Genomic DNA, 61,970 nt, shown 5'->3' on the forward strand with positions numbered 1-61,970 from the left:
TTCTATTTTTACTTTTTATTTCCTTTCTTTCCAATTTTGTCAAACCAAACATAGCCTTACATTCCATGCATATCATGATTAACTTACAAATCCTTATAAGTCCAAGGAGATTATTAAAGCATAAAACCAAAAGTCAGAACTCGGAAGTCCATGCAAAACTTTTCACCAATGAATGGTAATCCATTTGACCTCATTCTCCTTGCATTGCATTGAATGCAGTTAGGAGAAAATAAAATCAAACTTTTACCATTAACAAGCAAATTCTTGTATTTACCACCAGATAAACTATGAACTATGGGAGAGATAGAAAAAGTCTCTTTCGCTTTTAATTTAACAACTAAACTTTTATTATAATTATGAAAGAAAAATTCCAAGTTTTGAAAAACCTTAAAGTGTGTTGGATAGTGTTTTCAGGAGAAGTGTTTTTTAAAAAATATTTTTAAGATAATCATATATTAAAAGTCCTTTCAATAGTGATTTTAAAAAGTATTTGTAATATTTTTTATATTTAAAAAATTTTATCATTCAAGTATTAGAAAGTCAAAAACACTTTTTAGAATTTTTGTCAAACGCACTTTTAAAAGTATGTTAGGTAGTAATTTTAGGAAGTATTTCTAACATATTTAATAATTGAAGAAAGATAAAAATTTTCAAGTATTAAAAAGACTAGAAATACTTTCTAAAACCATTGTCAAATACACTTTAAATATTTTTCTATGAACACTACAAATAATTTTTCAATTATTTAAAAATAATTTTAAAATTTTGTCAAACATCTACTTTAAAAAAAAATGCTTTGCTTAAAAGAAGTATGTTGCAAGATGTTATTCTATATATTTGGTAAAAGAGTTTTAAATCAAAACTTCAACATTATATCCATTGGGAATGCCCAAGTCAAGTCCAAGGATTGACGTGGTAGAAATGCCCAACTCAAGGCTAAGAATTGACGTAAGCCACTTTGATTCGTTGTCTAAGTCGTTGATTTTCAGCCATTATTTAAATGGAAATAAGACTTTAAAAAAAATATTGAAATAAAAAATAAAAAGAAAGAGAAAAAAATAGTCAAAATCAAATTCCACTTAAACAAAGCAAAGAGATGGTTTAATAAAGAGGTCTTCAGTGACTAGTCATGGTGGATTATAGTATGAAGTTTTTAATTCTTTTTCTGATAATGGTTGTTGATGGTCGATCCTAGAAATGAAGAAAGGAACAAGAGATGAATCAGTTATAATTTTCTATAGTAATTTCTTTTTATTCTAAATCAAACTATTTTTAATAATTAAAAAACATCAAGCTTATAAAAGTTCAAGAATATATTAAAAATTAATAAAGAATTCTATAAATTTTTTATTTTTTTTTTACTTTTGGAAGTATAGAATATTAGAGGGAAAATAGAAAGATAAAACAATTTACACAGGATTTATCCCTCTATGAGAGAAAAATATTTTAGTATATCATATAAAATATTATAGAAGACAAAAAAAAAAAAAAATAGATAACGCTATTGAGTTTTGAAACATCTTATATTTCATGACTCTTATCAAGTGTCTTCTACTCTTTCTCACATCTTTATCCATCATCTACCTATAATTTTCACAAAGTCATGTTCATCTTGTGAGTGTTTAGATAGTTTGGCAATTTCGGACAAAATTCCTAAATGTCCCCTAACTCGGTGTACCAATCCCTCTTCGGACTACTTGACTTAGAAGATTAATACTTTACTAAGAGGCTGAGGTATGTAGTCGAGTGGTTGGTGTTTGTATGTGAATCAACCCTATTTTTCATCTTTAAATGAGTTAAGAAAGTTGGGAGAAATAGTTTTTGGTGTAAGGTTTTTATTCCCCTGTTTCTAGATCGATCTAGGTGCAGGGACAAATCGATCCAACTAACTTGTTTTTAAGATCAAATCTCAGCCATTAGATTAAGGGCTTCTTTTTAGACTTTAAAAAGCAATCTTCTCTCATTTTCTGGGTAGAGATTGCAGAAAACGTGGAGAGAGTTGCAGCCGCTCCATGTGTTTTTCATTTTCTCATCTCTTTTCCTAATTTGGGGGTTTTTTATTGTAAAGAAAATTCACTTCTCTTAATGTTTTCCAAACTAGTTTTTAATGGATTTTCTTGAGCAATAAATAGGTTGATTCATTCTTTCATTCATATCTCAATCTCTCATTCTATTTGGGTTTGTGCAAAAACTCATTTTCTTCTTGTGTGGATTCAAGAAGAGGTCGGGATTGAGCTTGATGCGGACTCCAAGTGTGCTCCGAAAGATGAAGGTGAGAAGCTAAAAGTGAAGGTACTAGTCAAGTGGCCTGGGAAGGATTGGTTGGCTTGAGCTAAGTAAAACCTTATACTCAGTTTTTATTCTTCATAGTGGAGTTTTTCAATCGGTGGTAGGCCCGTGGTTTTTTATCTCTTCGGAGGTTTTCCACGTTAAAATCTGGTGTTAATTGTCTCTTTCTCTCACTCTACACTTTGATTTATTTTATGCTTTTATATTATTGATTAGTTGGGCATATATGTTGAATGGAAGAGATATGAGGTGATATAAGTGTGATGATCCATGGAATATCCTTAATAATTTTTCTTCTCCAAAATGATATCATGGAGTAAATTGATATGAGTTGAGGAGATAATTGTTCTTTTGATTTATTTTTAAGGATTGTTAAAGCATTTGAATGTGTATTGCGTTTATAAATTGTTGGGAGAGTGTTGGTGCATACATTCTTGCTTGTGGATGTTGTGCTTTGTTGAAAAGTTGTTAGAAGAGAAGTTTCTTTACATTGAGAAAGTCTAAGGTTAGGTAATCTTTGTTGGGAGAATTTTTAAATTTTTCTACAACACCTATTCACCCCCCTCTAGGTGTAGTCCATTATTGAGATTCACATTTTCACATCTCATAAACGTTATCCTCATTTCATAAACCTCATCCTCATCTCATAAACCTCATCCACATCTCATAAACTTACATATATATATATATATATATATATATATATATATATTATAATTAGGAATTTGAGAGACTTTCTAACATACAAAAAGAATACAAGAAAATACAAGTTAGTTGGACAATGGAAAAAAATGATAAAATAATAAATATATCAATTTTTTGTCATTTATTAAAGGGATTAGAATTAATATAACTCAATTTTAGAAATTATTTTTAGAAGCAATTTTTACAACACATTATCAAACATAATTTTCCCATGTTTTTCAATTTCTATTAAACATAATTTTCCCATATACCAAAATTACATTATTCTCGCTTTCTTCATTTTTTTTTATGATATATTTATATATATCATTAAAATTTAATAAATTTGATTGGACTAGTATATCAACTGGGGCCATTGAAAGGAGTCATTGATATTGTGAATAATTAAATAGATTCTTTGGTATTATTTATAAGAATTTACCTATGCACTAACTTTTCTATCCCATTGAATATGACACACATCTTAATCAAAGTGCATGCAATTGAAAATTGCATTGTTTAATGCATATGTAATTGACAATTAAGGAATTATTTTAAATAATAATAATAAACTACAAATATAAGAATAATAACACGACTCTGTAAGTTTCCTCTAATTGGATTCTAATTTTTATAAATGAACTAACTACTTCCATATGAAACCATGTCATTACTCAAATGGGTGGTGTTGATACATTGTCAACCGAGGATGGATTCCTTCTTTGAGATGGCAGTGAAAGCTCCCGTTCAGACGTTAGGATCCGGACTTCTTGTTTCCCTGCACATAGATGTCCAGACGGGTTGTTCGGACACACACTCCGAAGCTTAAGTTAGATTGGAAACCCTTAGAGAGAGAGAGAGAAAGAAAGAGAGTTGGTGAGAAAACTCACAGTCCCCTCCTATCTGTTTTCTTACAGTAGGGTTTTTATAATGTCCAAAGGTGGAGGAAGGCTCAGCAATGCTGAGTTGGCCCTTGTAATGATGATTGCCCAATGGTGACAGAGCAATCATCACATCTGTAAGGCAGTTGGGGGCTATGTCAGGCGGCGCGCTATGACACAGCTTATTGTCCCTTCCACCTTGTTGATGGGCTAGACTGAGCATGCCTATCGACTAAAGCAGACATGAGGATGGGAAAGTCCCATCAGTCAATCTGGTGTCAATAAGCCATGGTCTCGTATATCAGAGAAGACTTGAGGCTATTAAAAGGGTGCAGGCCGCTCAGTGGCACAAATGGTCCGAACAGGATGTTCCTAGATGCCTTGAAGGTCATCCGAGCAGTGGTGAAAGAGGTGACACGTGGCCTAGCCGGGATGATGCCACGTGGATAGACACGTGGATGTGCTCGTGGGTGGACACGTGGGATAAGGCCCCCACAATGCCCCCTTCAACACATACAGCTATGTCCAGGCAGAAGTGGACGGGCTGAAACTGTCCCCTGGAGTCCCCCAGTGTGAGTGAGACATGTGTCAATCGCTTACCGGAAAGACACTTCCTCAGAAGTGTTTTGCCAGGCGGCGTGTCGCTTTGGGTTATGTATTTTGACGGCTGTTGTAAACCCTTAATGTTATCCATTTAGCACACGTCTTTAAGTTCACTTCCAGTGTTCTACAATAGTTCCTTGGTAGCCCATTGCTACTCAGACTACTCACTTTTTTTTTAGCCACCTCGGAGACTTTAATTTAAGGATTTATCTGACCCCTCATTGTGCTCTTTTTCTTAGCCCATTGCTAATTTACCTTAATTGATCCCATATTATTATCTCCATATGCTAAGTTTGTTGACTTTAACCTTTGATTGTTCTTTTTATTTCAATTCATGCGCTTCTTGAATTCTAGATGTTAGTCTTGAATGATATTTTTGTTAGTTTGTTTTATTAGGAAGCCATTAGTTTGTTGCCTTATTGATTGTCAGTCAAATTCCTTTTTTGAAGGCCATTGGAAACCCATGAAAGTTAGCCCTACTCTCACCACTTTGATTGACAAGATTGTCTAAATCTTTATTTTGTGATCTTCATTTCCTTTTGTTTTGATTGATATTTTGTTTTCTATGTTTTGTTGTTTTCGAATTAATTCCTTTTATTTTAAAACAAAACACTTTTTCTCAAAAGATCCCTTTAAAAAAATCTATTTAAAAAGAAAATTCATTTAGAGTCCTTAGAATATAAAAAAAAAAATCTCATTTTCTTAAAATTTGCAACCATATCTTGATCGGTTTGCATCCTTTTCGGTTTTTCAATAAAAAATTTGGTTTTGAACAAAACACAAATCAAAGCTTGTGGTCCCAAATGAATGGGATAATTCTAGGCTAAATTCGTGTATATTAATTTGGGGAATTGGTGAAACCCCTATATAAGAAAATCTTTTCAAAACTTATTTTTGCTACCACCCTTGCTATTTGTTATAATTATATATATTTATTTTTTAGGAATTGTATACAAGATGTGTGTGATAATTGATTATTTCGTATATTCTGGTCATTTTTGCTATGCTAATTAGATATGCATGTTAGGATTTCCTGTTTTATTATTTATTATCTAACCCCTCATGTCCTGAGGAAGCATATTATGAACTATCCATGCTATCCCGGTATACTCCCTTAACACCCACTTTTTGAATTTTGTAAATATGATTGTCATTGTGAATTACGCCTATGTTTGATAATGCTTAGGTGTCTTGATGTTTGTTATATTGTTCGATTATTTATGATGAAGTGCATGTTGGGTGATATACTATCTAAACTAACCTTTGATGTTTTGTGATAGCGCTTAAGAAGTGGTTCAAGTACGCACCCTAACTCTCATTTATTGTGATTTAATCTTGTTTGGCATGCTATTTTTTTAAATCACCTAGCCTACTTAGGTATCTATAATTAATCAATTAATTGTCACGTTTCCTTCAACTTAGTCAATAGAGACCTTTATAGGGCTTAGAGGGGTGCTACCTTTTAAAGGTACCTTCCCAATAGGTAACCTGATCCCCAGACCTAGACTCGGGTTTTTCAAACACACACTTTTCCAAAAACTATGGAGTCATTTTTTAAGGTTTTATTTCTTGTTTTATTTTCCCTTTAAAATAAAATAAAATAAGTGGTGACTCCGACTTTTCCAAAAATTAATATTTCACAAATAAAAGCGAGTCTCACCAATCAAGTGGGGACGCACGTGAAAAATGTGGGTCCATAGCTGCCTTTTAGGATCCCTAGGGTTTTGGTCCCTCATAAATAGGGAAACCCCAAGCCTTTTGGGATTTTACTTGGACGTTACTTGCTCTGAAGACTTTTTCTTCTACCATTACCCCCCTACATTTTGTAATCTCCAATCATCGTCGTCCCATCACCCTATCGTCTATTATCTCCGACGTCTCATGCATTATGTACTGTTGCAACTCCAATGGTCGTTCATCTTCCCAATAGCCCCGTCTTTTTCACCAGTTTTGGTCTAGGAGGGCTTAGCTTCTTCTAGCAGTGTTTCTTCTGACTTTTGGTAAGGCTTCTATTCTCATACTGGTTCTTTGTCTTTACTGTTTGATTGGTTGTTGTTGGGGACTTTTTTGGAGTTTGTGGACTATTTGCTTAGTTGCGATGTACAGTCAATCGAATATTTGTAGTTCCATTTTAGGTAGGGGGACCGCTGCTGATGATAGGTTTGGTGAGGTCTTAATAGGACCAAGGCTTTTGTAGTTTTGGTTTCTAGTTGGGTCAAGACCCTTGTGGGACATGGTTAAGGGGGAAGACCTTTGAATAGGGTCCGCCCTGCAGGTTAAGCTAGGCTTTGTTGGGGTATGGGCTTTGAGCCAGTGTAGGTTGGCCCTTGCACAGCTAAGGCATTTCTCACGAGTAGGAAGGTTGGATGATTGCTTTCTAATATTCGGCTGTTGTGCCTTCCAAGTCTTACTCGGCCCACCACTTCAAAATGGCATCTCGAGGGGGTGATGTTTCTACCAGTGCGGCTAGTAAGGGCAAGAAGAGTGTCCGAACAAGATAAGATGTCGAACGCACAGATGCGGGAAAGTCCATTGAACAACTAAATGTACGGGAGTTTAGAGAACGCTTCCGTGTTCAACATGGGATTCCAATCGGCTTGTTGGGTGGTGGCCCAGTGTCAATGAAGCAGAAGCCTGATGATGACATTGTTTTTAGCAAGGAACAATTCAATGTTGGGCTCCACTTTCCTCTTCATTCCTTGTTCAAACGGTTTCTCCACTTTACAAAGATCTCATCTGTCTTCCTCCATCCGAACGTAGTTAAGATACTGATAGGGTGTAGCATGTTGAATATGTTATACCACTTGGATCTTTCCTTACTAGAGGTCCTATTTATTTACACCATTAAGATGAGCGGAAAGAATATTTTCAGTTTATCCGCTCATATTCTGTCCCTCCAACTGGTGATCAGAATCCCAGACTCCACCAAGAGAGGAGCAGCAAAAGGATATGTTGTTGTTTCGGGTCTTTGGGCTGGCCCATACGAGCATCCAAATCACCCATTTGAACCTCATCGTTAGTTAGGGATTCCAGGTAGAGCAAACTATTGTTCTCTGTTCTGTCTTTTATAATTATAAGATTGTTGCTAACGTACATTACTTGGTGTACTGTAGGAAATAAGAGGAGAGGTCGACTAGTAGAGTGGGTGGACAAAACCTCTTTTGATCGGTTGAACAAGTTATTCATGATTTCTACTAGTAAGCGGAATCATGAGACCCTACTAATCGAACAAAATTTGCTAAAACTAGTCCGGGATTTCGAGTCGTACGCTTCCCCGCCCTTCCTCGTTTTGCTCCCAGAGTGTTGGTGCTTGGCAAACACTACATGGTGAATGACCTCCCCTTCTATGAAGAAGCCCATGCAGCAGACACGAATGCAAGGCAAGATCAGCTTGCTAAGAGAGAAAAGAAATGCCAAGAAGGCATGTTGAGACAAACTAAAAGTGGGAGTCGTCCGGCCACCAACTTTACTACTCGCCCTCCTTCCAAGAAGAAGTTTGTTCCTCGACCTGCTGAAAAGGCCTTGGATTTATCTCTATCTCTTTCCTCTCCTTCGTCTTCTTCTCCTTTTATGGGAGATTCATCCAACTCGCCTTCTATAGGGAATAGCTTGGACCAGAAGCTTGAGCCAACCATGCCCTTCATCAACCTTGAGCTAGAAGAAGAAGAAACAGCAAAAAATATGGCTTTTAGATTGAAGGTCGGCTTCAAGGAGAGGCATCGCAAGCGTTTCAACGAAGCACTTCCCGTCGTCCCTCCGCCTGCTAAGAAGAGCTATCCGGAAGCTCCTCATGAGGAGCCGATTCCAAACACTCTTGTGGTACAGGTGCCCCCTATTGAGGCCATTAGGCCAGACCAAGAACTGGTTGTAAGTCCCCCTGCTGAGGACACTTGCCCGGATAAGGATGGGGACCCTGCAGCCACTTCGGGTGGCAATGTTAAAGAGAAAGACATTCTGACTATTCCTTCCATTTGGGAGGATATTGGTGCGCTATTAAAGACAGTTCCTTGTTTTACTACATCCGAGCCTCCAGCATCAGGTGTGGAAGAATTCTTTTCGTTCTCCCACCGTCACTTCATCGACCTGCGCGGTGATCCTCGCATTGCTGGCGTGGTTCGACTCTCCCATGTTCCTCTGGATTCTACTCTCCGGTACACTTATCCGCTGCTGAAGTACACTGCTGAGGAGACGGCAGAAGTGGTAGGGTTTACTCTTTTTTTGCCTAAGTTTGCTTAATTGTCTAGCTCTGATGTCTATCTTACTGTTGTTTTAGGGGGTGGTTGCCATTCATAGCCTAATGCGGTAACGAAGCTCGTTCCTCAAACGGTTGGAGGTCGGGGAGAGCATGCGGGTATTTCTTACCCGATAGATAGATAATAGTGAAGAACTTTGTGCTCAGCTTGTACGGGTAGAAAGAGAACTGGATGTTGTCCGAAAAGCCTCTGCAGGTGCGGAGAAGTTATTGAGGGAGTTGGAGAAGGGATGCAGACGGTGAAGGTCGAGGCTCATCGGATGGAAGAGGATAAAAAGGCTGCGAAGGCCAAGTGCAAGGATGATGAACGGGAGAGGGACCAATTAAAGAATGAGTTGGAGGAGCTCCGGGCAACATCCAAGGCTCAGAGAAAAGAGCATGAGGAGCTCTAGGCCGGATTCACAGGTAGAAAGAAGGAATTGAAGATAAATTTTCAAAAGCAAGTTGATGAGATGTTCTTCTTCAGCTATCGATGTTGATGAGGAAGAACGAAATCTCTAAGGATACTCCATACTACCCTTTTGATGAGGAAAATGTTATAGTCAGTGGCCCCACCCAATGAGACAAGGATCCAAACATTGTTGGTCCCTCTGGTGGACAATGATTTGCACTTTTGTACTTTTCTTCTTTCATCTTTCTTTGCCCGGATGTAATGACAATCTTTAACTATTAATACACAGTGTTTTCATTCTACTCATGACTTCTTATTGAAGTTTCTTTCTTTTTCGTTCAATTTATTGATAATACTGCTTCAAGTTAGATACATTCCATGGGCGGAGCAGGGGTGTTCCGTCTAGCGTTTGTAGATGGTAAGCCCCTGAATCTCTGGCCTTAGACACAATGTAGGGTTCTTCCCAATTTGCTTGGAGTTTCTAGGCTCCCGTGTTCTCAAATACCTTTCTGAGGACTAGAGTCTCAATCTTAAAGGCACGTGGCCGGACTTTCCGATTGTAATGGGAAATAGTTCTTTGCTGATAAGACGTCATCCAAATGGCTACGTTTTCTCTTACTTCATCTGCCCAATCTAGGTGTCTTTCAAGCTCGCGGATTCCGTCTCTCTATCTTTGGATAGTAGTTCAAGCTGTGGGCATGCCTATCTCTGTTGGGATAATTGCATCCATCCCATAGGCGAGAGCGAATGGAGTGTTCCCTGTTGGTCATCCGAGTGTCGTTCAATAGGCCCACAGGACTTCGAGTAGTTCATCTACCCACCTTCCTTTGGCTTTTTTCAGCCTTTTCTTCAGTGAAGAGAGCTCCGCTTGCCCATTGCTTTGAGGGTAACGAGAAGTGGAATACAAATTTTTGATCTTCAATTCCCAACAAAAGGTTCTGAAGGCAATGCTATCAAATTGTGGTCCATTGTCAGCAACAATTACCTATGGGATTCCAAACCAACAGACAATGTTTTTCCAAACAAACTTGAAAACGTCTTTGTCTTTGATTTTGTAATAAGCTTCTACCTCTACCCACTTACTGAAGTAGTCAGTGGCTACAAGTAGAAATTTTTTCTGAGCGGCAACGGTGGGCAGGGGGCCAACTATGTCCATTCCCCATTGCGCGAATAGCCAAGGGCTTGTGACCGGATTGAGGACCCTAGAGGGCATGCGAGGAATGGGAGAGTGTCTTTGGCATTGATCACATCTCTTGACATAGTTCACAACATCTTGTTTCATGGTGGGCCAATAGTACCATTGCGAATGAGCACAAGGTTCGCTCCCCTATGTGATTATCGCGCACACTTTCATATAGTTCCGCCAGTACGTATTGTGCTTTTGTATTGTTCAAGCACCTAAGGTATGGACCTCCAAAGGATTGCCTGTAGAGGCTATCCCTGGTCAAAGTGAAGTGGGCAGCTTGCACCCGGATCTTATGAGCTTGTTTACTTTCTTCAAGAATATCTCCTGTCCGGAGGTATGTCTCAATTTTGTTCATCCAGCCAACACTTGCTCCATTGGCATTGCATATGGAGACAACTGCTATTGATGACGCAACCTGGAGGTAAACGGGCAGTAACACAGCTTCCTTCACAAGGAGAATAGCAATTATCCCAACTGAGGCGTCAACCTGTGTATTTTCTAAACGAGGAATTCTCTTGATAGCCAACTTGTTTAATTTGTCCAAGCTAGTTTGTACCTTTGAAAGGTACCGAGCCATGCGTTCATCCTTGGCTTCATATTCTCCTTAAATTTGCCCAACAACTAGCTGGGAATCACTACATATTTCAAGTTTGGATGCTAACAAAGTTACAGCAAGACTCAGTCTGACGAGGATTGCCTCATACTCGGCTTCATTATTTGAGGCTAGGAATCCGAGCCGAAGAGCCTATTCCAGTTGTTCTTCGATCTGAGATCGTAAGATGAGGCCCATTCCGGATCTTGAGGTCGGGGAGGCTTAGTCGACGTGCAATACCCACCACCTCTACTCAAGAGAGCCTAGGAACTGTTGAAGCTTCTGAGGGGTTTCAGCTATGAAGCCAACCATGACCTGCCCCTTATTGTCAGGCTGATATTTGATCATGTACTCACTAAGTTCAATGGCTCATCTCACCATTCTTCCAAATAGGTCAGGTTTGTGTAGAACGTTTCTGAGTAGTTGATTCGTGAGTACAGTCACTTGATGGGCTTGAAAATAAGGGTGGAGCTTTCGCGCAGCACTTCTCAAGGCCAAGGTTGTTTGCTCCATCTTTGAGTACTGGGTTTCTCCATCAACCATTGCTTTGCTTACGTAGTAGACGGGCCTTTGTTCTTTACCTTTTACGTAGCGAAACAAAACGGCACTGACAACGCAATCAGATACTACTAAATACATGTATAATTGCTCACCGGGTTGAGGATTGCTCAAAATGGGTGGCTGGGTGAGATAGTGTTTAATCTCCTCAAAGGCTAGCTCATAGTCACTTGTCCACCTCGATGCGCTAGCTCTTTTCAATGTGAGAAAGAAGGGCCTTAATTTGTATGTAAATCTGACTATGAAGCGTCATAGCCCCGCCAGACAGCCTGTGAGGCGTTGTAGCTCCTTTTTGCAACTTGGGGCAAATGTTTCCATTACAACTTTGATTTGGTCTAGATTGACCTCTATGCCCCTTTGTGTAACCATGAACCCTAAGAATTTGCCTGTACTGACTCCAAATGCGCATTTGGTCGGATTAAGCTTCATGTTGTATCATCTCATCAAGTGAAAGATTTTTTCCAAATGTTGGGCATGCTCAATCCTGGTCCTACTCTTCACCACAATGTCATCAATATACACCTCTACCATGCGTCCAATTAGAGGTTTAAAGATCTTCGTCATCAGCCGTTGGTAAGTGGCTCCAACATTCTTGAGTCCAAACAGCATGACTTTATAGCAATAGAGTCCATGTAGTGTTATGAAGGCGGTCTTCTCTTCATCTGGTTGATACATAAGGATTTGGTGGTACCCAGAAAAAGCATCCAGGAAGGAGAACATTCCATGTCCGGCGGTGGAATCTATTATCTGATCTATTTGGGGTAAGAGAAAGTTATCATTTGGGCAAGCATCATTCAAGTTAGTGTAATCAATACAGACTCGTCATTTTCCTCCTTTCTTTGAGACTACAACCACATTTGCTAAATATTCCGGATACTCTACTTCTCTGATAAACCCAGCTGCCAGCAACTTATCGATTTCAGCTTGAATGATCTTTTGTCTATCCATATGGAAGCGTTGAACCTTCTAGCGGACAGGTTTTGAGGATGACATCACATTAAGCCGATGTGAGGCTACTGATGGTGGATCTTAGGCATGTCAGAATGGATTCATGCAAAGACATATTTATTTTGCTGAAGCATTCCTTTAAGAGCTTGCAGCTCTTCTAATGCTAGGAAGGAGCTGGCATAAGTGAAGTGATTACTCTCTTCTGAAAGATGTATGGTCTGCAGGGGGTTGGCCATTGGCGGGTCTCTTTCCACCGGGCATTGTAATTGTTATTACTCCTCCGTACCAGTCGATTCAATAGGTGGCTTAGAAGTACTCATGGATCCGGATTCTCGCGCCACCTGGTAACATTATCATGCTACTAGTTGGCTTCTAAAGAGGTTGATTTGTCCATCCTTAGTTAAGTAGCTCACCATTTGGTGATACGTAGAGGAGATGGCTTACATGTCGTGTAACCATGTGTGTCTCATGATAGCGTTGAAATGGGACAAGTCTTTCACCATAGAGAACCACACATTCTGGATAACTAGTCTAACTTGGATGGGTAACACGACATCTTCTAGAGAGATGGTTGAAGCTCCATTGAATCCTGACAGTATCCATCCGGGATTTTCTAAAGTGGACGATGGGAATCCCATTTGTTTAAATGCGGACATCTGTAACAGGTCGGTTGAATTGCTTGGATCAACTAAGATCCACCTTACATCGAAGTCGTTGATCCCTAAATTCAGGATTAGGGCATCTTCATGGGGTTGTAGTACCCGGTTGGGGTCCAATGGAGGAAAGGTGATCACTCCATCTATTGGGCATGTGCCCCTATGAGGCAAGCCAATCCGAAGGGAGCTGACCTGCTCTCTCATTGAGACGGTTTGAAGTAACCTTTGCCTCTTTTGCTTGGAGTTTTATTTTTCATCAATGAGCCTCCCATGAATGTAGTTGATTATGACTCTAAGAGCCACTGCAGTTGTGGGAAGTTGGGTGCACGAGTCTTGGGCAGTCCCTTCACGCCTCCCTTCTGAGCAGACGTACTATTTCAGGTGTCCGGCTCTGACTAGTTTTTCTACTAGGTAGTGGAGACTTTTGCATTGCTTTGTGGTATGGCCATAATCCTTATGATAGGCACATTTTCTACTCCAATCCCTCTTCGTCGGATCCGTCTTAATTAGCTCTGGCCATTTGAAATCAAACAGATCTCGGATCATGGGGAAGAGCTTATCATAGGAGATGTTGAGGGGGATAAGGCTGGCTTAGTTTGACTGTTGTTGTCTATCTTGCCCCTTACCCATCTGCCTTCGTTGGCTTGTAGTTTTAGAGCTCCTGGCTAAGTCGCTCCTAGTAGGTTGACTGGTGACCAGTACCTGTTGAGTAGCTGCGCGGACACCATCCTCAAGCATGGAGTATTTGTTTTCTCGCTTGAACAAATCATCCATAGTCACTGGAGGTTTTTTGGCGAGGGATTCAAAGAAGGGTGTACCTGGGCAGATACTCTTTTTAAAGATTTGCAAGACGGCATCCATGTTATAAGATTCCACTTAGAGTACAACATACCCAAACACCTTCACAAATTCCCTCAGCGATTCATTCTCCTGCATTTTTATGTTCTGCATGGTACTGATATTTTGTTTATGTCATGCTGAGCACAGATATTGTCCCATGAAGGCCTTCGACAAATCCCGGAAGTTATCAAAAAAATTCATCAGGAGGCAGTGGAACCATGAAAGAGCCTGGCCTTGGAGGCTAGCTGGAAAGAACTTGCACAATAGCGCGTCATTCCCTATGTCAAGGGTCATGAGCTACCTATAGTGCATGATATGGTCAAATGGATCATTGGATCTATCATACGTAGAGAAGTTTGGAACTATGAACCCTCTTGGGGGCTCGTAGTTGATGATGTCAAGGGTGAAAGGCATAGAGAGCATATCATCCAGTCGCTTACTGACAGAACTGGGGGGACCCCTGCTTATCAGACCCCCTATCAGTCATCATGCTAGTGGATGGAGGAGCCTGTCTGTGATGACACGTGCAGCTGAGGGACCAGGATATGCCTCCTAGGTCGTTGCTTCATGCGGTTTCCCCATCCTGTTGAGCGTCTGAGGCCTTAGCCTTGCGCGCATTGCATCTGATAGTTGAGACTTCCTATCGTGTCTTCTCTTTGTTGAGACCAAGTAGAGTCTGAGCTTTCATCCTACTGCGCGCGACAGGCTGGTGGAGATCTTTGTTCAGGCATCCTTTCTGGTTCATTGGAGGGAAACTCTACGTTTCTAGGGTATGTGGCCTCTTCGTTTTTCTGGAGTTCGTTCGTTGACTTCTAGGCTGTTGGCTACGAGGAGGGCATGATGAGGACACCCGAATACGCAATATGTCATTTTCTTCCCTGAGTCTCCTCATCTCTTAGAGCAGAGCTTGTACTTGTCTCTCATTCTTGCACTGGCGTCTTTCCATACTTTCGCGCCAGTCGAAGTAGCCCTCTCTACCCATGGTTGACGATCGACTTCTGGAGAGTGTGGACATTTTTACTTCGTTCCCACAGACGGCGCCAATGTTGATACCTTGTCAACCGAGAATGGATTCCTTCTTTGAGATGGTAGTGAAAGCTCTCGTTCTGATGTTGGGATCTGGACTTCTTGCTTACCTGCACACAAATGTCCGGACAAATTGTCTAGACACACCCTCCGAAGCTTAAGTCAGATTGGAAACCCTTAGAGAGAGAGAAAGAAAGAAAGAGAGAGAGAGTTGGTGAGAAAACTCACAATCCCTTCCTATCTATTTTCTTAAAGTAGGGTTTTTATAATGTTCAGAGGTGGAGGAAGGCTCAGCAGTGCTGAGTTGGCCCTTGTAATGATGATTGCCCAATGGTGACAAAGCAATCATCACATCTACAGGGCAATTGGGGGTTGTGTCAGGTGGCACACTATGACACAACTTGTTGTCCCTTCCACCTTGTTGATGGCCTAGACTAAGCATGCCTATCGACTAAAGCAGATATGAGGATGGGAAAATCCCATCAGTCAATCTGGTGTTAGTAAGTCATGGTCTTGTATATCAGAGAAGACTTGAGGCTATCAGGAGGGTGCGGGCCACTCAGTGGCATAAATGGCCTAGAAAGGATGTTCCCGGATGCCTTGAAGGTCGTCCAAGTAGTGGTGAAAGAGGTGACACGTGGCCTAGTCAGGACGATGCCACGTGGACAAACACGTGGATGTGCTCGTGGGTGGACATGTGGGATAAGGCCCCCACAGGTGCTACCTCATTAATATACAAAATAGTTTCTAACATGTTAGTATTTACATGAATAAATTAATGTTGAACGATTATGATTAATTCTTAATTGAGAAATCATTTTAATAACAATACAATGTAAAACAAATTAAAATAGAAATTCAAGAGGAAAATGATATCCTATTTTATTTTGCATTTAACTTAATCAATCATATTAAAATTTTCATACCAAATCAAATATATATTTTTATGTTCATATAAATGAGTTTATTTTTTTATTTTCAATATTTTCTTTTTTCTTTTTTTCCATAGAGTCCTTAAGAGGTTGAGTGGTCTATTTCCTTGAACTTAATTTAAAATACATGCTAATCATGGAATATAGTTCCAAGTTAAAAGGCCCGGTTAGATGCATTTCTCAACCCCATTATACATGGCAAGGAGATAGTTGAATGGGTTTTGTCTTATAAGACAAAAAAAGAAGGATACTTAAACTTATCTTATAACTATATATTCCACAAAAATAAGTCAATCTTTTGAAATAGACATAAGCTCCATATTCCATCCAACTAATTCATAGACATATATAATTTTGGAATTTTCAACCATCTAATAAAACTTAAAAATACAAATTAAATAAAGTTCTCTATCACATTAGAAACTCAAGTAGACAAAAAATAAGAGTATGTTTGAAAGTGTGTCTAATAAAAGTTCTTTTTAATTTGTAGAACTTGTATCAATAGTAATTTCACTAGAAGTGCTTTTGTAGAGAAGAGATGTGTTAGTAGCTATATTATCAAAGAAATAATGACAATTTTTTAATAAAAAATTATCTTTTAAGTTATCAAAAAACAAAAATTAATCTTTGTGACAAAAATGAAAAAAAAAAAATATTCTAAGTTTAAATTTAAAATTAATGAGGCGTAAGAAAACTTATATTTCTTGAATTGGATGGTCTATTCCATCATTGGATGCTTATTGTTTTTATTCTTATATTTATGTGAATTTGGGGACAAAAGTCAACTCTTTAATTATCAAATCAACTAGAAAAAAAATTAAAAGATATATTAATTTTAAAAGAAGCTAAGCATCATTATGCAACTTTAGAAAGAGTCGTCTTTGGAATCATGCTAGTTACAATTATTAGATGAATTTGGCTCATCTAATAGTCTAACCAAACTAATGTTGGCATAACGGGGAAGATTTATGGGAGGTTATTGTAGTACATTTGCATGTGCATTTATTTGTATAATCAAGAAGGAATTTTAGTTAGACTTTTGAGTCATAGTCAAGACTTTTCAATGCATTTAGCTCATTGGGCAGCTAACCTAACCAATGTAATAATCGATAGTGATTGATGAAGACCTGGAGTTATATTACCATCTTATTGAATGGTTTTTATCAAAGTTGGAGCCATACACCAAGACTTGTCAAGTTAATGGAGTCGAACTTCTTCCACTGTCCATGATTTGACATTCATCTTAGGCTTGATTCTTTAAAGAGAGAGAGAGAGCAAGGCAAAAAAAAAAAGAAAAAAAATGGAAGAAAATGAAAAAAAAAATAAAAATATATTTTAAGCTAATAAATTATTTTTACATACTTTTTCAATCTCATTTCATTTGTTTTTTGTTTTTTTATAAAAATATTAAATAAATTAAAAATATATTAAGTTTTAACTAATTTTAATTATATTTGATTTTGTTTAACATTTTCTATGAGGTGCTAACAACTAAATTCATGTCACACAAAACAATTTTCAATATCATGTAAAGAATTTTATTTTATTTTAGCGTATATCAGATTTTTATAATAAATTAAATATATTTTTTACTTTCATTTCAATAATTGAGTTCCAATTCATTAATGGAAACATTGCATGCACTTTTAACAAATATTTTCATTTTTTTAAGAGCATTGAACTTGTGGGATCCTTTGATTATTGGTAGATTTACATCTTTTAACATAGAACTAACATTTAAAAGTGACTCATTTAAAGGAAATATTTTTGTCAAACATATTACCGAACATGTATTTTGTTCCATTTTTATTTTTTATATTAGAAAAAGAAAATACTTCTCATTGGTGATAAAACTTACATAAGGACTTCCATTATTAATATACATGGTCTTTTTCTAATGTTTATAGTTTGACTTTTATCTACTGTTCTCATTGTAAATTATCATAGATGTAGCAAAAATATGATATTACTTTTCTATAACAAGTTGTAGAAGTGAGATATATTAAGATTTGGCTTTTAATTGTGTCATATGTCATATGCAAACAAAAACAAAAAAGACAGTTATTGATAGGAGCAAATATCACCATTTAAGGGAGACGACGAAACTACTACTTCAAGTCATGGCTTCATCTACAACACTCTGGGGACAAGTCTTCTAATTCAACCTTGACAAAGATAGAACCTGTAATCACGATAAATTACTCATTTGTCTAAATAAATTGAATGGTTCTTATGTCATCTTATCAGCTATCCATGATCTCAATCTTTTAATATGGTATTGTAAAACAAATAATAATTTGTCATTCTTTATATCTTTTATTTACTTAGTTTTTGTGCAAATAATATTAGAAATAACAATTATTATTAAGGTAGCTTACAAAATTCATTTTATTTGGAATAACTAATTGATAACAAATTGTTGAGCAAAATTGTTGAGATTCTTAGGCATGTTTAGTTATATATTTTAAAATAGTTTTATATTTTTCTAAGAATAAAATTGTGTATGCAAACTCAATTATAGGGAAATAGTCCTCTTCCATGTTCTTCCATGTGTTTCAAAACAAGACTGTGTTAAAAAAAGGTTAAATTTATTGACCTTATCGTTCATGTTTCCTTGATTCCTACAATAACCATAAAAAAAACAAGTGAAAACACTAAAAAATTGTTTTAAATAATGTCTTTGAAAATTGATCTTGAAAAAAATATCTCAATACAAAATTTATCAAATGTATTCTGATGTTGGAAAATTGTTTTTTATTTTGATTTAGAAAACTATTTTTAAATTATCAAAAAAAACTCATTTAATAGTCTAACCAAACTAATGTTGGCCTTGCGAGATGGGGAAGACTTATGCGAGAAAAAACTCATTTAATAGTCTAACCAAACTAATGTTGGCCTTGCGAGATGGGGAAGACTTATGCGAGGTTACCGTAGTATGTTGAATCATGTGCCTTTACTTGCATAATGAATAAGAAATTTTAGTTAGACTTTGGGTCATATTCAAGAGCTATCAATGCATTTAGCTCATTTAGTAATCTAATGAAAATAATAATTAATGGTAATTGACAAAGGGCTTAAAGTCATGTTGCCATCTTTCGAGCGGTGTTTGTCAGAGTGGGAGCCACACATCAAGACTTGTTGAGTTTATTTGAACTTCATCCCATCTTCCATGACTTGACATTAATCCTATTTTTGTTTTTAGAAAATTTAAGAAAAGAAACAAAGAAAGAGAAATAAAATGAAAAATGAAAGAAAAAAAAATAAAGAAAAACAAACAATAAATTTAAAAATAATAAATTAATTTTACATATTTTTTTAAACTTCTTTAATTTATTTTAGTATTTTCATTTTTTATAAACATGAGCTTTTTCTAATGTTTATAGTTTTATCTATGTACGCTTCTCATTATTAATTGTAAAACGTTGTAGATGTAGCAAAAATATGATATTACTTTCCTATAATAAGTTGCAGAAGTGAGATACATTAAGATTTGATTTTTAATCATATCATATGCAAACAAAAACAAAAAAAAGACACTTGTAGATAAGAGCAAATACCATCATTTAAGGAATACGACAAAACAACTACTTCAAGTCATGAATGAATGGATGACCCTAGGGGAAAAGTCTTTAATTCAAGTTGACAAAGACTTCAAAACCTGTAACCACAACAAATTATTTCTTCCTTTTCCAACTCTAGATTAATTGAATGGTTCTCGACTCACCTTATCAGCTATCCATTATATATTTTTAATATATTTATATACTATTATAAAACGAATAACAATTAGTCACTTTCTAGATATATTTTTATTGATTTATTTATTTGCACAAAATATTAGAAACAAGAATTATTATTATGATACCTTAGAAAATTCATTTGACTTGAAATAATTAGTTGATAATAAGTTATTGAACAAAATTATTGAGATTCTTAGGGCATCTTTGATTATATTCTTAAAATAGTTCTCTATTGTTTTTAGGAGTGGAATTTTTTTTGAAACTCAATTCTAAAGAAATCACCTTCTTCAATTGTTTAAGTGCAAGACATTGTAAAAAAAGTGGAATTCATTTACCTTAATTATTATTCATGTTTCCCTAGTTCTCATAATAGCCCATAAAAAATAGTAAAAACATGAAAATTTGGTTCTAAATAATGACCACCCTATTTGAAAATGTTGTTTAATAAAAAATTTATCAAACATGTTTTTAATGTTGGAAAATTGTTTTTTATTCTAAAAACAAGAAAACTATTTTTAAATTGTCAAACAAACTCATAAGCAAGCTGATAAACTACATGTAATACTTTTGCATAGTTTTTCATAATATTTATCATTGATTGATGATATTAAAAGAAAAAAATTGTACATAGATTTTTTTTTATTTTTTTTTTCTGTTAAGACTTTGCAGTCATGCTAGTTATAACTATTAGATGAATTGGGCTCATCTAGTCTAACTAAACTAAAGTTGGCCTTGCACTACAAGGAAGGCTTTTAGGAGGTTATTGTAGTACATTTTCATGTGCATTTACTTGCATAATAAAAAAAAAAAGAAATTTAGTTAGACCTTGAGTCATGATCAAGACTTCTCAATGCATTTAGTCTTCCTTTTTTTTGAAGCCTAATCAAAGTAACAATTGACGGTGATTGATGAGGGCTTGAAACCTTGTTGGCAATTTTTGTCAAAGAGGGAGCCATGCTCAAGACTTATCAAACTAATGTATTCAATTTTCTTTCTGATGTCCCATGAATTGACATTAATACTATGTTTGTTTGTTAGAAAATCTAAAAGAAAAATGAGAGAAAGGGAAAAAAATTAAAAAAATAAAACATAGATTTAAATTAATAAATTCCTTCTAAATATTTTTTTCAAACTCATCTTATTTAATTCTTTTATCCTTTATATAAATATTAAATTATTTAAAATATATATATAGTTTTGACTAATTTTAACTATTTTTTTCATATTTTTTATAATATATCAAACATGAGAAAATCATCTTTCATTAATATGAACCAAACATATATTATAGTTTAAAGGATAAGGTTGGAAATAACCAGATTTTGATATTTTAGAATTTTTATAAGTGTTCAGGTCTAATTTAAATTATTACTAGTAGAGTAACATTATCAAAATTAAAATGAAGTTAAATTTGAAAGTTGAAATAAGCTCAAAATCTTATTTAAAATGAGCAAGTGTAATTTATACAACTAATAAGAGAGAGGTTTAAACTTTTTTAATATCATATATTCCAAGTTCTTGGATGAACTCAACAAAAACAACTTTAATAAGGGAAGGATCAAGATAAAGGTTTACTTGATTGTCAAGTTACATGAAAAGTCGCATAAAAGGGAAATAACATAGCACAAGATAACATTAAAGTATTCTATATATCTCAGGCTTAAAATGATTTTTATAAAGATATAAGTAAGAAAAAATTTTAAATATCAAGCCATAGACGATGACATTTTTTACAAGATTTTACATTTAACCACGGTGGATGAAGCATAAGAGATATAAGAAAACTTTCACCATTAAGTTGCGTAGTAGGAAAAAATTATCTTTCAACTTCTAAAAAAAGAATTTAAAGTTTTATGTATTAAAAAATTATTTTGAGTCAATTGAAATAAACTGAGAAGGGTTGAATTTACATTTCAAATAATTGAAAAGATTCTCTTTTTTTTTTTAGAATTTGATTATTTTTACTATTGTAACTTTTAAAAATCTAAAGACTTATGCTATTTTTTGGTTCCCAAAAAGTATTAAGGAATGAAAAAAAATTAAAAAATGATTTTCTCATTTTTGGTTTTGCTATTAAGTTAATTAATCATGAATCTAAGACAATCTTTCCTAATGACTACGTCTTCAAGTCAATTAGTCATTACTTAAAATATTTACCAATAGTTTCTTGTTCACAAAGATATTTTTCTCAATCATTTAGAGTTATTTAAAAATATACATTTTGGACGACAAACAGGAAAGTAGATCTTTAGACTAATAAAAACTTTGAAGTACTCTCTTTATTATGAGAAAAAGACATTAGTGTTACTTGATATATATTAAAATAAAAAAATTAATTTATTATGTCTTTTTGAGAAAATAGAAATCGATATTAACTTTTATATAAAATATAAAAAAAATTTTAAACTAGTCTTAAAAATATAACTTTTCTAAGGTCAGTTAAAAAATAACAATAATAAGATATTAAAAAGTTTTATATGGAAGAGTTTTTCTATTAAAAAAAATTAATTGATATTAAAGTAATTTTTTATAAAAGTTACCATATTTTATATAAAAAAAAATTATTGTTTCTTATTTTTAGAAACAAACAATAAAAAGTCTCTCTTAGATATATAGAAGAGTATTTTATATAACTAAGTACTCTTTTGGATACAATTTCTAATTTTTTTTAAATAAAAAAATTATTTTTAAATTAAAACACTAAAAAATTATTAATAAGGTTATTTTTTTGAAACGGTTTTGAAAGTAATCATCTTTTTAAGCTAAAAAATCCATGTGGTGCTTTTTTTTTAGCCATGAATTATATTGATAAAATGGAGTTATATATTTGTAAAAATAATTAATTATGTTGTACCTGTAACATGTTATTGTATATATTTACTAAATCAAAACTTCAATATTATTTTTAATTAGACTATGATTCATATAAAAGATTCTCTATGGCTTGCGAGACATTTTATCCGGTAGGAATGCCCAAGTCAAGTCTAAGAATTGAAATGACTAGATTGTTGATTTTGAGTCATTATTTAGATGGAAATAGGTCCAAAAAAAAGATATAAAAATGCAGAGAAAAGAAAAATATTTGTCAAAATCAAATTCCACTTAAACAAAGCAATGACTGGTCATGGCATATTATAGTATGAGGTTTTTAATTCTTTTTTCTTACGATGGTTGTTGATAGTGGATCTTAGAAATAAGAAAGGAATAAGAGGTGGACCAGTTGTAATTTTCTAATTTCTTTTTATTCTAAATCAAACTATTTTTAATAATTAAAAAACCAAGCTTATAAAAGTTCTAGGAATATTCTAAAAATTATAAAAGAATTCTATAATTAATTATTTTTTGTTTTTTTAAGCTTTGGAAGTATTATGAATGCAAAACTTTAATGCTAACATATTAAAGGAAAAATAGAAAGATAAAACAATTCACAAACAAATATACATTTAATTTTTACTGATTATGCCTACATCCCTCCACGAGAGAAAATTATTTTATTATATCATGTAAAATATTATAGAAGATAGGAAAATAGATACCACTGTTGAGTTATATGTATATATTATTTGTTCATCAAGAACATTTAATATTATAATGATGTATTAGCCTAGAAATAATTATATATAATATTTATTACAAAAAATATATATATTGAAAAAAATGGTATCACTCAAATAATAACCGAAAGTCCAACAAAGAACACCAAGAGGGGTGAATGGGTATTTTAAAATTTTAAATAATTAATTATAAATTATAACCAACTTTTCTTACAGAGATATTAGGAATGTCCTAAATAAATAAATTATTATACCTAAAATCTTTAGGTATATAAAAATATTTTTGACAGGATACTTGCAGTTGGTTAGGGATAAAGATTAATACATGTTGAGATATGTTAGGGATAACAATAACCAACTTAACAAACTCAACAATGATCCCAACAAATCAATAATTGATTATAGGTATAACAACCATAACCCTCAATATAATATATTCAATATCTTCAAGGAATAAATAAATATGAACCAACAAGATATTAGGATAAATCAAATTAACATAATCTAGGCAGTTCAAATGAAATATCAAGTATAAAGAGATAGACAATGAGGCACAAGATTTTTACGTATAAAACCCCCACAAACTTGTGGAAATAAAAAACCACAGGTCTAAGACCTATCAATTGAAATCCACTATTCGATATAAAAGTCACACATATTTACCTAGTCAGTTTATCTTAAAGACTTATTTTCCAGTACCTACAACTTGATTCACATCTGCGACACAGCAACTACCTATTGCCCCCTAGTAGATATTTTGGTCCCTCCAAAGGGATTACGGCCTCCAACAAATAATTGAAATAATCGGATCCTTGAATGAGAGAACAGGAAAGCCTTTTCTCACCAAAGAGTACCTCTAAAGAATAAGAGGTCTCGCAACAACCTCCAAGATCTCTATGATCTTTCTAATCTATGATCTTCAACCCTCAAAGGGTTACAAGAGAGGTATTTATAGACAAAAGTCATAAGGATTTTGGTATGTCAAGTTTCCAAATTAGTGTTTAATTGAAATTCGTTCAAAATATGTTTCTAAACTCAACAGGACTGTCATGACCACTTGAGCGGACCTAGATTGCTTGAGCACTCTAACTACTTAAGCAGGATTAACTGCTTGAGTGGTCCTGCTTTTTGAAAAGAAAAAACATTTTTAAAACATTTTAAGCTCAAAAATGATACTAAACTTTTTATACCTCAAATAAGCCTTATATAACACAAGTCAAACATTTTTAGGCGTACCTATGACTTCTTGGTTGGATGAACAACAACCCTTGATCTTCAATGTAGAGCAAGTCACTATTTAAAAAGACTTTTATGGTCAAACATAAATTGGAATAAAAATGTCGACATATAAACAATACTCAATGTCCTAATATACACTAATTAGGAATTTGAAAGACTTTCTAACAAAACAATATACTTATTAGTTTGACAATGAAAAAATAATACAATAATAAACATATTGAATTTTTTTTTATTAAGGGTATTAGACTTAAAATAACCCAATTTTAGAAAATATTTTTAAACCCAATTTTTTACAACATATTATCAAACTGACATTTCAATTTATTTTAAAACATTATTCTTACTTTCTTTATTTTTTATAATATATATATCACTAAAAAATTATAAATTTGATTGGACAACTGTATCAACTAGGGTCATTGAAATGAGCTATTGATATTTACAAATATTTGATATAGATTTCTTGCTAATAATTATTTATAAGAATTTACCTATGTACTAACTTTTCCATCCCATTAAATATGACGCACGTCATGATTAAAGCGGATCCAATTGAAAATTGTCTTATTTAATGCATGTGTAATTGACAATTAAGGAATCATTTTAAATATTAATAATAAACTACAAAAAACAAGATATAGTTAATTAAATTATGATAAAATGAAACTAAATTACTAAAAATTTTGATAAAACACCAAAAGAAAAAAAGGAAAAGTGACTTATGACATAATAACACGACTACATAAACTTCCTTAAATTAGGTTCTTATTTTTATATATGAGCTAGCAACTTTCATATGAAATCATGTTGTTATTCAAATGGGTGCTGCCTCATTAATAGATAAAACAGTTACTAAAATGTTGGTATTTACATGAATAAGTTAATGTTGAACAACTTTGATTAATTCTCAACTAAGAAATCATGTTAATAACAATATAGTATAAAATAAATTAAAATGTAATTTCAAGAGGAATGATAGTCTATTTTACTTTGTATTCAACTTAATTAGTCATATTATAATTTTCATACCAAATCAAATATATTTTTTTATGTTCATATCAATAAGTTTATTTTTTTATTTTCAATATTTTGTTTGTATTTTTTTCCATAAAGTCCTTAAGAGGTTGAGTGGTCTCTTTCCTTGAACTTAATTTAAAATACATGATAGTCATGCAACACATTTTCAAGTAAAAAGGCACCATATATACTACAAAGAGATAGTTGGATGGGCTTTGTCTTTTAGGACCGGAGAAAGATTATAACTATATATTCCACAAAAATAAAAATAAAATAAAATAATTCATTCTTATAATATGGACCTAAGCACCATATTCCATCCAACTAATTCATTGACACATCATTTTTGGAATTTTCAACCATCTAATAAAACTTAAAATTTTAAATTAAATAAAGTTCCTACCATGTTAGAAACTCAAGTAGACAAAAAATAAAAGTATGTTCGAAAGTGCGTCTAATAAAAGTCCTTTTTAATTTGCAGAGCTTTTATCAATAACAATTTCACTAAAAGTGCTTTTATAGAGAAGGGATGTGTTGGTAGCTATATTATCATAGAAATAATGACAATAGTTTTTATTGAAAAAATTATTTTCTTTACATATTAATTTAAGTTATCAAAAAAAAAATCATCATGAAAAAAAGAAAAAAAAAACATTCTAAGTTTAAATTTAAAATTAATGAGCCATATGAAAACTTATATTTCTTGAATTGGATGGTCTATTCAGTCATTTAATTTTTATTGTTTTATTTCTTATATTTATGTGTATTTGGGGACAAAAGCCAACCCTATAATTATTAAATCAATTAGAAAAAAATTATTATCATTGCATAGAAACCATGTACTAAGGGCTCTTCTTTGTTGAATTAAAACTAAATTAAAATAATATAATATTAAAAAAAAAAACCTGAACATGTCTTTTTTTCATAATATTTAGTGTAAAAGGTTCATAGGTATTGTTCGTGACATTTATTTTTGATCAAAAATTTGAATACATCTATCTTAATTTAAATATAGCCAAATGCATAACTCCTAATATATTTGTTCTTAGTGGTTTTTAACTATGCTTAAATGTTGGGGCTACTTAATAGTAGTTAAATGTCTTTGTTGTCCAAATATAATTACTATATCTAGTTATGATAGAATATTTAAAGAATAATAGTTCAATGAAATACAGTAATTAACATATTTCAAAATGTCAATATTTGTTACAATAATAGAAATTTTAGAAATTAGTAATTAAAATTATTGTCCTTAAACAGAAATTTATATTTTTTATTCTATATAATTAAAATGAGATATTTGAAAACTAATAGTTTGAGAAAACCTAAACCAAATTAAAAAAAAAATACAATCATTTTATTATATGTTTCTAAACATTTAAAAATATCAATTTCTTATAATGGTGAAAGTGTTAAAAGTAACAAAATTACTTAAATAAGTGAAAGATCTTATTTATAAGTTGGTCTCCAAGCTTACAAAAATATTTCAAAAAGTTTGAACTTTGAAAAAGTAACCATTTTACTTGATAAAAAATAGAAAGAAAAAAAATCACTTTTCATTCAAATAATTTGTGTAGAAAAGGTGATAAATTAAAAAAATAAACACTTGTAAAAGAAATTGAGCCTAAAGACTTTCAAACTTAAATAAAACAAATAATAGGGCATCAATACATAAAATTAAATTGTTACTTTCTTTATTATTTTATAAGATATTTAGTAATAAATTTAATAAATGGAGCCCATATATACTTGGACCATCTACATCAAATAGGGCCATTGACAAGGTCATTCCTATATGAATATCTATTTTAAATTTCTGGATGCCAATTGTTGATAGGAATTAGCATGCAGCAACTTTTCGACTCCATTCAAGACCACAAAAGTCTTATTCAGAAGGGCATGAAATTAATTAGAAAGGTAATTTTTATATCATTGTGGACCCCGTATTTCGGCTCAATGCGTTTCCCACTCGATGGCGAGCTCGATTTTAATTTTGAAAAATGATTTTATTGATTAAGAAAAATTGACTTGGAGTCTCCACTTATTTTTATTTTATTTTTAAAAGGGGAAACAAAATAAGAAAGAAAAACCCTAAGTGTGACTCCTTACTTTGGAAAAGGTGGTCTGTGAAAAACCGGATCGGGTTCGGGGGTCAGGTTACTTATCGGGAAGGTACGGTAAAGACCGTAGCACCCCTCTAAGTCCCTAAAGTCAGGTCTCTACTAATAGAATGAAGCTGACGCGACAATCGATGAGAAAGTCAATGAATACTCACCTTAAACATGCACGACGTGGGAAGCAGAGCATGTATAAAGAATGAACAAAATATGAGTGGATGCGTACCTGGTCCTCCAATCACGAATGCACTATCATGAAACAAGATTAGCAAATGACGAATAGATAAAATTATGCACATGTCAAGGAACAAAATAAATCAAACAAGCATGGTAAATAAATCAATTAATCAATCAGTCAGTCATAAAAACACATATGTGGGGCCCCCACCAAAGCCCGATTGATCTTGCATGAATTAATCTCACGAATCCCATTATTTCGGAATTATGAAGATTCATCATTCTTGCTTGTGTAAAAATTAAAAGAAATAGAACATTATTTAAAAATCGGAGTGGAATCAAAACTGTTTGAGAGAAAATTGGATTTTTGAGATTTATTTGGAAATTGAAGTCTCGAAAATTATTTGAAGATTGGAGTCTTGAAAAATTAAATTTAAGAATTGGAATTTTGGATATTAAATTTGAAAGAAATTAGAATTTTGGAAATCGGAAATTAAGTTCAGAAATTGGAATTTTGAAGAATTATTTAAAATGGAATTTCAAAATAAATAACTAAAATAATAATAATTAAATAGATTAATGTGAATTTTGGAATTAGAAATTAAATTGGGAGTCGGAAATTTTAATGAATTGTTTAAAATGAAATTTTAGAATAAATAAATAAAATGATAATAATTAAATAGATTAATGTGAATGTTGGAATTTTGGAATTAGCGGAAGTGGAAATTTTAATGAATTGTTTAAAAATGGAATTTTAGAATAAATAAATAAATAAATAATAATAATTAAATAAATTAATGTGAATATTGGAATTTCAGAAATAGAAATTTAATTCGGAAATCAAAAGTTTTAAATGAACTGTTTAAAATGGAATTTTAGAATAAATAAATAAAATAATAATAATTAAATAGATTAATATGAATATTGGAATTTTCAGAATTAGAAATTAAAATTGGAAGGTCGGAAATTTTAATAAATTGTTTAAAATGGAATTTTAGAATAAATAAATAAAATAATAATAATTAAATAGATTAATATGAATATTGGAATTTTCGGAATTAGAAATTAAAATTGGAAAGTCGAAAATTTTAATAAATTGTTTAAAATGGAATTTTAGAATAAATAAATAAAATAATAATAATTAAATAGATTAATATGAATATTAGAATTTTCGGAATTAGAAATTAAAATTGGAAGTCGAAAACTTTAATGAATTGTTTAAAATGAAACGAAAATAATGATTAAATAAATAAACGTGAATTTTGGAATTTTTGAAATCGGAAGTTTTAAAGAATTGATTAAGAATAAAATTTTGAGATAAATGAATGAAATATTAGGGATTAAATACATTAAAGTGAGTATGGGAATTTTCGGGTCTTAATTCAAAAATCGAAAGTTTTAAAGAATAGATTAAAAATGGAATTTAAAAATGAATGAATGAAATATTAGTGATTAAATAAATTAAAGTGAGTATGGAAATTTTCGAAATTTAATTCGGTAATCGGGAATTTTAAAGAATAGATTAAAAATGGAATTAAAAAAATAAATGAATGAAATATTAGTGATTAAATAAATTAAAGTGAGTATGGAAATTTTTGAAATTTAATTCGGTAATCGGGAATTTTAAAGAATAGATTAAAAATGGAATTTAAAAAATAAATGAATGAAATATTAGTGATTAAATAAATTAAAGTGAGTATGGAAATTTTCGAAATTTAATTTGGTAATCGAGAATTTTAAAGAATAAATTAAAAATGGAGTTTTAGAATAAATAAATAAAATAACAATGATTTAAATAAATTAATATAAAATTAGAATTTCGGAAATTTAAAGAAAAGCGGAATTTTGAAGGGTTTTAAATTTGTCACGTGAGATAAAGGGCCATGCACAGATGCATAAACAGGCCTAAGGGCATTGAGATTATGCTATTGGGCTGGGCCCAAAAATGGAAAGGGGCTCTTAAAGGTCATTCATAGGCTTGAGCTGCATTAAACAGCTTAGGCCCAACTAAAAAAACCATCCCCATGAACGCACTGCTCTCCCCCCCCCCCCCCCCCCCCCCCTCTCTTTCCCTCTCTGCCGAAGGGTCCTCTGCCGTGTCCGCCGTGAACGCCTGGCTCTCCACTGACAGGTTCGTCCTCATCCCTTCCATCACCGGCGGGCGACAAGGGCTCACGGCGGCGACGTAACCCCGCTACCCACTGCAGCCCTGCACCGCATGGCCGGAGACCGTGACCGCCATCCCGCCGCTGCACTCACCAACGCCATAGATTTAGCAGTCCCTGCTTCTAGGCCTAAATGTCCATATCCCAGAATCGATCTATGGACTCAGTGCGGATGGGATAAACAAACTCAACATATCCATCCATCATCAAACCCGAACGGGAATCCGGCCATTTATAAGAATAGAGACCATGGGGGGTAAAGAGAACAAACAAGAAAAAATCAACAAAAGGAAAACAGAGCATGTGTATGCGAGCAGTCATATGCAACCTAAACAATCCTGTGGCCTTAGATATCCACAGCAAAAATTATCCAATGGTCCTAAAGGCTATATATATATAACAAAAAAGATAGAACCTTCTGAACTGAGAAAACACAAAAGAGAGTCGAAATCATACCTGGGCCAAAAACTGATAAGCTCCTCCTTTGCGCCTCTTTTTCTCCTTCCAAAAACCTCTCTCTGCGAATGCCCTCCTCCTTTCTCTTGAGCAGGCCACCCCCTTTACCTACTCTCTGCATCACGTCTAATCTGGCCGCCTCATTCAGCTGAAATCCCGGGTAGTCAGCAGAGTCATCATGATAGCAAAAAAAATAAATATGGCCCAAAAGAAAAACCCTCTTCCCGGGAGGGGGTCTACAATCATGTAATTAATTAGAAAGATAATTTTTATGTACATTTTAATTTGTATGCATATAGAGTATTGGTAAGCGAATAATGCTAAATCCATTTTACATAGAAGTATTACAAGTAGAGTGTCAAAATTAACTAGCTTTATGTCTAATGGGTTGCTGATTAATATATTTGAAAACTTGTTATAGGAAATGACTAATAAGCAACTAATGGAAATATTGGATGTATATTTGAGTTTGAGTGTATAAATAAGTGTTGAATATCGTTCATTTCCACCCATCCAACAATGGCTCTTCAATATCCTTCATCCTGTTCCTCAATCCCCCGACTCATTATCATTCTTTGTTTCTTCATCATTCTATATTTCCCTTTTTATTCATCATCATCATCATCTCATGCCTCTTCTCCATCTACTTCTGCTCATAGCTCTTCTTCTTTGACTATTGAGCAAGAAAAAGAAGCACTTGCTCTTCTAACATGGAAATCCAGCCTTCATATTCAGTCTCAATCTTTCCTCTCTTCTTGGTTTGGAGCTTCCCCATGCAATCAATGGTTTGGAGTTACTTGCCACCAGTCAAGAAGTGTCTCCAGTTTAAACCTTCACAGTTGTTGTCTAAGAGGTATGCTCCACAATCTCAATTTCTTACTACTCCCCAATCTCCTCACTCTTGATGTTCATAGCAACTCCTTTTATGGAACCATTTCCATCAATATTTGTAATCTTTCCAAATCGATCACCGTCCTTGACTTGGGCTTTAATAATTTCACTGGTCTCATACCTTACCAAGTTGGATTGCTAACATCTCTTACTTTTCTTGCATTAACTTCCAACCATCTAAGAGGTCCAATCCCTCCTACAATAGGAAACTTGAGGAATTTAACCACTTTGTATCTTGATGAAAATAAACTTTTCGGTTCCATCCCTCATGAAATTGGATCGTTGAGATCTCTCAATGATCTTGAGTTGTCAACTAACAATCTTAGTGGTTTCATCCCTCCTTCCATAGGAAACTTGAGGAACTTAACCACTTTGTATCTTTATGAGAACAAACTTTCTGGTTCCATCCCTCATGAAATTGGATCGTTGACATCTCTCAATGATCTTGAGTTGTCAACTAACAATCTTAGTGGTCCCATCCTGCCTTCCATAGGAAACTTGAGGAATTTAACCACTTTGTACCTTCATACTAACAAGCTTTCTGGTTCCATCCCTCATGAAATTGGATTGTTGAGATCTCTCAATGATCTTGAGTTGTCAACTAACAATCTTAGTGGTCCCATCCCACCTTCCATAGGAAACTTGAGGAATTTAACCACTTTGTATCTTGATGAGAATAAACTTTCTGGTTCCATCCCTCATGAAATTGGATCGTTGACATCTCTCAATGATCTTGAGTTGTCAACTAACAATCTTAGTGGTCCCATCCCGCCTTCCATAGGAAACTTGAGGAATTTAACCACTTTGTACCTTCATACTAACAAACTTTCTGGTTCCATCCCTCATGAAATTGGATTGTTGAGATCTCTCAATGTTCTTGAGTTGTCAACTAACAATCTTAGTGGTCCCATCCCGCCTTCCATAGGAAACTTGAGGAATTTAACCACTTTGTATCTTTATGAGAACAAACTTTCTGGTTCCATCCCTCATGAAATTGGATCGTTGAGATCTCTCAATGATCTTGTGTTGTCAACTAACAATCTTAGTGGTCCCATCCCGCCTTCCATAGGAAACTTGAGGAATTTAACCACTTTGTATCTTTATGAGAACAAACTTTCTGGTTCCATCCCTCATGAAATTGGATCGTTGAGATCTCTCAATGATCTTGTGTTGTCAACTAACAATCTTAGTGGTCCCATCCCGCCTTCCATAGGAAACTTGAGGAATTTAACCACTTTGTATCTTTATGAGAACAAACTTTCTGGTTTCATCCCTCAAGAAATTGGATTGTTGAGCAATTTAACCCATTTACTCCTTCATTATAACCAACTCAATGGCCCCATTCCTCAAGAAATTGATAATCTCATACATTTGAAATCCTTGCACTTAGATGAGAACAATTTTACCGGCCATTTACCTCAACAAATGTGTTTAGGTGGAGCACTTGAAAATTTTACAGCCATGGGCAACAATTTCACTGGTCCTATTCCAATGAGCTTGAGAAATTGCACCAGCTTATTTAGAGTTCGGCTTAATAGAAACCAACTCAAAGGAAACATAACTGAAGGTTTTGGTGTTTACCCAAACTTGAATTTTATGGATTTGAGTTCCAACAATTTGTATGGTGAGCTTTCTCAAAAATGGGGGCAATGTCGTAGCTTAACAAGCCTGAACATATCCCACAACAATTTGTCCGGGATCATACCACCTCAACTTGGGGAAGCAATTCAACTGCATCAACTTGATCTCTCTTCAAATCATCTACTAGGGAAGATCCCTAGGGAATTGGGTAGGCTAACATCAATGTTCAATTTGCTGTTAAGCAACAACCAACTTTCAGGCAACATTCCTTGGGAAGTGGGAAATCTTTTCAATCTTGAACATCTGATCTTGGCATCAAACAACTTAAGTGGCTCAATCCCTAAACAGCTAGGAATGCTTTCAAAACTATCCTTCCTCAACTTGAGCAAGAATGAATTCGTGGAAAGCATTCCTGATGAGATTGGGAACTTACATTCCCTTCAAAGCCTCGATCTCAGTCAAAATATGCTGAATGGGAAGATACCACAAGAGCTTGGAGAATTACAACGCTTAGAAGCATTGAATCTCTCCCACAATGAACTCTCTGGTTCCATCCCATCCACTTTTGCAGATATGTTGAGTTTGACATCTGTTGATATATCCTCTAATCAGTTGGAGGGGCCTCTCCCCGACATCAAAGCCTTCCAGGAGGCTCCATTTGAGGCATTCATAAACAACCATGGCTTATGTGGCAATGTCACTGGTCTGAAGCCCTGCATCCCACTCACACAGAAGAAGAACAATAGATTTATGATGATTATGATCATCTCCAGCACCTCTTTTCTTCTATGCATTTTCATGGGAATTTATTTTACCCTTCACTGGAGAGCAAGGAACAGAAAAAGGAAGTCCAGTGAAACACCATGTGAAGATCTATTTGCAATATGGAGCCATGATGGAGAGATATTGTATCAAGATATCATTGAGGTGACTGAGGACTTCAACTCTAAATATTGTATTGGGAGCGGAGGACAAGGCACAGTTTATAAGGCTGAGCTACCAACTGGTCGAGTTGTTGCTGTGAAAAAGCTTCACCCACCACAAGATGGTGAGATGAGTCATTTGAAAGCTTTTACCAGCGAAATTCGGGCCTTGACAGAAATTCGACATCGCAACATTGTGAAGCTTTATGGCTATTGCTCACATGCAAGGCACTCATTTTTGGTATATAAGTTGATGGAGAAGGGAAGCCTAAGAAACATTCTAAGCAAGGAGGAAGAAGCAATTGGGTTGGATTGGAATAGGAGGCTAAATATTGTGAAAGGTGTGGCGGCGGCATTATCTTATATGCATCATGATTGCTCAGCCCCTATAATTCACAGGGACATATCCAGTAACAATGTTTTATTGGACTCTGAATATGAGGCTCACGTATCCGACTTGGGTACAGCAAGGCTATTAAAGCCAGACTCGTCCAATTGGACCTCATTCGTAGGCACCTTTGGGTATAGTGCTCCAGGTAATTAAGTTGTCATCCAAGTGTTTGATTGCTCTTGTAAAAATCAAGTGTATGATTGATGATCGTTTCTGTTGCAGAGCTTGCTTACACCACCCAAGTGAATAACAAGACTGATGTTTATAGCTTTGGGGTGGTGGCACTGGAAGTGGTTATTGGAAGGCATCCTGGTGATCTCATCTTATCCCTGACATCTTCATCAGGATCAGCATCATCATCATCATCATCAGTTACAGCAGTGGCTGATTCTTTGTTGTTGAAGGATGTGATAGACCAACGCATCTCACCTCCCACAGATCAAATCAGTGAGGAAGTTGTGTTTGCTGTGAAGCTAGCATTTGCGTGCCAGCATGTTAACCCCCAATGTCGTCCAACCATGAGGCAAGTTTCTCAAGCACTATCAATTAAGAAACCAGCTTTGCAGAAACCATTCCCCATTATTACATTGAGAGAGCTGTTTCAGGGGTGATCATCCGGAAGCTCTGTGCTGGGTGGTCAATAATCAATATGGGGAACTAGGCTCTTTTCTACTTTTTTAGTCTTGATTGCGCTCATGCAAATGAATCTTTGTGATTTCAACTCTTTTGAATCTCTGGTTCCTTTCTTATTGTAGTAATTCTCAAGCTGTCTTAATTTATATTTCTTCTCAGAATCTTTGAGGATCTTTTTGATTTTTTTATTCTTAAAAATATTTGATCTTTGATCTATTTTTGTTTTCAATAACGTTATCAAAGACAATTGCCATGTTACTTGCATTACTGTCCTTCACCAGTTTCCCCAAGAAGCAATAACATCATGAAGCATAGTTAGAAATCAAATCCAGTGAAGGTGAATACAAAAAGTAACCGTAGAGAAATTTGTTAGTAAAAACATGATTAGAAATCAAAAAAATAGTGTGCAAATCAAAGATGAGGGAAGGGGGAAAATAAGTTATAAATCAGAATGGAGAGTGAAACCAGGACAGCTACTAATCCATTTCTTCAAATGAATATTGCTCATCTCTATTGATGCAAGCCAATTGGCCATGAGTATACAAAGGACTTAACCATATACCTACTTCAACTCCAAGACCCTTCTTTATATGGGTGGCCACAGAACAATTGATAAAAGTAGACTAGAAATCGATTCCATCGGTTTGTTCAACAGGTTTACTAATAAAAGGGTAAAAACAAACTTCATAACAAAGTCAGCACCCCTGTTATTTTTGTTCATTGCAATGACAAATCCAAATGAAAACTGCAAAATAAAGTCACCTGTAAAGAAAGAAGAGTCAGCAATGAACCTGAGTAAACTAAGCAAATGTTCTGATAAATAAAGGCCAGTTAAAAGATCAAAGAGCTAGATAAATATTCACAGTGGGTAGCTTTATATACAAAGGGGATGGTAAACTGGATTGCATCATCAGCTATACAAAAAAGAGAGATTAACTTTCAACTCCTACCAGCAGAGTTTTTTCTTCTTTTTTTTTTTTTTTTTCCATTTTTTAGGATACTTTATTATATATAGCTATAGATATAGATATATGTACACTTAGTTTCTTCCATCATGTCCATCTACCTGAAGCAGGATCAGGAAGGAGGTGGTGAACAAATGGTGGTTTCTGGTAACATGGCTACTGTCACTATGAAGTATTCACAACCAATTGGTAGACCATATGGATTTGAAGTTAATCCTGAATTCAAGGACAACCGACTGGTCCCCGTGTCAGAAGTCAGATAATCTATCGGATCCCCTCTACCATGCTCAGCCTGAATTGAAGGAGGCAATGGCCTCACAGTTTGCCGTTCAATATGCACAATCTGCCCAATGATGTAGCTGGGTCGCCTTGAGAGATGGTCTGCAAACAAGGCCACAGACTCCGTAGATAGATAATAGTTAGAGCAGTTTCTGTTGATCGCCTCATAATGGCCAGCTGAATTCAACACAAACGCAGCAATCTCGTGGACTTCAAAACGGCCAAATGAGATTCTTTCCTTGTTTGCCTGATGTAAGATTACCAAATTGTCAGAAAGAGAGAGAAACAGAAGGAAAAACTAAACAGGCTCTGTAATAAAGCATTTTAAGTCCAGAACAAGAGGAACACTTATTCATATGTGAGACATGTACAAAACTATAACACAGTTAATTGGTGGAGCCAGCCAGAACAAGTCCACTTTCTTGTTTTTACAGTCAAATGAGCATATTAAGGTACAGTTTTCAAGCAATTTTCCTATAAAGGTGGATGTAGTTAGAAGTTGGCCAACTTTTAAAGAGGTGAACCATCACAGGATCATGCTGGCCTACATATATAAGATACAAAGATTTGGTCTAGTTACAACCACAGATCCACCACCACCGGTTTAGCTACTACACCATACCAATCATAAATGGTCAGAACACCATAAACAGGTTGAGAATAGTTTACCTGCTTGTCAAGTTGATGCTTTGTGTATAATGTTTTAACTAATTCTTTCTTTTCTTCCAACTCCTTCATAAGTTGTTTATTTCCAGCTTCAAACTTTGAACTCCTGTCAAGCAGCTCAGCACGTTGCCTTGACAAAATACCAACTTTATCAGCAAGGGTTCGGATGCACTGTCGGAACTCAACAATGCCATCATCTTCATTGTCATGGATGGAGCTGAAAATTTACATAGGAAGATAATCAATCCAACATCATCCTTATTATCAATATTGCAGCTATAACATTACAAATAAAAGAACTGCAATTCAATCAACAGAATATCAATATACCCATATTGCAACTGCTTAAACTTTCTCCTATCTGCTTTTCTGACATAATGCTGATAAAAAGATATAACACAAAAGCTCTGATTAAAAGAGCTTCTTAACGCTAAAAGCAACACTTGAAAAACACAAGTTTTAAAAATGTTTGGGTAAAACTCTTGATCACAGGTTACACACTTTTGAAGGTGATTTATTTGTGTTTTAGAGAAGTCCTCAAAATCAATGGGGGAATCCAAGGGTTAACTATTTGATTTTCCCACCAGAAGCAAAGAAGGATTATATTAGCCCTTACAGATGCACAAGGAAATGAAAAGGAATATACCTATGCATCCATGACTGACCCAAGTGGGCTCCCATTTGATGGCATGCATAGTGAACCACTTTTGATGGGATTTAGCTCAACTGACTCGGTAAGGATGCTGGGAGACAGCACAAATTTGGCCAAAATGCTCAAACACAGCCATGCACAACCCTTATATTTTGACACCAGTTGTTTTACACCCTTTCTACAAAAGAGAGAGTACACAACCAGAAGGAAGATTTTCTAGGTAAGCAGTTAATTTTTTTTATTAGATTGTACACCTCATGTGTTATTTCTATGTCATCCCTTTCTATGAAAGATAAAAGAGAGCACAACAAGGGGGTAGATTTTCCAGGTAAGCAGAGAGACAATGTTGGGAAAAGTTTCTTTGGGCGACCTTACAACTCCTTGATTCTCCTTTCTTCTTCTTTTTGGTTTAGGTTTAGATTGTATGCTCCATGAGTTATTTCAATGTTGCTTCCCTTTTATTTATTTTTCTTCCTTTTCTTTTCTTTTGTGCATGTGTATAGCTTATGAAAAAGAAGTGCAGCTGGGAAAAATAAAGAGTGCACAACCAGGAGGTAGATTTTCTAGGTAAACAGAGAGCCCATACCGGGAGAAGTTTCTACAGGTGACCTTATGACTCTTTGATTCTTTTTTTTCTTTTTTCTTTTTTTTCTTTTTTTTTGGTTTAGAATGTATGCTTCATGTGTTATTCCTATCCATCTTCCTTTATATTCCTCCTTTTTTTCTTTTCTTCTTGTGTGTGTGTTTGTAGCTTAAGATAAAGAGAGCACAAACAGGAGGTAGATTTTCTAGGTAAGCAGAGAGCCAATATTGAGAGAAGTTTCTTTGGCTGACCTTATGTAGCTTAAGGATTCCACATCCTTCTCCCTGTTGTAACCATGTTACGACATATAGGTGTGATACCAACTCCTAGAAAGGAAGCATTGTTCAGTTGAACCTCATTTATCAGTATGATCACAATCTAGCCTCATGGATAGCCTTGGCTAACAGCTAGGCTTAGGACAGTTACAAGTTCAGCAACAGAATCATGTGACACAATTTTGAAGTCTTATCTCCCCTAAATAAACTGCTACAACCTAGAAAGGAATACCTATCAAGCATGTCCAACTTGGCCTTGAAAAGAAATTTTAAAAACCTTCCAACCTAGTTAAATAGGAAGGAAATCCAGCTCAAAGTGAATCCTAACATTCAACAATAATATCAATGGTAATAACAATAAAGAAAAAGCAAATAAATATAAATATAAGCATTCAGCTAACAGAAAACAGATGAACCTCTAGGTTTTCAGCTCAAAGTGGATGTATCATCTTTGTACAAGACTAATTGTAAATATGCTGACTAATATGTACTATAAGTTGACTAGGCAGATAACCCAAAAATTGAATATTAAACTGAAAAACTGAAACTAATAAAAAGAATTTTTGCATTCAACTTTTATTTTGAGAAAAACAAATTTTAAGCTCTGCTAAAACCTCAATACTTCTTAGAGTTTGTTTCTGCTTTATTTATGAAAGATTAGAATGAGCAATGAAGGATATGTTCCTCGTGGCATTGTTTCTGTGGTCTAGTAGTGTTAAAGGAATCAACAATATTTCTTTTCTCTACTTTGTATATAGTCTGGGATCTGATAATTAGGACCTAGTTTCTTTTTGTTTTTGTTTTGTTGGGTCTGGGCACCACCTAACATAATTCTCATCTAGTACTGCTGTGCTCCCTTTTCTTTGGGTGGAATCTTACTGAAATTCTTATTTGCCTCACAAAAAAAGTAGGGCCATTTTCGCTTTGTAAGAAAATATGAAATTTCTCTCCCTAGAAAGTAAATCCATGTAAAAGAAACCTCTTTTTGATGAGTGAACAGAAAGATTTTACAGACAGAAACAAAGAAACTATACACCCAAGTACACAGCATACAATGGGTACCAAAAGACTTTTCTAGAAATAGAGAACACCAAAAAAACCAATGTCTTAAAAGGCTAAAGGCATTTTTAAGGCATTTTGCCCAAATGAGGCAAGGTGTAAGCCTCGAAGAAGAACAAGGCATAAGCCTCAACTTTCAAAACAAATAAATAAAAAGAATAGAAAGTTCTAAAAAAAGAGAAAAAAAATACTAACAAAATCATTTGAAAATTGAATAATAAGAAAACCATACAATTCATAATAACCAAATTAATTATTTATCATTGTCAATAGTTTCTAATTTACTCCCTCTTTTTCTCTTTTAAAATCCAACTCCCTCTCTCTCTCATGACTTTACTAAATGATCTTCAGCACTACTATCACTATCACTATTAGGATCTTCGAAGAAAACATAATCATATCTAATTGTTATATTTTATATATATATAAGTAAAAAAGATAAAAAAATTTAATAACGAACAAAGATACTTTGCACCAAGGTACATAGGGACATGTACAAAGGATATTAAAACACCTAGAAGGGAGAGGAGAACCAAAAAACGACGACTCCTTCTCTCACCAAGAAGCCACCTAATCAACAAAATAAATAAGAGACATTGAGCCTACTTTTATGTACATGCTACCCCATGACATAAGATTACTAAGGAAAGTATTTTAGTACTTGAACTGGCTGCTCCTTGCTTTTGAACACTCTTAACTGTTATATTATCTTCTACATCAGTGTTAATGTCTATGCATTCTTCTTCTTCACCCATCAACTATAGTGGTCAAAACTTTTATCTATCAATAAATGAAATTAATTATATATGAATTTATCCATTACAGTGGCCAACAACTCCTTTATGTCTTCTTCTCAGTCTCTTCAGTCCCTCTCCATGTAATTTATAAAAGGTTTAATCTTAGTCCTAAACCAAAGACAAAACTCACAAATTTATATGAAAACCTCACAAAAACACAATTCATTATAACCAATGAATATTGAGACTTAAACATCTTATCTAATAAAATATATATATATAAAGCTTATAAAGACCCTAAACCCATTAAAACCCTTTGAATCAACAACCTTGAGGCTACAACCTCAAGGTTATGAGCCTAAATCGGGTGAGGCTTAAGCCTCAACAACCTATATTGCAGCTATAGCCTCAAGGCTAATTTGCATAACCTCGTAGAGGCCTTATTAGTCTTGTAAAACACTACAAGAAACTATTGTCTCCCTTAAAAAATCTCACCCAATCTACAAAATCGGTTAAAGGCATTGACCCTTCTTCTATGTACATGCTAACCCATAACACAGGACTTCTAAGGAAAGAGCACTTCAATGATTGAACCAGCTAGTCCTCATTTTCAAATATTCTATGATTCTTTACCTTCCAAATTCGTTTTTTTTTTTTTTAGAAAAAAAAAAGGCATAAAAGAGTGACTCTTTAAATATTCTTGTATTTGCTTCCCACAAAGAGTCATACCAACTTTAAAGAATCTTCAACCATACAGGGTAGGACCCAAATGACACATAATAAAGAGAAAAACAACTACCAATTGTGGCACAATGAATGATGATGTGATCAATTGATTCCTTTTCACTTTACAAAAAAGACATCCATTTGTTAACAACCACCCCTCTTCTGAAGAAGATCCAAAGTAACATATTTCCTCAATAGCTTCTTGAGCAAAAAAAACTTCACTTTAAATAATTAAACTAGACCTATGAATTCAAAATGATACACACTTGGAAAGAAATTAAACACCCGAGTTGTAGGACAGAATATAAAGATTTGACCAGAAAAACATCATTCCCATCCACTAGTCTTCCCTTCCCTCTTCACAGACCTTCAAGTCTCTACTTTGCCTAGCTCCCATTCATTCAAATTTCAAAAGAAACAAGGATTCAAATGGCATCCCTCACCTAAATTGTCCCAAATGTCTATCACCCAAGTCTCTTTTGACAATGTGAAGGCATACAAAGAGGTGAAAGATGCATATAAGGGTTCATCCCTATACTACGTATCCTTCCAAAACTTCACCTTCCTCATATTTTCCACCTCAAAGGATACACTACTACTAAAAAAGTCTCAACCCTTTTTGATAGCTTTCCACAACTCAACTCTATACCCTTCTCTTGATTTGCAAGAACTCCAACTTTTTTTTTTGATAGGTAAACTTTGCAAGAACTCCAACTTGCTTTTTCCTCTTCACACTTTCATGTGTAACTTGTTTCCAAAGTGCTTCTCCTTCAGAAGCACATCTCCAATACCACTTTCAAAGAAGCACCCTATTAAGTAAAGAAAGGCATTCAATACCCAAGCCACCCTTACTCGTTTCCCTCCAAACAATCAATCATTTCACAAAATGCATCTTTTCCTCCCCAAACTTGTCTCCTTATAGAGTCTCTTTGAATCTTCACAAGCCTCAATCTAACCTTTCTAAGAATATTGAACAAGGAGATAAAACAAATAGACAAACTTGATACGGTGCTTTGAATCATAAAAAGTTTCCTCCCCTTCGAAATAAATCATCTTTTCCACATCAATGGCCTTCAACTGAACCTTTGTCCCACACTATCCTAAACTAATTCTATTATTAAAGGAGCCCCCAAGGGAAAACCTAAGTAGACGGAAGCTCCCCAACCCTGCATCCTAACTCTTACGCCAATTCCTCCACATTAGCCACCCTTCATATTTAGATCAATTCACTTTTATCTAGATTTATTTTCAACCCCAAAATAGCTTGAAACCACATGAGCAATCAACTTAAATGAGTCATTTGACCTTGTGAAGCCTCACAAAAAAACAAAGGTATCACCAACACATGACAGATGGGACCACATAAAAGAAAACTATTAGATACAAGTTTGAAGGGTTTTTACTCTTGTTGCTTGGTTATGAAAGTGAACTTTGTATCTTTATTCTATAGTTCTCTTGTTAAAATAGGTAATTGAAGGAAATTTATAGTTCTTCTAGCTTTCTTATCAAACAAGTGATATAAGGAAAATAAAGGGGATGATCTCTTAGTACGTCAATATACGAAAAAGAACAAGGCAATCACTTAATATGTCCATAAAGACATCACACATGTGATTATGGTCTACAATCCATAAAGGTATATAGTTATACTAGTGCTTGCTCATAGTTTCCTTTTGGTTATATTGGTTAGTGACGTGTCAACCCTCTCAAAAAATGGTTTTGGCTTTTTTTTAAAGGCAATGATGTAATTTTATCAATAAGTGCCATAGAAAATGTATACCTTGAACATCAAAAGAAGGCACCAAATGAAACATTAAAAGATGGCACCAAAATGAGAGAACAAAAAGCAACACCCTCCCTTAATGCGGACCTAACCAATCAAGGGAATCAATTAAAGGCATTATGCCTTCACTTATGTACAACTTTACCCACAAACAAAAATTAATAAGGACAAGGCTATTTAGAACATGGATAGACTGCACCTCATTCTCAAATGACCTAGGATGTCTCTTTTTCCAAATTGCCCAAAAGATGTATAAAGGAATGGTTGTCTAAACCTTCAAACACCTTTTGCTAACAAAGGATCCATGTCACCGTAACAAAGTCTCTCATTGTGGCCAATAACACCCAAGGAACACCAAACAAAGAGTAGAGCAACTGCCAAAGAACTCTTGCCTTAGAATAGTGAAGATTGAAGAAGAATGTGATCAATTTACTTTTCTTCAACTTTGCATAGGAAGCATCTATTAACCAACATCCACCCTCTTCTCTAAAGTTGATCAAGAGTCAAAACCTTTCCCCAACAAGCTTCCCATGCAAAGATACTAACTTTAAATAGAACCTATGGATTCCAAATGACTCCTTCCGGAAAAGAATTGAACTCCCTGGCTCCAAGGAAAAATGAAGAGACTTCATTGAGAATCTATGATTCCACCCAAATCTGTCTACACTACCTTGACTTCCTCCTCTCTATTCACTATCTTACCTTGTAGTCTGAATAAAAATCGTTTTACATTATCTAGCTCCCAATCATTAAGACGTCTAGAAAAACAATGGTTCCAATGACCTCTCCCCTATCTAGTTCCACAAATGTCACCCAAGCCTCTTTTGTTAAGGTTAAAGCATGCAAATATGGAAAAGAAACACAAAATGACTCATCCTGATACCAACTCGTTTTCCAAAAGTTCACCCTCCTCTCATTGCCCACAAAAAAAAAAAAAAAAAAGCTACTGTTTAGGTGTCCCAATCCTTCTTGATAGGATATGTTAGAACTTGGAACTTTTGGTATCAACATTTTTTTTAAAAAAAATTTAACAGGAATTTGGTATTGAGATTTTATGAAAAACCATGCATTATAATGTCATATTTGGTGAATTTGATTTCAAGAGAACTCTAGAATTCAATGTTTATTTATATTTGATAAATGATATTTAATCAATGCTTATGTTTAAGTTTTGCACTTACTACCTTTTATGGAATTAGGTATGTTATCTATCAAGAAAAAAAAAAGAAAAAGAAAAAAGAAATTACTTACCATACACAAATCCTATTACACACACACACACACACACACACATATATATATATAAAAATACATATACAAGTGTAAGTGTATATGTATGCATGTATCTATCTATATATTTCATCTATTTCTTGATATGTAAAAGAAAGTCAATAAACACAAATAAAGAATCGGGAAGACAATGGCCTATCAAAAGTTCATATGAACATCTAATAAAACTCAACACTAGCACCACCAAAAAAAAGGACAAATACAAACCTATAAGGAATTTATTATTTTGCCTAGACACAACAGTGTTATATGTTTTGCACTTCCATCAAATTTGTCATGATCCTCAAAGAATGAAGAATTTAAAAATGAATAAGTTTCTAAATAATTTTTACTGTAATTTATTTTTAATATAGTTAACCAAACAAGATAATTTTGAATTTTCCTACTTTTCCTCCTTTCCTTTTATTTCCATGATCCAAATAAAGCTTTAAGCTTAGGTAGCAAGACTTCTAATATAACTAGATTTTCCTTTTTGTCAAAAATATTCTCATGCGTAGAATCAATGTGAAATTTTTTAACATTATAAAATAAGGCTCCCAAAACAAGGAAAAACAGATGAAATATTATTCAAACAGCAGATGCTAATATGGTAAGGCAAACATTAAACTACTATTTGCCAACTAACTTACTTGGTCAAAGATTGTGCTAAAGCACGCAAGGAATCAGCAAAACCAACCACTCCAACTGAAGCATTGACACAGCTCCGAAGTCTTTCAAAAAGACCACGCATTTTCACAGCAGAGGCACGCAATGCACTATACTCCGAGGCCCTCCGGTCAGCAGCACAGAGGTGAGTCTGAGCTTCCTCTCTTGCTTCATGTAGACAATTCTCCAAGTGAGCACAATTCATCTGTTAACAGAGTGTCCACAGAGAGAAGAGAAAGTGGAAAAAAGTCAGAATTCAAACATGTCTGTGATGATAAAATCAAACTAATGCTGCCAAAGACAAGCAACTAACGCTGTATAACCATAATTATCAGCATCATCCAAAATTCAACAACCCAAGAGGGCATATTATTCATATCAGTCTTACTGGTTGATTGATCAAATTAAAGTGACAACTTAACCGACTAAATATGTGGTAAAGAATACAGAGATGGTGATATAAACAGATTCTGTGCATATGTATGAATATAAATTATGGGTTATTAAGAGGAATGACCAACAAAATTGGAAGTTTCAATCAGAGTCCTTTCTTCCATCACCAGTCATATTAGAGTTCAAAATACATAAACAAACAGTTTGATGTCAGAAGGTAAAATTTGTCAGTGGACGAACAAAACACTAACAAAGATATTAACAAACAATATGTTAATACAATTTGTGCTTATTTATCAAAAAAAAATATAACCATAGCATTATTATCTAGATTACAAGATCTTATATAGAAGTATACCATACTCAGAAAATTCATGTGCCCAGGAGTTTAATCTAAACATGATATTATAATGAATATGAACCCACTACTACTTTCTATCATATCCATTTAATCCCACTACTAAAATTCCTATTATTAATCAAAACACAAGTGCTTTTAAGCATTCACATCATGAGTGATTCGAAATTTTTAAAAACATAAAATTATTTACAAAGATATCACTACGGAACTCAAGAATTTCCCTTTAAGCAACCAAATGCCAATTGACACTTCCGCAATAGATGTTGAATTAATGAGCATGAAGAAATTCAAACATAAAAAATCAATGAAGGTTGGAAAAATAGGTCTAGCACATAGTCTGCTTCAAAGAGTTGAATTGTTTCACAAGTGCAATTAATCTTGCATCTGAAATGTGCTGGTTTAAGAAAATTCACAGTAGTGAATCATAAAAGGATTCTTTTGATGATGGCTTAGGTTGTTTTGATATGTCAAATAACCGGTGTCATTGCCTTTCAATTTTACTTGAATGGGAGACACAATCATACTTTATTAAGGAGGGTAATCACAATGGTTGTTTTTGTGGTGGTGCTCAATGAAAGCAAGTATAAGAGGCAAAACAGGGATCTAAAACTTGAAGAGTTTTAGTATAGAGTCCAAGGGTTGGTTTGAGGAAGCAATCTTGTTTGAAAGTTTAATGGTTGAAACTCTATTTGGATTGGCTTACCAGGAGCCAAAAGCATTCTTTTGGCTCAATAAGAGTTTTCGAGTGTGTTTGAGTAATTTTACTGGGTCATTTTACCAGAAGAGCTTCTAACTTAAAAAAGAGTTTACTATGAAAGCAAGGACAAACTATTATTTGTGGCCGCCCCTTTTTTTAGCTTATGCAGAAAGTTTTTTATTCAACGAAGCGTTCATAATACCAAGATTGTCATTAAGAAAATTATGGCTTTGGCTTCAGCTTTAAATTCTAGCCAAAGCTAAAAACAAAAAGCAATAGAATTGAAGCTGAAGAACTAAAACAAAAAACTTGGTTCATATTAAGTTAACAGTCTCTTCTTCACAGTGAAGCTCTTCTATTCTTCCTCAAAGAAAGAAGGGAGAAAAATATAAGTAAAAAGAAAAAGCTAACAGTTCTTAAGGCACCATTTAAACTCACTACAAATTATTCTTCTTCTTTTGTATTTTTTGTTGGGGGAAAAAATTCATACCTGCATGAAGTATTTTCATTTAAAATTTGTTATCCAAAAATCTCTCCCCCATTCTAAATGTTAGGATTCCCTCAATTAAAGGTATTTAAGAGCACTCTTGTGATTGCTTGCGCTTCATAAGTCGTTCACAGTCCAAACTTCAATAGGATATGGCTGATAAACCATTAAACCTTGAGCATTTCAAAGATAAACCTTTCGTAGTTAACTTCTAGTAGGCTCACCATCAAAGATATACTTGGTCATGATTTAGCAACTAGTTTATCAAGCTCCAACAGATATAGATAGGTTTTGACCAAATCATACTTACATGCCAAGCTCCAGACTAAGTTTTGTATACCAAAGAAGTAGCATGTTCCAGGTAAGATAGCAAAGCAACCTAAATAAAGGAAGTCAAGACCAGAAGCAGGATCAAGTGATGGCATCTTTATGCAACAAATTACACAAAAAAGAGCCACTCTAACAATCCAGAATATGAATGTTAAGATTGTATAACAAGCAATTCAGGACATGCAGATGAGAAAAGGATCAATTTCAAGACAGGAATCACATCAAACAACTAGGGAAAAAAAATAATATATCGGATGAGCTTTCTACAACAAAGTTGTGGACTAAGTACGAAGAAATTACCAAAGTGCTTCTTTAAAGATAGCAATTAAATTTTTTTGTCTAAAAATGCATTATTTAAATTTCAAATTTCAGAAAATAAGAAAATAATTATTGGCAGAGCCTGTGAAAATACCAAAGAAGAAAACAATTACCTACAGTGACCTGGTTGGCAGGAATTTTCTAAACCCACAGAACTCAAAAAATGCATAAATTAAATATTTTAAAATTTTAAAATGAATTGCCCAAAGCATGAAAATAATTACTTATCACCCAATGAAACAAAGCATTATGCTCTTCACTTCCATCCAATAGTACCTGAGATTCATCAAGGAGTTTCCGACTATTCTCCAACTCCCTGCTTAGCATGGCAACCTCCTCCACTGCAGCTTTAAGTTTAGCTTCAGTTTCATCCAATTGGTTGGTCTTTTCTGCAAGTTTACTTTGCAATTCCAGTACAACATCGTTGCTAATTTTAGAATTCATGTCCGGTTCAACTGATCTATCACAAGGTAAGACATTCAGTGGCTCAGGTGTGCTTTCAGCAGTGAAACTGTTGGTCAGCGCCATACCTAATTGTTCCACCATCTTATCTTTTCCATCTTTATCACTGACTTGCAATTCTTCAAGATGTGGTTCCAGCATTGAAGAATCCAACTGAGGATTTATCATGCCAGAGGAATCAGCCATGTTCTCATCCAAGCCTTCCCGGGATTTGCCTGTTTGCCTAGGGAAAATCCCTAATTTTGCATCTAAAGAATTAGAGGCACAAGAGACCTCATCCATAGGTTCAGTGGTAGATATGTAAGGCATGTGGCCTTCACCATCACCAGATATTTCTGACTTACAGTCATCAGCCTTTGCAGCCAAAAGGGCAAAATCAGATGCATCTTTATTACCTGAAAGCTTCTGACTTTGCAAATATTGATCAGACAGCTTCTGCTCCAGTTCTTGAATACGTTTCTCATAAGACACACATTGTATTTGCTTCATCCTTAGCATAGATTCGAGATGTTTCCCATACTCATCTTTCAGATGCAAAGCTTCAGCCGTCTTATCTGCAGCACTCTTCAATAAATGATCCCGCTTACTATCATCAAGAGAATCATATTCAACTTCAAGGCCAAAGGAACAAATCGAGGCTATCGCAGAAGCAAGTTCAGCCTTCAGTTTTGCATTCTCAACTTCCAATTTGCTGGTACCAACAATCTCTACCAACTCACATCCATCAAGCAGCTCCTCTGAGTCATACTTCTCAAGGGCATCCACAGTGTTCTCTTCAGCTTCAGCTGAATGAGACATTGAAAATGAGCCTTTTGAGGTGGTACTACCATGCCTCTCAATCTTAGAAGGCAGTCCTGCTAAATACTCAGGCGCATATCGGTCAAGGTTTGAAATGTCAATATCAAGCAAACTAGTGTCAAAAGGAGCTAAGTTGACATCACATTGGTTAGGAGTATCATTCAATCCCATGGATGCTAGTATATCCCTAGGTATGTATGGATTATGTGCTTTCACAAACTCCTCCCGTCTCCTAACCTCAGCTTCCCTCTTTGTTGCAAGCTTTTCAGCTAATTGTCCAGCCATGCCCATGTAAAGCTTCATAGAAGCCTTTCTTCTCACTACTTCTGCGAGGCAGGCTCTGTATGCAGGGCCAATCCCACGGACTAATTTTAAGTCTGCAAACAAAGTATCTTGGCGTGCCATTGCCTCCTTAAAAACGGGAAATTGATACCGAGTGTCTTTGATGATGTAAGAAACATATGTTACCCTTTGCATGTAATTATGCACAAAATTGTTCATTTCATTCTTCTTATCAATGCAAAAGTCAAGTAGCTTGGAAATTGAATGGTCACAAGCCTGCATTTTAGGTAGGTGATTCTTGTCATGGACATCATACATAGGACCCAAGGCAGAAACTGCATCATGAGGACGAAGAGAAGAGGATAATTGGCAGGTCACAGAGTCATGCACAAGTTTCTTCACTGTACTGACATCCTTACTGCATGAATATGCATGGAAATTTTTTGTTAGTCATATTAAACAATAGAACTAAACAGCACCTCAAGGAAAAAATATAAATAGTATAAATCAAGAAGTACAGCAGATGATGATGCATGGCACTGTTGATTTCCGGAATCTTGTGAACATCAAACCTTATTAACCCAAAGATGAGATGAGAAAGACTAACTGCAAAGGTTAGAAAGATATGATCTTAAAATTCTGCATTCTTTAAAACCACTCCAGAATATTCCTAACAAATTGACCACAACCCATCATTATTATCACTTTTTTTTTTCATGCAGGACAAGCAAAAGCGTGAATCCATATACCATATGAAAAAAAAGGTACACAAATGTATTCCAACTCCAATGTATCATGTGGAAATAAGATAAGTAAGCATTAGCTTAAACAATTTTACCAAAATCATAAATGTAAGAAGGCTATCACCAACATAAACAATTTGGCAACCAAAAACAAAGTATTAAACCCTATTTTTCAGATGTGAGATGGATGATGTACTAAGTTTTAGCTTGATGTATAGTAAGGTTGAAAAAGTTTTTTGAAGAACTGTTTGTTATTGCTTCTCAAACATGCTTGAGTGTCAGACCTTTAAGAGGGTGTGTCATCGGGGTCATTTGTTCCCTCATTTCCAAATAAGCTTTCCTGACAATGGTTTATGGTTTTCTTCGGTATATCCAATCAGTAGTTGTGAAAGAAGGATGTTTTGATATGTTGGTCAAAAGTTAAGTTTCTTCTTCCCGACTGTGTTTGATATTGCCTCTAGTAGAACGCTCTGAGTGGTTGATCCCGGGGAGGGTTTAGGTGACAATTGTCATTGGCATCCTCAATTTCAAAGAAACTTCTTCGATTGGGTGTTGGGGATGGAGCAAGCTTTTTTAAGTGCATCCAAGGGGTGTTTCTAAGAGAAAGCTATTTTCTTGAGATGGAGGTTATCCAAGAATGGCAAATTTCCTATCAAATCTTTCTATGGCTTCCAAAGTCCAGAGTTACAAGGCAGCTTCCTTGCTCAAGAGATTTCGATTCCACCACTGTTTTCTAAAATGAGCTTCTTTGCTTGGAGGCAACTTGGGAAAAAATTAAAACAGGGACCAACCTAAAAAGGAAGCTGGCCATTACCTAGTAGAGCTTGCCTCCGCAAGGAGGAGGAATAATATTCTAATCATTTCTTGATCCATCATGGGATGGCGGCGCTCTCACTGTTTGGGTTGTAATAGGTTTACCCTCAATCAATTAAGGAACTTTTTTGAGGTTGGTGCCAATTAACAGGCTCTAGGACAAAGTTATGGAGGATTGTGCCTCTCCATCTTGTGCTCAATCTGTAAGAGTGTAATAGAAGATGCTTTGAGGATTTGGAGTGGTCGGAGGTGATGATGAAGTTAAACTTTGCCTATTTTTTGTGCCCTTAGTCTACTTTTCTTCTATATTGGGTTTTTAGCCCTCTTTTGATTTCATTGTTTCTTTAGGTGTAAATTGAGGTAGCAGTTTCATAGCTTTGGTATATTTCTTTTTCTTTTTAATAGATGAGAAGATATATATATATATATATATATATATATTAAAAAGGGCCGTCAAAAGAGCCTTGGTACTCATTTTATACCTCCTATGTACATGGGTAGTGCTCCCTCTTTTCCAAAGTGTTATCTAATATAAGCAAGTTTGATGTTGCAAGGTTCTTTTCTAGCAAGGGAGATTTGGCATCTTTTTTTGTCCATTTAAAAAGCCAATTTCTTTGCTTAGGACGTAGGTGGACAAAAATTCTTACAAGGCCTTAGCTTAGGGGTGCAACTCACATGGATTGGGTTAGGTTGATGATTAACCCAAGCTCAACCCGTATTTGAAACTCATTCACCCTAAGTCCAACCCAACAAAGGTTCAACGCAAACTGTTCAACCCAAGCTTATTTTTCTACAGTCAATTTCAAATCGGTCAGACTCAAGTTAGTGATTATATATTTGGATTGGTCCAATTAATAGACGTTATATAAGCAAAGCATCTAGTTTACCAATCAACCTATATTTAATAAATAAAAAACTATTAGTAACATTCATTAACTCGAATTTTAGAACATTGGCAAATCAATGTCAATAAGTAAATTTATAACATTCATTTGCTTAATCAATCCAATAGCCACAAATCTATGCTACAATCAACAAAATGACTCAAAAGCTCTAAAATCACAAAAAAATAATTAAAAAAAATGAAGATGAAAAAATGAAAAAAAACAAATAAAAAATAAATAAAAATATTTTTCAAGCAATTTCCAAATCAACAATCAAATTATGAATAAAAGTTATATTTTTTACATATTTCACGATGAAATTTCAATTCTTATTTAAACAACTCATCAAAATTAGAAGAAAAAGTGATTTCTCAAATATGCTTCTCAAAATAACTTAAAAGTTCATAATCAATCTCTCACATGATAGTAAAATTACATTAAAAAGTAAAACCAAACAAAAAAAAAAAAAAACTAATTGTTAGTGACACCAAAATAACCAAAATCTTTATAGAGTATTAATTAATCCTCAATATTGCTTCAATCCCAAACATTGAAAACAATAAATATATCTTAATATAAATGAAGCAAGTATTAGTATGATACTATTGAATTTTATATATTTATATACATATATATTTCCAATTTAAATTTTATGTAAATATAGAATCAAGCTTGTGCTAGGCTCAAGTTGCTCGAGCCCTCTAACCCAAGCCTAAACAAATTTAATTCGGGTTGACATTTTTTACCCAAACTCAACCCAAATTATAAATTAAGTTGCACAAGCCTATAAAAACTCAAGTTAGGTATACGTTGCCTTTGGTTGTACCCGCCTAAGTTGCAGTCTCACGTTAGCTTACAAGAAATTGTCAATCTTTCACTATTGGTGAATAATTAACCATATCCTCATTCATTATGGGTCAACATGCAGCTAGTGTTCTTTGTTATTCTCAATGTTCAGGATTTTTCAATGCTTTTCTAGATTTTAAAAGATTATTGATGGAGCGGAGGTGGAGCCTCATATGGAATTTGAAGATTCTTGAGGCTTTCTGATGCAATATAGAAAGTAAAATGCAAGGAGAGCATAATTGAAAGGACCCTAGGAATCACTCCTAGAAATAGACTTCACCCCCAAGTACTCTTTGTGTCACACAAAGAAAATAGTGGTTGCTGGAATGGAGCAAACGTGGAGCCTCATATGGAATTTGAAGATTCTTGGGGCTTCAACTAACTAGATCAGTCAACAAAGGAATGCTAGGAGTGCAGAAGAAACTACAGATCGATTGCAATATATAGCCACATCAACTAACTCGATCAGTCAACAAAGGAATGCTATGAGTGCAGAAGAAACTTTGGGGAATCATATCAATTAAACGAAAAAGCAAGGAATAATAATAGTATAATAAAATCAACAGAACCTAACCTCAGAGACTGCATTATACTCTTCTGTTCATTTATGTATCGCTGGTGCTCCTTGATCATCAATTCTAAATTGGTGGTATGCAACGAAGTTTTGCTGGAAAGCAAATCATCGACCTTGCGCTTCACATCACTATACATCTGCTTAAATTGTGAAACCTTAGTCTCAAACTGCCTGTGGGAGCTGCTACAGTTCTCCATCCACTTCCTCAAGTTCTCTTCTTTCACAAAATCCAGTAAGCACTTGCGATTAGCTGTCTGTAGAGCAGGATGAAGCTTGCAAGATCTCAGTTTATCTATATCCCTCCCAAAATTCATCAAAAGATCAGAATGGATACGGTGCTGCTGTGAGTAAAACTTCATGAAATCCACAAAATTTTGGTGCACCATCCTATAGAATTGTTCCAAATTAGCCCTTGCAATCTCCAGTGCCCTCTCTTGCACCCCTTGCTCTCTCCAAAGCCTCTGACAGTTCTCATATTTTACTACGGTGCAGCTGTAAATTGCTCGCCCTCTGTGGAAATGGTACCTGAATTGTCGCTCATAAGATGGTAAAGCCTTTAGAGCAGGGTCCGAAGCATCATCCAACAGATGGGGGTTGTGGGAGGAGGATGGTAATAGTGGTTCAACGATTTCAAGGATGTCAACCAGCTCTGGTTCAGGAGGTGGTGAATTAGCTTGCAATCTTGCTTTATTATACACAAAAACTTCTCCATTATCTGATGGAAGATTGTAAGCTGAAAGCTGCCGGGGCGGCTCAAGTTTCCATTCCAAAGACAGCAGAAGCTGGTCGTTGCTGTTGATCCCTGCAACGGATGCAATGAGTTGTTGGACCACCTCCACTGGCGTAGATTCATTGCAATCAAGCTCATAAGAGTGTCCATTCTGAGCAATACGAACAAAAAGCTTAGCCCCTTGAACCAAATCTCCTTCATTATTCGAACTCATTTTATCAATAGCCCAGAAATACCACCCAGCACACAGAAAGGAATTTCAAAGCCAAATCCTGAAATTCTTCAGCAGAACGATCCAATTCAACAACAGGCAAAGAACCCTCAACCCAATTGAGACGTTCCCAATTCTAGAACTTAAACCTTGATAAAAAAAAAATAAAAAATAAAAAACCCCTATCAACTCAGGCCCACCACTGAAATCAGCAAATACAGCACAATTTCCAAAGACCCACAAATATATCATCAATAAAAACCCTAATCACCTCCGACCCACCATAGAAATCTGCAAAAACAGAACAGTTCTCCACATACCCACTAAATATTTCACCCAACCCTAAACCTCAATCCTTCAAAATTCTTAATGAACTCCGACCCGACACAGAGGTTCAAAAACCCACCCTATTTACAACAGACCCACCAAAAAAATTCACCAATAAAACCCCAATTATCTACGTCTCACCATCTAAATACACCCACGAAAGCTAAACCCCCAAACAATACGAGCCAATCAGTCCCCCAGATTGAAAACGACAACCCCACATACACAAAACTCAAAAAGAGAACATTGAACCATAACAAACAAGAGGGTTCCAGAGGAGATTCTTGAAGCAAATGCGGAGATAATCAGAAGCAAAATGAATAGAGAAAGAAACGATTACGTAAGGAGATAGATCTACTAGAATTTCACGAAACCCCAACAAAAAATTCTTTAGTTATTGTAATCTACGTACGCTTTCTTGTTCCTCAGCACCTTCACCAATTTTTTTTTTTTCCTTTTTTTTTCCCTTCCCTTTTTCTATGTTGTTTTTTCCTTTCTTTTTCAGCACAGAGAACCTTCTGCCAGAAGTCACCACTAACCACCGCTTGCAGAAGATCTCTCTCCACAACTAGTTTGGAAGAAGAGAAAGTTTATCAGCTTTATATATATAAAACTAAAAATAAATAACATTATTTTTATTATAACTAAATAAATAAAATAAATATTTTATTTAAATAGTACTATATCAGAGACCAACTCAATTTTTTTCTCTTTCTTCTTTTCTTTTTTTAAGTGTTGTTGATTGTTGATAATGGGATTAATTTCAATCCAAAATTTGGTAAGATTAGGTAAGTTTGATTTTAATTAAATTCGATTTTTAAATTTTAAATTTTAAGTAAATTAAATATATGAGATCTACCTCTGATCTTATAAATTTATTGTGTATTTATAAAATAAAATACAAATATCCTAAAATAAATAGGTAAAGATTTGAGGTTCAATATTTGGTTATCATTGAAAAAGTAAAACTTTTTCTGATAACTATATTTTAAAACAGTTTCAAAATTTTGTTTTATGATATTTTATAGAACAAAAATACGTTGAAAAACCTAAATAATTTTAATATTTTTAAATATATTTTAAAAATAAATTATATGCATGATACTTTATTTTTAATCATTCAACACATTTGTATGATTGTTTTTTAAAAAAGGTTTAAGAAAACAAATGAAAACAATTAAAAAATTATTCTCTAAAAATACTTTATTTTTATTTATAATAACGAAAAATATGCAACATTTTTTTGTTATCGAATGTTTTTTTCTTTTTTAGTTTTTTTCTTTTTGTTTTGGAGAATTGATACTTTTTTAAAAAATAGTTATCAAATAGACCTTAATGTCCTATTTGTTAACTGTTTTAAAAAATAATTATAAAAAATAGTTTTTTTAAACTGTTATTTAATGTTTTGTAAAACGAAATTTTATTTGGAAACCTGAAATGTTTTTAACATATTTTTAAATATGTTATAAAAATAAAATTAATACCGTTGCTTTATTTTTTATCATTTTACATACTTATATAATTATGTTTTTAAATGGTCATAAAAAAATGTGAAAACAATAAAAAATAATTAAAATATATTTTATGAAAACACCATATTTTCTATTTTAATAATAGAAAACATAAAACAATTTTCTCATTATCAAACTTGTTTTTTTTTTTTTTTTGAAGAACAAAAAATTATTCTTAAAAATAATTGCAAAATAGATCCTAAATTTCTTTGAGTTTTTATTTCATAGAGCATGTTAGGTTATTTTAACAATGACCAAAAAAATTAAAAAACGAAAATAAAAAGTGCTCCATTCCTTCTTTTACTCATTGATATTATTAAATTATTCTTTTTCCAATAATTAAAAAAAAATTAAATACAATTTGTTATATAATGGAGGTTTGGCATTATAATTAAAGGGAAATTAAGAGCCATTTGATAATAAAAATAATTTAAATCATATTTTTAACACAATTTTAAATATTATTTGTCAAAATATTTTTGAGGAGCATTTATTAAAAAAAAAGTTAAAAATATTTTTTTTTTCATGTTTTAAAATGTAACCACCAAAAGATGGGCATCCTTATTATTTTCATTTAAAAAATCTTTTTTTTTTTTTTTTTCAATTTTACAACCAAACCAATTACTCTATCAATTATTCCTTAATAATTCAAGTTTCAAAATAATCAATTAGTACAGAGTAAAGGATATGTACAAGGTATAATAAAAGTTTAACATTATTGCCCCTTCATTATGATTAATCATGCAAATAAAAATATATTTTTTTCATGATATTTCTACTAGTAATAATAGACAGAGATGGGTTGGAACAAGTACAAATTAAACCAGAATAAAATTATTGTGAATTCTAAAAAAGTATTTTTTTTAAATGCATATGAATTGGACATAATTCTTCTTGTAAGTTGTTTTTTATGCTTCAAGAGTAATGGTAAATAATTTTAAATTCTTTTGTTTGATTTTAGGTGAAATAAAAATTAAAAGGAAAATAAAATATGAGGTGTGGTAGTGGGGCGGGTTTTTTGCGTTCGTCCTAGATCGGGTATTATCTGTTCCACTTGATTATATATATATATATATATATATATATATATATATATATATATATATATATATATATATATATATATATATATATATTTAAATAAAAAATAATTTAATTTATTGTTTTGTTTTTCAACGCATATAAAATTTTAAAAATATTTATCATAAAAATAATTTATAAAGATTAATAATACTTATTTATAAATTATATTTTATTTTTATATAATTTAAATTAATTTAAAACAAAATTTTGGAAAAAAAAAAAGGTGGATCAAGATAGGTGATCCGTCTAATTCTCATCCCTAAATTTCTCATTTTGATCAAACTTCAAAAACAAAATTACATAAAATTTTGATTTGACTTAAAATATATCATTATCTGTATTATCTTTTTTCCTTTCATATATCTTCATTCAAATTTTTTCATTTATCATGAACTCATTGTGGTAATTTTATTTCTCTAAATAAATTTAAGGTTTAATTTTCACTTATTCTTTTATTTTTCATGAATTCACTATCTTAATTATATTTTTGCCTTTTATTTATTTATTTTTAATTTAACTTGTTGTAGCTTAAATATGTTTCTTAACTTTCTTTTAAGGTCTTCTTATTTTTATATATTTTTTAAATTTATTTTATGAAATGACAATAATGGGTTCTATAAATTGTTTAAATCATTTACATATTCATTATTTTCTCATTTTATTTAAATAGAATAATAGATATCATATCCTCCTTAGAATTACATCTGGTAATTTCTAGAAGTTAAATTGATTTCTTCAAATAGAGTAAATAAAAAAAATTTAAAATAATTGAAAATAAATATAAATCATCATTCACATGGAAATCCATCATCAAATTTAAAAAATAAAAAAAATAAAAAAATCTAATCCCACTAGTTTACAAATGAGGTAGAACTACCATAAATATATATGGTATGCATACTCTTCCAAGTCGAACACTATGTTCTAAATATATATATTTCTTCAAGGCAATAATTATAATATTTAAAATTGACCCATGAATCCAAAAATACCAAACACTTTTATAATTAGTATTTCTTTCACCTTTTGAGTAGGAATGACAAAGAGGCGGATTCGGGACGGGTCGCCTCATCACAACCCTGTCTCATTTATTCAAAACAATTCTCATCCCCGTCTTATTTAAAAAATTAAACGGGGTAGGGCGAGTATGATAAATTCTCATACCGCCGCCCCCTTTAACTTTTTTTTGAATTATAATTTTTTTAAAAAATTACTTTAAAATTTTTTAATTGTATTAAAATAAATATATTTTATAAATAATTAAATTAATATACTTTTTATAACTTATTTTATTATTATCTATATATTAAAAATAGTTAAATTTAAATTTAAATTAAATTAATTTTAAAATTTAAATTAAATTAATTTTAAATTTTAAATTAAAATTAATTTTATATATAATCAGGGCAAGGTGGACGAGACAATACCTAAACCCCACCCGGGTTTTAAAAAAAATCCCAAACCTATTTATTAAAATTTAATCCCATCCCATTAGGGGCATGACGGGACAGGTACCCAAAAAAACTCATCACATTGTCATCCCTAATTTTAAGATGTATTTGTTGATTTCAAAACAAAAGAAATTGACAACACTACAACTTGCTATCCTTATTGATTAAATATTTTAGGATATTGTATTTCTACATGCCATTGATGTCAATATGGAAATATATAAAAAAAAAAATGAATTATACTTGGAAGAAAAATTTAAGACTAATGTGACTGAAAAAGAATTATATAATTTTAGAGGAATGGCAATAGAAGAAGTACATTCTTCAAATGATGTATTAGTGTATTAGGTTAGATAGTTGAAGTTGACAATGTTGTTTTGTACATTCTTGGATTCGACTCTACATATTTCTTGAAATTTTAAAAACTCAAAATTATGACAAAAATTAATTCAAGGGATAAATTAGGTAATGATAGTTGAGTTATTTTGAGTGCAATGACATGAATTGTAAACCAGTAAACTTATGAGTATGAAAATCAAATTTAAAAAGAAGAATTATAAAAGAACGGAAATGGCTCATTAGGAGGCTCAAATGCCCTTAATGAGTGCTAAAGCGCTCCATTTGCATAATTTTGAAATTTATATAAGTTTTCAAATATATTTATCTCTAGCCTTGATTTTCAAAATTGAAGTTATTTTCTTATAAATATGTCTTTTGATTTGCTATTTGCTATTTGGTAAATTTATTTGTTTAATATTTTATAATTAGTTGTATTAAGAGTTTGCTTTGCTGTGTTTTTTAAAAAATATTTAAAAATAATAATTAAGAATCCGTTTGATAATAATTTTAGGAAACATTTTCAACATTTTTAATACTTGAAAAATTTTATCATTTGAAATATTAAAAATGTTTTTTTAGAATTACTAACAAATACACTCTAAATGTTTAACAAAATTTATAAAATGTTGTTTAAATTTTAAAAAATCATTTGGGAGCACACTAAATAGACAATTCTTCTAAAAATACTATCAAACACACATTTAATTTTTTGTAATTATTGAATTTATTATACAATCTATTAACCTATGTTTTTTTTTACTTATATAGAGTTTCTGAATGACTTTATTGATGGCTTTCCATGATAGTCCATATTCAATGTGGGATTTATTATTTATGTTTTTTATTAATTGAGTACATGTGATAAGAACATACAAAAATTTTGGACTAATTCACCCCTTCTAATTAAGTTCCATGATATACCTTTCCATCCTAATTATAAAGCTTTTAGCAGCAATTATTCTAAAAAATTGAACAAAGAATCATAGAAGGTGTAGAACCAAAAAAACAAAATAGAAGTATTGATAGAGTAGATAATGAGGTTTCTTGCCATGAATTTACGGTAAAAAATCAATATTTTTTTTATTATATTTGGTTCTCGAAAAATATTATGATTTTTTTTATTTGATTGTCTTATAAAAAATATAAAAGAAAATAAAATATAATTAAAACTAAGTAAAAACTTATGTATTTCAAAATTATTTAATTTTTATATCGACGAGTTAAAATAAATAAAATGAATTTAAAGTAAAAAATAAAAATAACTTCTCAACTTTTGATCTATTTTTTATTTTCCTTTATTTTTTTTCCATCTATTTTCCTTTATATTTTTTTTTCACTTACATTTTCTTGAAAATCAAATATAGCATTTATATTTTATAAAGAAAAACCAATATTTTATTTTAAAGCTATTAATTCTAATTTTAATTGTACTTTTAGGTTATGTTTGGTTCTAAAAAATTTAAGGGAAAATATAAGAGAAAGAAAATACAAAGAAAAATAGAAGGAAATAAAATAAAAAATTAAATTAAAAGTCAATTAATTATTTTTTTGTTACTTCAAACTCATTTTATTTATTTTAATTCATCAATATAAAGATTAAAGATTTAAAAATATATAACTTTTTAATTAGTTTTAATTATATTTTATTTTTTTTATTTTTTTTATAGAAGAAACAAATATAAAAAAAAAAAATCATTTTTCTTCGTATTTTTTTTTCTTAGTATTTTCCGAAACCAAACCTAACCTTAATATTTTTATTTTTTATTTTATTCTCCCATCAACAAACAACAACGAAAACGATGTTGATGCTTTGATATTTCTAGAAGACTGAATATCGTTTTGATGTTTATGTTTTTGGTCTGCAGCTGGCTGTCGGCAGCAGGGTGTTAGAGAAACGGAGGAACAAATAATTCAATCTGGACTCGGGAAATGCTTAGGCCGTTGCGTGATGGAATTGGAAAATGCTAATAGCAAGAAATTGCGACTTCATCCATATGTTTCCGGGGATTAGGCCAAAAAAACAGGACTATAAATATAATATTAAATATTTATGATGTCATCAGTTTAATCCTGATCCGACACTATCACTATTCAACCACCCTAATACTAAATTTTATCAGTTAAATCACTATTTCAATTTATTACTACCTTTATTTAAGAGTTTTGACTTAATTATCGCTTTAATCATTGAATTATGAATTAATAATTTTTTTTATTTTTATAAATTCAAAATATTGATAACCATCATAAATTTTTTTTTCTTTTTATTTACAAATTCAAGAATTCAGGATGAAAAACTTACAAATTTTAAATTTATTCCAAAGATCTCGTATATATCTCGTGTTTGATTATTCATATTTTTATACACTTATCCAAAATAAATTTAGGAAACTATAATTTAGTTTTTTCAATCACACAAAAAAAAAAAGACAAAAATATAAAGCTTTTTTTATAATATTTTTTCAAAAATAGTATTCAAAAATCTTTTTTTTTTTAAATAAATTTTAATTTTCTTCAAGAAAATGCCAAAAACAATTTTCTCTACTCGTTCTATGAAAAAAATCATTTTCAGTATGAGAAAAAAATTTCTCTGTTTGTTCTTCCTGAAAGTATTTTGTGAAAAAAAACCACTGCCTCTTAGAGAATCCCGTGTGATTAATTTTGGTCCCAATAGAAATTGACGAAGCAATTTGTTAGAAAATGAGAAAAGGAAAGAATATAAGGAGGCAGCCACATGATAATGAAAGCATGCGGGAAATTTGACGACCCATTCACAGCAGCACCTACACCACCACTCCATTAGTCCATATTGTTTGGAGGCCAAGAAAATTACTTGGACTTGTACACGGGTTGACCACTCTAGACGATGGTTTCTGGGCAGTTCCTCTGGCTGCCCCTCCACTTGGTCCTCATCGGCTGCCCCTTATTACAAATTATTCCCATTCTCATAATTAAACAAAACAACCCTCACATCCTAAGTACTTTATTTTAAGATTTTTTTAATGTATAATTAGTATTCTTAAAAATCACATTTTCTTAACATAATTATTTCTAATTCAAGATTTTTTATTTGCAAAGAAAATTTATTTCCTATTTTAAACTATAGAAAACCATTTGAAAACAATTATCAAATAAATCCTAATATTTTGATAAATGTTTGAAAGTGTGAGATTTTTAAAAACAGAGGCATAATATAATCCAACTTAATCTTGCTTTATCTAAAAATAAAAAAAATAAAAAAAATAGAAAAACAAAAAATATAAATCGAAACTAGGGATGATAATGAGATAGGTTTTATCGAATACATACCTCATATTTTCTAATGAGATAAGTTTGAAATTTAAATAAATGAATTTAAGATAAGTTTGAAATTCTTTTCAAAATCCGTGATTGACTTGTGTTTTATTTCACCCCATTCTGATTATATAAAAATTTAATTACATTAATTTTTTTTTAATAATTTAATAAAAATAAAAAATTCAAAAAATAGTTAAACCCTATCCAAACCATCCATCTTATTTAATTTTTTTTAATGGTATGGAATGAAAATTATTTTGAATAAACAATTAGAATTAGGATAGAGATAACCTGTTTCGAACTGTTGTCATCCATAGATTCGGAATCAAGATTTTATTACATTTTCTTTTCATATCTTATTTGATTTTATTTTTAATTTTCATAAATATTGGAAATGGAGCACTAATTAAGAACTACCTAATTTTATATACATCATATAGGATCTGGTCATGCCTGGTGAGAATGAAAATAATATTTTTATAAATATATAAAAATTAAAATCCGGAATGTGACATTTTTCAATGAGGTAGGTGGTTGGTCTAATCATCCAAACATGTGGAACACATTCATTACGCTTGAAATGATAATATCTACGAATAGGTTAATCCCGATGCCATGTGGATGAATTGAAAATACTCAAGAATGATG

General features: G+C 33.1%; 2 protein-coding genes across 3 annotated transcripts; one reads left to right on the forward strand and one right to left on the reverse strand.

The window, feature by feature from the left end:
* The first annotated feature begins 30,818 nt into the window (after window positions 1-30,818).
* LOC100262220 (MDIS1-interacting receptor like kinase 2) lies at window positions 30,819-34,752 on the forward strand. Its single transcript, XM_010658325.3, has 2 exons — window positions 30,819-34,237; window positions 34,315-34,752. Exons 1-2 carry the CDS (start codon window positions 30,826-30,828, stop codon window positions 34,701-34,703), a joined length of 3,801 nt encoding a protein of 1,266 aa, XP_010656627.3. The 5' UTR covers window positions 30,819-30,825; the 3' UTR covers window positions 34,704-34,752.
* Window positions 34,753-35,209: 457 nt separating this feature from the next.
* On the reverse strand, window positions 35,210-54,224 carry LOC100267388 (autophagy-related protein 11). 2 transcript variants are annotated; one of them, XM_019223044.2, is made up of 6 exons: window positions 52,374-54,224; window positions 47,248-48,931; window positions 44,370-44,590; window positions 36,639-36,852; window positions 35,792-36,216; window positions 35,210-35,487 (listed from the first exon to the last, which is right to left on the reverse strand). In XM_019223044.2, the coding sequence occupies exons 1-5, from the start codon at window positions 53,315-53,317 to the stop codon at window positions 35,803-35,805; spliced, it is 3,477 nt and encodes a 1,158-aa protein (XP_019078589.1). In that variant the 5' UTR covers window positions 53,318-54,224; the 3' UTR covers window positions 35,210-35,487; window positions 35,792-35,802. The 2 variants fall into 2 exon arrangements, with proteins under 2 accessions (XP_019078589.1, XP_002273616.1); XM_002273580.4 differs by lacking the exon at window positions 35,210-35,487 and having other exon boundaries at window positions 35,512-36,216.
* Between the last annotated feature and the right edge of the window lie 7,746 nt (window positions 54,225-61,970).

The sequence above is a fragment of the Vitis vinifera genome, chromosome 11, assembly GCF_030704535.1.
Source record: "Vitis vinifera cultivar Pinot Noir 40024 chromosome 11, ASM3070453v1".
In the NCBI taxonomy this organism is placed as follows: domain Eukaryota; kingdom Viridiplantae; phylum Streptophyta; class Magnoliopsida; order Vitales; family Vitaceae; genus Vitis; species Vitis vinifera.

Bases quoted from the DNA above. Each gene is read 5' to 3' on its own strand.
- LOC100262220 (XM_010658325.3), top strand. From the start codon at position 30,826: ATGGCTCTTCAATATCCTTCATCCTGTTCCTCAATCCCCCGACTCATT. The intron at 34,238-34,314 runs GTAATTAAGTTG...TTTCTGTTGCAG, and splicing joins CTTTGGGTATAGTGCTCCAG to AGCTTGCTTACACCACCCAA.
- LOC100267388 (XM_019223044.2), bottom strand. From the start codon at position 53,317: ATGAGTTCGAATAATGAAGGAGATTTGGTTCAAGGGGCTAAGCTTTTT. The intron at 48,932-52,373 runs GTTAGGTTCTGT...ATATTCATGCAG, and splicing joins AGTATAATGCAGTCTCTGAG to TAAGGATGTCAGTACAGTGA. The intron at 36,853-44,369 runs GTAAGTTAGTTG...GTAAATTTTCAG, and splicing joins TTAGCACAATCTTTGACCAA to CTCCATCCATGACAATGAAG.